Genomic DNA, 71791 nt, shown 5'->3' on the forward strand with positions numbered 1-71791 from the left:
CCATTTCCATAATGATGCTAAAGAAATCTTAGATAAATGCCTTGTCCCTCAAGAAGCTGCATTCATTCATTTCTAAGCTAGCTAAAACTGGTCTCAAAGAACAAGGCTGAACTTTAACAAGGAGGGATAATTCATAGGGAAATTAAACAGTATTCTATAAACATAGTTTCTCCAGAAACTACATATAGTTAACATAGCAAAGAATCAGGATGTCAAGAATAGATGACCCCAGGGAAGGCAATATGATGCTGTTCTGATGTGTTTACCATTTGCAAGTACTATTCAGGCTTATTAAAAATATTGTTACCTTTATTGGCTGGGGAGAAAATCTTATTCCTACTCTGCTCATTTTCAAGCCCAGTGTCAGTGAATCACTCTTCTTTGGTTAATCGATCTTATGCAAGCACTAGTCTTTTAAATGGTTGTAGTATGGTCCGTTGCTGTGAAAAAGTGCAGCTATTTGTCATCTCCCAGGACAGGAGAATAAGTCTCCATGCATTTGAGTGTTTTTTCTGACAGTTTGTCAGTTGATGTAGATGTCCAAAAGGGCTTTTAGTGAAGTGTAGTATTTTCTAAGAAGGAGAAAAATGTTCTTAGATGCTGAAGATAGGGTTAAGTAAAAAGGACACAGGAGTTCTACTGTTTTTGATAGTAACAAAAGAYTGTAGCAACTGTGTTTAGCAATGGTTTGATCATTGATTTTAACAAAGTTGCTAATGAGCTAACGCTCTTGTTTCATAAATAGCCCAGTTTGGGTTTTAATTTTAGGTTCGAGTGGGTTTTCATTTTCTCCGATCTAGTCCTCCCAAACCTCCTATCTGCTTCTGCATTATTTTTTCTTAATGTGCCCTCAAACAATTAGATATGAYAAGGAAAAATGAAAACCAAGTAGAAATCAAAGCAAGAATTGCAAATAAATGAGTTAAAGCACCAAGATGCAAAAAAGGGCAGCAAACCATCTTCATACATCAACCTGTATGGGTAGTTCTAGCTGAATAAATAACGAAAAACATATTAATGAACTTAACTAACAGTAGCAGAATCTTGTCCTCATTTTGGTAAATGTGTAAGGATCTTTTGGTTAATATGTAAATGTCCTTTACTAACACAGTTCCACCAAGTTCCTTCTATTGACCTTCTTGTTTGGATTTCAACTATTCCCTTACATTCCATTCTCTTTCACTAGTATTGAAGGCTCAGGTTCATATTTGTGTTTCTGAGCTGACCATCCTTCATCTCAAACCTTCACTACGATTTTCCATTTAAACATTTTTTAATAAATAATTAAGGACCAGCTTCTTACCACTGAGGAATGGGCTCTCACCTGTGCTTTCAGATACGATGAGAGGACRGATACTTTTGACATAGTACACAGGCATCTAGATGCTGCCATGTATACCTGTGATCTGACTAATGCACAGAATATCTGCAATCCTCGAAGTCCTGTCAGCTCTTGGAAAGTAACATGTCCTGGGTGTGTGAGTGGCTAGTATATGCAGGGAAATAGCAGGACAGTCCAGCCAAAACGGCTCAAGAATTGAGTGTGTAGCTGGCAGCTATCAAATATATTCATGTAATGAACTCCTTCCCTTCCATCCAATGATATCAGTATGGGCATATAAATTAATATGTTACAGTTTTGAGTATAGGCCCCTCAGTGTCCACTCAGAACATCTTTGTCTCATGGTAAGTTGGTTGGGACACATAGAGAACAATACATTTTTATTCCCAGTGCAGGCTAGGCACAAATGTTTCAGTATGCTCTAAGTTGAGTGACACAGAGGGTTTCCAACTGGAGATAAAGACTGCAGTTATCTGTAATGTGAAGTGTCTTGCTTGGAACTGACAGGTCGAGCCACGGCATTATCTGGTTTCCAAGGCAGTGGAGGAGGTGCAGAAAATCATCCAGCAACTGACCACAGAAATCAGCTGTAAGGCCATACGATTCCAGGCTATCTCCAACTCTGGCATTCATAATGAGAATATTAAGGTATGAACRAGAGCTTTAGTACACTCAGCTTGCAGGCAAAAGTGTTTTTTCATTATGTAATTGTCTGTAATGAACAGGAACATCTATCATCCAAGGCACCACAGATAATAAATTGATACTTTAACGTGGAAGGTCTAGTAGGTGGCTGGGTCATATGGGCTTACCCAGAGACATCTTACATCTCGAGGAGCATCAGAGAGGGCTAGGTAAATCAGGCAGAACAAATCTAGCACAGATTTAAAAGATCTTTTTCATCTGAAGTTGTTTACATACTCTAGCWATTTCAATCCTTTACTGAAATACAGCCAGTTAGGGAGCAAAACACAGCGAACATGCAAAAGCATAGGGCAATTTCTGCAACTATCTAGGACTGAAAGGGGAGCATTCTGTGTATATCAACCTACTGGAAGGATGTTAAGAATATGATCATTCAATCTGTAATGTGGCCATTGCTTTGAGGCCAAATACATTCAGATTTACATATTTTCTGGAGTACCATGAATGCCATGGCATGAGCCTTGCCAGTAGGACTGACCACAGTGACGTAGGATCATCCGCATCCTGATCCACGCACAGTCGTTAGTACCATGGCCTGTATCTACTGCTCAAACTGGATTGATCCTGCTTGGCTTAGGAGGGTTAACAAGACTAGGGTCGATGCAACATTGCTGTCCTGGAAAAAAAAATAAATAGAACAAAAACAAGGCAATCTATTCTGAGTAGTAATTTGGCATTACTGTATCTTGATCTGAGCAACCTCTGCTTAAATACGGATAATGAATCTGCCACTTTTCAAGAAAATACATTTTGGGGATCTCTTTTAACTAATGCTATAATCTAATAATAATAATAATAATAAACCTAATGCTATAAATCTGTGACGGACACAATAGAAGGGCTTTGTCTTTTGGCACACTGAAGGTACAGAAGGCTAGCAAAGGATAGGTTAATAAGAAAAGGTTTTGGCTTGGCCTACTCTGCTTCCAAAAACCAGAATCTTTAAGATTGTCATTGAAGTGACTCAAGCTAGAGGAGAACTGTGTTAAGGGAAAGCCGGTATATCGACTATTCTGTGTTTAATTTTGCAACATCTTTTTCCTGGCAAATTTACAGTGCTTTCAGCTTTTGGTTAAGAGGATTTTATTTAACATGTTTGGGGGGGGGAGGGTCTAGATTTGTTCTGAAGCTGCAAACCTCCTTTTAAATATACAGGGCTGGATGGTGAATTAGAAGAAAATTCTTTAAACATTCAATGTTTTTCTGCAACTCTGGGACAAAAAGTCAAAATCTTTAGTAAACATATTTACAACTTTTAAGTGTTTAATACTTCAAAAGTATTTATTATGCATTAATTTATTCAAACACCTCTGCTCTTAGTGTGAAACTCATCCAACTTCTTTCTATATAGATCTGGGTTTTTTTTTGTTTGTTTGTTTGTTTGTTTGTTTGATGGAAAACTATTCCAGCTTTGATAAGAAATCATTTAATCCAAGTGTTATAAGGGATCCTGACAAAGACAAATGGTGTGCACTCCTGTTCAAGAACTAGAGAAGTCTTATTTCTGTCCTTTATGCCTAGCACTGCTGTGTAGTTCCTGAGAGCTACAAAAAAAATGTGACCTCTGTAGTATAGTCTCAAAGAAAGTAACCTTGCACTTGTGCTGTCTCTATAATACCCTCAGAAATATCAGTATTTGCATGTTTTCTTACAGTGGTTCTATAACTAGCTTCTGTCCTTATGGTACAATGAGGAGAAATTAAATGAGACCAGTACTGTTTTTAATTTATAAATGCTGACAGATTAAACTAGTCCAGCCCCCCAGCACTAACCAAAACCATTGCCCATACCTTGTGGGTATTTGATTGCACACATAGGAGATCTCTCATGGTTTTCACTGAACAGGGAATGGAAAGATGCCAAAATCTGAGATGGCTTTAAAAAACCTGAAATGGCTTAAAAGAACMCAGGCCAAGTGGCATCACCCTGGAAGCTGTGCTTCAACCAGCTGCAGACAGACTACCACCCTTTTTGCAGCAGTGGTGCATGCAGGGCTGAGGCAGAGGCTGTAAAGGCTTCAATAAGGCATAATGAGCAGGTCAACCATCCACAGTATTTGCTAGCACAGCTCTGCAAAGCGTTTAAACTGTAATCTTTGCAGGTGGGATTTTCCTTTTACCAACAGGCTCAATGGAAATCTGCAACTTTACTTTGTGAATGAATCACCCGGCATATGCTTTCTCTCTGTTCTGTGTATCTCTTTTTTTGCCTTTTGCTTCTCTCAGGATCAGMCAGCTTTACTGGCCAAGTGGTCAGCTATGCTTCGGGGGAAGCGCCCGTTCCACCCATCCATTCAGGTACAAATCCTTCGTGCCACCTGGTTCATGCTGGTCAGTGTGCCTGCTCCTTCCTCATCCACCGTCTTCTCCAGACAACTTCACCCACTCAACCAAGCCTCCTATAACCATTCATCCTCTTAGCAAGATACTTCCTTATTTGCTCAGAGCATACATACTTTGTTTCTAACCTAATGCTTCCACCTTTCTGGGATAGCCTGGACAAGCTCACAAGAACCAGACTGCATTCAATTTGCCCAACTTACTGTAGGCAGATTTTTAATGCAACAGAATTGGCCATAGGCTGCATATCCCAGAATTTGAGGCTCTTTTTGTTACCACTAGCTTTGTTCAATAGCCTGTGACTTGCTGGGTCTTGTGGTCTACATATGGTGCATAACACTGTTCTGTGACAGAGCACAAGTGTGGGATGAGCATTTCTTTAGATCAGGAGAGCACCTGCTCCATGGCAGACCAGCTTTACAGCTCCATCACCAAACTTGTGATTTCTGGTGTTTCCTGGTAAGCACCAGRTGGAAAAGCCTTGTGATCCTGATAAAAACTGAGCTTTGTTTTAAAAAATAACATGGGAGGTTTTGGAGGTTTTTCTATCTGTTATGGCAATGGAGAAAAGTTTTTTGTTTATATTTTGAAGTGATCTGAATGAATATCATTGGCTAAATGGAAATCAGGATGTAAATACCAAAGCGCCACCAAATTTTTCTAATTATTTTTAAATCTCCTGGTTTTTTTGAACTACTCATTGCCCTGGGATCAGCTTTCTCTGGGACTGTTCAGAGCTTACAGGAAAGCTCTACTGTTGTCTTAAATCTAGGTTTTACTGTAGATGTGATCATACAACACTGAGAAGGCTTACCCAAAAGTCAAGAGGATAAAAAGTGTGTTCTGGTGTAGGACAWTTTTAAAGTGTGAAATTTGCAGGGTGTTGAAATAGCTTGCAAGAGAATTTTTCACCAAGGAGGCAGGCTTTTCAGTATTTGAAGGTGCTCATATAGCAGCTGCAGATCTTGCTTTTAAAATCTGTTGAGCAACCATTACATACCATTTTTCTACAACAACTAGTTGTTGTTCACTACCTCTTGATAGGGATGTGATTTGGCCTTTGCTTGCATGTGGCTGTATTTGGTACWAACACAGCCTCTCAAAGCAATGTTTCAGCCTGGTCAAGTAGGATTTATGCTTATCTGTGTAGCGTCCAAATTCATGTTATGCCCTAGGGTCTTTGTCCTTGGGCATTCAGCTGAGCTGGCATTTCTTAATTTGTGGAGCACCCAGGCTTCTAGTGCCCATCTGGTTTTGAATGGGACAGCTTGTGTAAGTGAATATAAGTCAAAAATAAGTCAAATAAGTCAAAGTCTTGGTATAGAAAAGAACTGACCTTTTCTCTGTGCCATAAAGGTCTGTTAGTGCCCTCAGGGCCCTGAAACCTCTATAGTAATGTTCTAAAAGATCAGAGTTACCAGGAAGGCTACAAGAATGTATTAGATTATTACCAGAGAATGACAAGAGTTTTTAATTTACCATGAGGTAACTACCTTACAGCAACAGCTGTCACTTCACATCCTGTTTATGTAGCAGTTTCACCTTMTTAATGCTAATGTAAGTTAGGCTTGTTGGGAAGTGAAATTGAAAAGCTTCTGAATCAACTTAGTAAAAGTCTGAATGAGTTTAAGCACCCTGTCTGAGCACCTGGAGCCAAGATCGCTGAATACTTCTAATACATTCAGAGATGTCTAGTGATGTTCTAAACCCATACGAGGCTTCAAGATATGTGTGTGTCACCTGTTTTTATTGGAGGCTGGTTATTCTCAAAATGAGGCAAATATTAACTTGCAGGCAAGCCTACTTGTAGTTTTGTTATCCGTAGGTTACTGTTTCCATCTTTATAGTGTTTGTGGCTTTCACTCAACAGAAGAAACAGTTTCATACAGTACAGCTGCCCAAGACCTGGCCTATATCTGACTGTGCTACTGCCTGCCTATGTAGGCTTGGGAATATCACTTACCTCATGTCTCTGTCTCTTAAGGGAGGACAATATTTCCAGTGATGCAGAGTGAAATACTTATTTTATTAATGGGCCAAAGTCTTACTTTACAAATGTCTTTAAGGAACTTTGAGGGAGAACAGAAATATGCACCTTTTTCTAGAGTTGTTACTACTAATAAACCCAAGGCTTATTTCTAGTAACAATTCTGAGGTAATAACTGGTAATAACAATAATTTTGTCTCCCATTGCTGGATCTTGAAACACGTACTCAGATGAAATTCTGCTTCTTGGAATCTGCTAGTTATTACATATCATGTAGTTGCACACTAGAAATAACAAGGAAAGAGAGGAAACCATGGCAGCTGTGGTGGTAAATCAGCTAAATCTGCACTTGCCTCATATGCACCATAGCTGTAACATCACACTCCTTCTAGGACGATTTTTTCTTATTCTGTGTACTTCCAAAGTAACCTTCAGACAGGCATGGAATAGGTCCTGCCTGCCTCAATTGTTCCTACGATATCTCGGATTTCCCCCTCTCTCCAAAGCCCTCCACAGTTAACCTGTTGCTTCTTTAGCCCTCCCCTCCTTGCTTTGGGCTCACRGATCTGTGCTTGCCTCCTCTCTAAATCTCTCTGAACTCTCCTAGGTCTTAGGACCCAGCCAATTTCTCATCACAGTCCCTCTGCGTGGCCTGACTGGGTACAGGGAATGCCAGGTACGGCACTGGCGTTATTACACYGTGCATGGAGCCAAACTCCTCTCCTCCGTGCGGGACCCTGAGGAATTGCACCAATGGCTAGAGGTGGAGCAGTTCTCAAAAAGCCTTCCACAGTGGCATGAGACGGATGTGAACATCGAAGGTGATCTGGTTCCAGCCAAAGTCCTTATCATCTTCCGGGAGCTGGTGGAGAAGTCGATTATCTCCTGTAACTTGTCCAGTGAGTTTAGTGGGGATAGTTATAAGGGGAACTCTGTCTTGTGCAACTGATAGAGCAGAAACCACCACACACACAAATAGCAGCCACAACATGTCTAAAATTGATAGAAAGATAGTATAAGAAATTTTGACACATGGAAGAAGGTACATAAGTGGCAAGGAAGAGTGAAAAGTGCTTGGAGATATAGGGCAGATGAGGGAAGTCTGTGCTGTCCATAGYTTTCCAGCATAGGGTGTTAGGAAATAGGTAAAAAGTCTTCTATTTCAAGYAAAGGCTGTCAGACATGCACTGTTTTCCCCTCACTGCCCAGGTTGCTATAGTATTGTTCAGCAAATATCATGGAAGTTTACTTTCAATAGTGGTGCTGATCTGTCTGCAAGAAATTCCAATGTGTCCATTTATTTCCTGCAGCTATTTATACTGGAAGTGCTGATCATAGACACAATGCAATTAGTGGTTCATGTAGCATTGCTTCATAGCTGTGACATCTGCAGAAAGATACTGCCTGAACAGCGAACCTCGTTTTCAGTTCTTAGCATACGAGAGGCATGTTACAGAGTTCAACTAATAAGGTTTGGTCCATGGTAGATAACCTATGCCCATCTTTTCACATTAACATACTATGGTATGGTCAAGTCCATATTGTAGTGTTTCTTCTGATGGGATGTTTCCAGGATGACTTTACCCATCAGCAGCATGATATGAGCCTTCCTACATTCCAGAGAAATAGGAGCAATTTCTCTTTTTCTGATCACACCTTGAATTTGAGTCACAGGAGGAAAGATGTGTTAGAGTCAAGCTCAGCTAGATCATTCCATTCTTCTAAGAAATATTCATTATTACAGGAGAGGAAAGTATGATGTGAATGACATTTCACCACTGAGACTCACAGAAAAGATCAGATGGAATGGGCTTGCATCTGAAGCTTTACTTATGGGGAAGTCATTATGCTGAAGTGAAAACCTGCCATTTTATCTCACAGCAGTTAATCAAGCTGTTGAGGTGGAACAGGCACTTCCAGGGGACCCAGGAAGTGATGTCTGGGCTGATGGTTCTGAGGCTTCTTCCGTAAGGCCAGCTGGGAAGGGATAGACTTAGAGAAGACAAACTGAGATGAAGTCAGGAGGAGTAATTAATGTTTTATTTGTTTTTTGTTTTTTTTTTTTTTTTTGAAGAGTGAACTTCCTTTATCCAACATCACATCTGCGGCTACATAAAGTTTTTCCTGATTTCACTCTTTCTCTGACTTCTTCTTGGAGTACCAGCAAAGCCAGAATTTTTGCAGTGCCTCACTTTACCTTTGGTAGAAAAATCGTGATGCTTTGGGAAATGCTGTAAATGTATTTTCATTCTGCCACAGTGCTGGCTCTACTGGTTTTTAGTTTTCAGGATCCCTACTGAAGATTATAAGGTTCTTGTAGGGATGGACTCCACTGTTCCCAAGGTAATTCACTCTAGTACCCACATAAAGTCATATTTTCTGGAGGAGATGCTAAATCTGCCATTGGGAGTAAGCAGACATTTACTTCAGTGAAGGGAGAAGAGTTGGTCGTCCTAAATGTTTGTCACTGTCCCTTGAAGCCTGTTGTGTGGACTCCTTGTGGAATTTCTCCTCAGSCTATGTCAATGAAAATGACATAGGTTAACACACCTACTATTTAAACTGTTCCTGCTAATCTGCTCCATCTTTTATTTCTGTGGGTTAGAGCATGAGCACACAAGTAGCTCAGATGGCAGAGATGAAGGGACAGTAATCCTGCCAGAGTGACAGGGAAAGCTAGAGAAAAACTTCTTCCATTAACACAACATGGCCAACAGGAAACACCTAGTCAAATCCATTAGATACAGCTTTCATTCCTTTCTGCTGTCCTCCTCAAACCATGTTGTTCCTGGTGCTGAGCCATTCTTCTTTCACTGAGAAAATCTCTCTTCTCCAAGTCACCATGGAACTAAATCTTTTTTTTTTGACACCAAGCAGTCCCAGTCAGTTAATCCATTTTGCATGATTGTTCTGCAAACAAAGAATGTCAGACAGGTGTGGCTATAAATTCTGGCACTGACTTCTGTGCAAGTGCATCTCCAGAAACAAACCTATACACACCCCACAAAACATCTTGAATGACCAGTGAGGTTAAGTCATTTGGTCTGATCACAGATTTTCTTTAGGAATAAGGGATCTTTAGATATGAAGTGAACCCACCTCTAATCATAGGTGATCTCCTTTAGAGCTTTCTGTACTGAACTGTTAGAAATATGTTTGTTGCAGCAGTTGTCTAYCTGCCTTTTTAAGAGGCTGGTCCTGTGAGTTACAAGGACCCACAAAGGAAAACGAAAAACTTGATGACTGAAGTTAAAATTAAGAACTTAGTTGTTGTTCATCTTTCTGTTCTCATTCCTTGGGGTAGATTGACATGATAAGTTTTATTCCTTTCTGCTCATGAGAGTGCTAAGACAGATTGATGGAACTGCAAGGTCCTCTTGGTAAATGGGGACTAGACAGCCCCTTGCTTGGCTTGTGGAAAAAGACCTCTCCCCCTTTATTWTCTTCTGTTGTCATTCCTTCACAGATAAAGTAACAGTGCTGGAGAGCTTCAGCTCAATGGTCCAGGTAGCTGTGGAGACATCAGAATCCCAGGTCAAGGTAGAGCTGGTCCCTGCTGTGGAGATTCCAACTTGCTGGCCCAAGAATGCCCAGTGGCCTCGTTGCCTTAAGCGTTGGCCTTCCCAGGAGAAAGTACAGTGCATCAAGGTAAACAGTGTAAACTGTTTACTTGTTAACTACTGTCTCTGTGCAGGAACTTACCTTGCAGGTGTCTGACTGTGGTTCCCAGAGGAAGGACTACGGGGTAATGGCAAGCAGTCACCAGCAGACCAGTAGAACCAGATTGCCTTTCCAGTATTTTCAATGATAAGTTGTATAATAACTTACATATAGTGCAAGTAATACCTCAGAAATGTCAGGGCAGGGACAGTGGCACATCAGTTAAGAAAATGTAAGAATTGCAGCCAAAGTGAGCTGAAAAGCTTTTTGTGCTACCCACAAGCTTCCAATCTTCTTTGATTCAGAGATTCTGAATCAACCCAACATCAGGCATTTGTTCCCAGACTGTTCTTTTTTCTTTTTAAAAAAAACCACTGCTCCTTCCTGCCCCAGAACATGTCTGAACATGCTCTTCTAGAGAAGAAATATTTCAAAGTATTGAGATGCATTTCATTGGGCTTTTCTTTTCCCTAATGGTGGTGAATTCTGTGGAAGAAACACTGAATTAACTGTCTATTGCATGAGTCTTTTCCACACAATGTAGCTCAGTGCTGACCTGAATCATTCTTGCTGTTCTGGTTTGCCTCACATAGATGTTCTGCAAATGGGCCGCTCAATATCTTGCAGTTTCTCCTCCAACCTAATCTCTAGAAACCTTCTGGCTGGATTCTGGCACTCCAGCTTAGCCCCATTTGCCATGTTCCCAGCAGGTCCATTTCTGCCTTCCAGTCCCGCTATCCTTTTATGCCTGACCTGCTGCTCCATGGCAAAGTGCCCGCAGAGTTGTGCCTCTGCTTTAGTAGCACTGCTTTTGCTGCACCTAGTGGCTCTAGGGCTGAATCTTCTGGGATGTCAGAACATGAGGAAACAAGATAAATTGAATGTTCATTTAATTAGGAATTAGGATGGGAATACAGCTCTAATTTGCTGCCTCAGCTAAAGCTGCTTAGAATACAGTGCTCTACTTTGAAAGATATCACACAGCCCCTTTGTAACATTCCTTTGCATTTGTCAGAGAAGTTTGCCTCTCATCCAGTGTCACGCCTCTCCTTTTGTCCATAGTCACTTGGTTTTGACCTTTTGGCTCGCTCCAATTACCACTGGCAACTGTGTTTCTTCCGTGCTGAGCATATACTCATGGAAGGTCTCGATGAAGATGGTGGTTGTCGCATGAAGTGCTTCCGGGTCATGAGGCAGATGAAGGAGGATGTCTGGTGTGCTGGAAATAAGCCTGTCATCACAGCCTATCACCTTCAGGTGGGTATCACCACAATATTGGGAGAGAAAGACTGAGAATCTGTTGCAGGGACTTGCATGCAGCAATGTCAAAATATCACGGCATAAAACACTGCAGCCTACACTGCAGCCTCTCCTATGTAACTTCTAAGGTAACCGCTAAAACTACAGTACCACTTCATTGCTTTACAGAGGTAAGAAGTTTAGTAAAGGTATATTCCTTACTTCAACAAGAAACTAAAACCTGTAGGAACATTACGGTGGCAGTGATGTAAGCGATGTCAGAATTGAGGCTCCTACTCCGAATCAGCTTCACATAGGCATTGCAATACCATCTTTAACTGTATGATTCCATTCTACTTCTAAACTCTCCCAGCCATACACAAYCATCAATAGATGGATCTTTCTGCGGGAAACTTGTGTATTTGTCTTTTTGGGTATGCATCAAGCAAAATTCTCTTAGGTGAACATGGTTTCATAAGTGAGCTGCAAACTGACATTTCAGGTGTTGTTTTACCTGAGGTGAGAAGCAGAGGAGGTGGTTATGGGATAGTAGCATCCTTCTCACATATACTTCAGGGTTCAAGATGGCTTCACTTTACAAACAACATTTGTGATGAACAGATAGAAGGTTGTGCTATGGCTATGTCCCCACATATTACAACTACAAAAAYTGATGGACCAAAACCAGCACTATTTATCTGTCAATAAATCTAACCTGTTTTCTGGGCCTTCAGCCTCCTGGAGCTATCAGGGAGAGGCTCCTCTTCCCCTTCATTCAAACCTCGAGCCACCGGGCTTTTCCAGTACTGATCTTTTGATGTCTAAAACCAGATGCAGTACCAAGAAGCTACTTAAAGCTTGAGACCATCAAATACTATTGTAGTCATGGGACCAATCTAAGTCAAGGTAGAGTCAAAAAAGAAAAAAGAAAGAGTAGGCTAGGCTGATTATAGGTTAATAGAATGCTAAGCTTTTCAATGCCTATGAAAACAAGCTGATGAAAAACTATCATAGGTAGGAGTAAGTGGTAAACCTTCTAAACCACTAGTAAGGATCTCCTTATCTGGCTCAAGCAGAAGAGATGCAGAGAACCTGTTGCATGCACTGCTTATCAAGCCCTTCAACAAAAAGCTCTTCARTTCATCCTGCAACTAGACTTCAGGCTTATAAGGCAAGAGACAACTGATTGGCCAGATGGAAGGAATGCTTCAACATCACTTATGAAAAGAAAGTATGAGAAGATACAGTCGGTGGGTAAATCAGCAACTGAGAAAGGGCTGAGTGTTAGTTTTCCTCACATTATTAAATTTTCCCTGTCCAAAGTATACAACAATGATGATGAAAGAAGACTTCACCTGAAGAAGACCTTCTATGACAGAAGAAAAGCCTTCCCCTCGTGGCTGGAAAGCCTCAGAGGACAGAGTAAGCACACTCAGTGTGCTTGCCTCCATAGGAATGAAGTTCATGATAAGGAACTCCAAAAGACCTAGATGCATTTTGAAAACCAGCTCAATGTCTCTTATATACTATGGCAGTTAAGTAAATGCTGGGGATAGATCATCTGTCCGCGATCTGACTAAAAAGCATTATTTTCTTCACCTTCAAAACGTTCATTGTAACTGTCAGCCATGCAGCTTGCTGAGATAGTTTTAGTGCTGAGAAGAGGTAACTGGTTTCAAAACTCCAAGGAGTGGCTCTCACTGAATTCTAGCCTGAATTCCTCATTGTGTCTTGTGCTACATGGCAACATTAAAAAAGTCTTTGTCATTATTACAGCTGCAAACAAAAACTAGAACAAAAGCTTGTTCACATTTGAAGAGCTGTCTGAGAAAAAAATTCCTCAGCACCACAAGTTTTGCAAGGCCAGCTGGAGGAAAAAACAGGCAATCCAGAAGTCTGTGCGTTATTTTGATGAAATTCTAGTTCTAGAAAAAGCAGAGGGGTTAAAGACTTTTTAGTTTGGTCACTTCTCACAAAATCTGTCAGTCTCTTTGGGATACTGATTTTCCAAAATAAAATTGGGATTGAGAGGAAGCCAAGTATCTTAATGGAATTCTTCCACCCAAAATGAGTTCATTTATCCTTTTAAAACTGATTTTCAGATTGACCAACACAGTCAGTGTGGCAGTTTTGGTACAATATGTTAAGTACTTCCAGGAGATTCTTCTCAGTCATAGGAATGTTTGTAGAAATGTAACAYGGGCAGTGTAAGAATAATACTATAAGAGCAATGATCATATACATTTCATTATTATAATTATGGATTGTCTCAAGTATAAAATTCTGTGAAATAAACTTGGGGAGGAAGAGAATATAGCATATTCTGTAAGTATAAAAACACAGACTACGTTTGAGCAGAAAACATGCCTGTTTATACTGCAGAAGTTGCTTGGGATCCCAGTCTGCTTGGGACAGTTCTGCGCCCATCTTCAGCRTAAGTACCTCTGAAGCTAACAAATAATTATGTTAGTCTGATTATTCTTCTTTCCCTCCTTGCACATATTGGCTTTTACCTGTATAATAAGCCATTTTCTGTAGCCTAAAATACCTGGCAGTTGTASAGAGGCCCCTGCTGGAGACTGGTGAACAGGCTAAGATTAGCTTAGCAAGACCAGTATCCTTTGGCTTAATGGAGATAAGGTCCTCTGGGGAGTGAAAGCAGAAAWGTCACAGAGTTTCCCTGCTTGATCSCTGGAGGAGACTTTCTCTCTGCRTTAGCAAGGTTGCAATACAAAAGTAGTGAGGGGACAGCCATGGGAGGATGGGAGGCTTTGCCTTAGGCTGCTATTTGTGATCCTTCTGCCTCAGAAATGTTAGTTAACGCAGGAAGCTTGCACTGTGAATCTCTGATTTCCGAGGCTGTCAGCCATCTACCAGCACCAGAACTGCCTTAGTAAGCTGTGTGAGCCCTCGACTGAACCTCTAACACCTCTTCTCTCCCATCTGCTTCTTACAGACAGTGCTATTCTGGACGTGCGAAAAATACCCACACACCAAGGATTGGCGCTGCTTTCACGAAGCCTTTCTGAGACTGGTACGGAAGCTGCACAAGTGTGTAAGCCAGCACTTCCTCAAGCATTACTTTGTCAAGAACACCAACCTGCTCAAATACACCAACACCAGTGACCTGGACCTGCTGGCCAGCAAGCTGGCAGTCTTCTTAGAGAACCCCATGCTCTGCCTAGACTAAGGCAGAGAAAGTCTCTTCACTGCAACCTTGCACCTATCCCCCATCTCCTCTCCCAACCTGTGGTTGTTCTTCCAGTAGACATTGCAGCTGACTTTGTAAGATGTTTGGCACATGCAGTGTGAAAGAAGAGTCAAGCTGGCAGCAGTGAGTGGTGAAAACTGATGGGAGAAATTGCTTGATGCCCAGACGATCCAAWTCACTTTCAACAGTGACAGTCTGCCTGGAAGCTACAGCCAGTGCAAACTAACACTCTGCATCAGTGAGACAACTGACATTCTCTATCACTAGTCCTGTGGCTCCTAAGCAGAAAGATAGTGTAAAGGCATCTCCCTCCCTCTGCTGCCTACCTGTTGTGTAACCTAGCACGTATATTGTTGCCACKTCCTCCTCTCTCACAAGGACAGTGAGTTTAATTCCCTGTCTGCCTCATTAGGCCAGCTGTGCAGATGGGCAGAGGAAYGTTTCTGAGGTGCACTGAAGCTGGAAGGCTCTTTCGGAGATAATCCGTTATTCTTCCATCTACAACTGAATGGGATCCAGCCCCAGTGCGAAATAGCCATGCTACAAAGTGYTGAATATCTCAAAGGGAAGAAGGAGCGGTGTTTTTCTTTTCTTTTTTTTATTTTGTCTCCTTCTTACTTTTCTGTCCTTCGCATCCCCCCCCCCCAGTTTCTTCAAAGCTTTTTTTTCTTCATGTTTGCCTTTGCCATTTCTTTTGGTGCCATACAACCAGGGGCTTTGCCAAGGCAGATTTCACTTGCATCTCTGGCTCTGTCCAGCAGGCTGGAGAAAAGCAGGTCTTTCCCATGTATTTTTGTGTGGTGTGTGGAAGGGGGGAATATTTTGCAAAAGCTCTTAGTGTCAACCCCCCCCATCCCTCTGCAGTGCTTTGTATATTATGTTTAAGAAGAAAACAAGTTTTAGTGTTTGAAAAGAACAGRCTTCTAGAAAGGGTACAAAGACTGTTATTCTTAATGTTATTAAATCAGTGAAATGAAATCAAAGAGAGTTTTTTTTTTCTTGCATCCATCTGGGAAAGTAATACCCATTGCTAGAGAAAATGGCAGACATAGGATTTGTAGCCAGTACTCCAGGGAGCTGCTGCAGTTGATGACCTGCAAGATGACCATCTGTGGCAGAGCATCTCCCTCTTGTGTCAAACTGTGGTCTAACCACATGTCTTTAACACAGTGTTCACTCTCTGGCTTAGTTCTGTAAGCAGGAGCAGCACTTGTGGGAGTTACCCCGTCTCATACTCCAGTCCACTGTGACAGGTGTTGTGTTGTTTCTCAGAGTCCAGACTCCGAATCTTTGGGGCCTGGYCAGTGCTTTTGAAGATTGTCTGTGTCATTGGTCCATTCCCCTTGCATTTGGGAGCCTTATTGTTTGGTCCCACRGTCACAGCAGGTTACAAGTCAGAGTGAAGGATTCAGGAAAGGGTGTAGAAAATCCACCCCACCTCTAAGAACACCTTCCGGAAGGCCTGGGGGTATGATTCCAAACTCTCTCTGAGACAGATGTTGTTTTTTTTTTTAAAAAAAAAAAAAAAAAAAAAGATATTCCAGCCTAGTACAAGCTAATCACACTGATCTGTTCTCCCTTTTCCACAGCTCACAGTGCTAGATGGCAATTTAGGACAGGCAGGGCAGAGCCCAGGGTTCTACTAAGAGCTCTGGGGTCTGCAGGGTCTGTGCTGGGTCTTGCTTTCCATTGCTCTGATTAGTTGTAGTATTCATTAGCCTGATGCAGGAGAATCTGGCTGAACTGCCTCTGACAAGCTCTTACCAGACTACTGTGGTTGAGCTACTGCATCTTTTCTACAATAAGGCTCCAGAGTCTATGAGACAAGTCCAAACAGATTAAGGATGCAGAGAGTGTCTTAAAAGCTGGGAATTGTATCCTCACCTATCTTCAAGATGACTGAGAAGAAAAACAGAGGAGGCACAAAAGTCCATACCCCAAATGCAGTTTGCACCTTGGTACAACATGCGGGTTTGAGGATCTCATGTGGTATTCCCATTCCTGCCCACCCTTACTCTCCAAAAAGCAGTTGACTTTATATATCTAAGATGAGCCTCTTGCTTCTCACAATTCATAGGAAAAGAGGATGTCATGTACTATAGTGATCACATCACTGTAGCAGGAGAGCCTGTACCAGYGCAAATTTGGGAGGACAGGAGGCTAGTGCGGAAGGTTGGTGGCAACTCCATGTAAAACAAGGTGGGCACATAAGTGGGAAGACAATAACAAATCCCTGTACAGAGTGGCCATGTCTGTGCAATTGCAGTGCAGTTTTCACGCAAGAGCTGGAACAGCTCATCTGCAGGGAGTTGGAACTGSATCTCTCCAAACTGAGACCTCTCTYACCTTGGACAATGAACTGGAAGACAGGAAAAGCAGACTGGTATAGGGCATAGCTTCCAAAGTTGGATGAGGGTAAAARCAGTTTGAAAGGATAGTGAAAAATGTTCAGGACCTTTTATCCCAAGTTTGATATTTTAAAGTTTTGCTGCCTGATCCATTCAGGATTTAGTTGTGGCTTTTGACAAGTTTACCTCCCTCCRTACCTAGAGGCAGAAGTGTTTCAGCTGTGGTATCTCAGCTTGAATGCAGCTAGGTATCAGAGTCCTCAGGTGGGAGGTGGGAGGTTCTGCTCTTTTCTAGGGTGGTRTCTCAAGTGGCTGGGAAGAATCAGTAGTGCCAGTGAGTGAGCCTGTAATGATGGGCACTTGCTTTGAGTAAGGTTAGTTGATTTGTTCTTTCTTTCCTTATTAACACATAGGGGAGTGCATCAACTAACATGCTGCTCCAGCATATGTATATACATATGCTATATGTTATATGTTGTATGTTATATACATTGCTACTGAACACAGAGGTACAGACCTATCCCTGGCTTTTTCTCCAGACACAGACAGCTCATTAGTAAGGGTGAGAGAAAAGGCTTTGAATGAAGACCTAATTTATTTGTTGAGCTGTTTGAATAAAATAAATCTGAAAACTTGGTGGGGAGTATACTATGCACTATCCTATATAATCTAGTGCGTGTCAGGCTGGGTGTGTTGTCCTTTTTTTTTTTGGGGGGGGGGGAAGAATTGTGCAGGAGGTCTCTCAAAAATGATTTTGCCTCCCAAATGTACCTGTYGCTTTTCTTTGCATGATGATCTTTCTCCAAATAGGATTTTTACTGTTATACATCCAGCCTGATTACAAAAGCATACCCTTACCCCAAGATTTTCCTCCAAAAAGGATGTAATATTGTGTTTTGGCCACAGAATAAGCTCTACCTTTCAGATTTTTAGTTTTTCTTTTAAAAAGTGAATGTCTTGACAAATATAACCTTTCCTAAAGTATATTAAAYTTAATCAAAAGATATATATTTATTCAGAGTATACGGAAGGAATGTGATTGTTTTTTTCTCTTTTCTTTAAATTGCTTTTATGACCATTTGCTAAGTCTCTTGAAGGCATGATCAAAGAAAGAAGGGGACTTCTTGACTTTCATTGTTTCTTTATATTTGGCTGTGACTTGTGGCTTACCTCTCAAATCTTATCTTGCTTCCTTTCCTAAATTGAATTATTGTCACACTTTCACAACAAGAAGGAGCAAACAATGGCCAAAAGGGAGCTGTCTTGGGTATAGCTGAGACACAGCACTCAAGAGCAATAGCTATTTTCATAGTATTCATATATGCAAAAGAGGAAGCAATTAAAATGCATCTCTGACTATAGATGGGGTGCAGTGAGTTTTTGCAGAAATCCTCTGTTCAGCCAATGTGAAACAGCAGCAATGAGAGAATTTGGCAGGCTCCAGACTAAGCTCCTGGCCCTTGCTGCCCTTGTACAGGATGAGGACTCTGGGGCTGAGTGCACACTGAGGGTGTTTTTCAAGTTGCCCTCAGAGTGTTGTTAGCTGCTGGCTGGTCAATACAGGTGTCTGTGTGTGATTCTCACAGTCCTACAGTGTACCAGAGCCTTAACTGGAACTCGATGTGTTTTCTGGATTGCTMGTGGTGGTTGCTATGGGCTTCCTTGCAGTTATGGGGCACTCTCAGTGCCCTCACCACAAACACTGTTACTCCATGTATTAGAAACTTAAGTCTGAACTTTGTTACTCTGTTAGGATGCAAAACCTTACAAAACTCGTGATGTTCTAGTATTTCTACACTTTGTGTTTAAGTCACTAGAGGGCAATCTCTCTCCATGTGTGTGTGTGTGTGTGTGCCTGTCTGTCTGTCTGTCTGTCTGTCTGTCTCTCTCAGGCACAGGTGCACAGATCCAGTACCTTACCTGCTCTTGAAATCAGTGTCTTGTTCATTTTCACTGAACTGAATGAGGGACAAATGAACGCGATTAATTTAATGGTAAATTCTATTGCCAAAAAGGAGAGAAGGCAAGATACCAAYGGAGAGTTTTCTAATAAATAGCAGGACTCAGGTAGAAAGTCTTTAAATTCTGGGAACCACTCCAAGAGCCAGCTGATGGATTTATTGGTTGCTACAGCAGAAGATGGGCTGGAAGTAATTACGAACAGCCTTGTTTTGGAGAGAGCACAGGCAAGCCAAGAGCTGATGAGGTTTGGGGAAGGAGGGAACATTCAGGAATAGCCTCTGCCTTGCCCTTTTAGAGTATGTTGTATCTTTTTCTCTGTGGTGTTCTGGGGCTGCATGTCTGCTGAGAAGGCAAAGTGGCCATGACCTCCACACATGCAGCTCTGTCTACCTCTTGCCCCGCTCCTACCTGCTGAGTGAGACTTTTTCTTAACAAGGTTTCTTCCACTTCTGTAGGAATGGTCAGTTCTCACTGCATGTTTCCTCTCCTTTAGGCAAGTCCATTGTAGACTTGAAGATTTCATCTCTCTCTCTCCCTCATGCTCCAACTCTAGTAAGGTTTGGAGCCTAGTAATAAAGTTCAAGTACCTGTTAGACTACATTCCCAGTAGGAGCAATCTTGCCCCTCTGGGCAAACTGGGATGCAGACAGGGTTAGACAGATATGGTAACAGGCTAATTCTGCCCCAGACCAGATCCTTTTCTCCTCTTCCCTTGCTAGCATCACTATTTTTAAGGAAAACCACTTTTTTTAAGGACTCTCATCTGACACCCTTACAATGCCACATGAGACTGTGACACAACACTACCTAATGCTCACAATATGGTGAGAGATCCCGCTTTTCCTGTAGGCTAACCTTTGCTATGTGGGGCGGAGTTGCACACGCATCACAACAGGACCATGTGTGGTGCCCTTGGTCTCTTTGGGGTCTCACTTCTCTGGTTTGAGGAAGATATATAGTCTCAAAGAAAATTATACAGCTCCAGGTAGCAAATACATTTTAGGCTGTTCTGACCCAAGCTCTTGCTTCACAAATAAATTTAAAAAAAGCTCTTGTGATAGAAATATTTGTCAGTTCTGCTCCAGGCAGCATCTTTGGTCAGAATGAAAGGATAAAGTTTACTCAGGAGGACATCTGACCTGGCTTGCAAAGTATCTCCTGGATAGGTGATGAGGAATGCATAGATCCTAACAGAGACCAGGGCTGTTGAGAGAATGAAAATTGCATTCTCCATAGAAAATATTCTCTAATTTACCCATAACAACCTCACAAATAGAAATTACAAGGAAATACATCAAGGAAAGAATTAATCAGATTGAAAGGCTTTGTAGTAATTAGAATAAAGAATGGCATCTTCTCAGGCTCCCCTGGGTGGTGGTAATTACCAGCTGCACAACTGTGATTTGAGCAAYGTAAAGTCTTCTGAATTAAAAAGCTAAATATCTTTTTGTTTCCTTTCTTAGAAAAGCCATTTTTGGAATCAAGCAGCTGCTGATTCCTTGGAGAAACTTGCCTCAAGTTTGCATACCTCAGAGAAGTTTGCATCAAGCCCCCTTCAGCCTGGCAGAGCACTGCTTTATATGCAGGGTGATTTAGAACCTGATCCATGCATCTAGCCTATCATATTTTTTTGCTGTTGCCTTGGAGGAAATGGAAAATATTTACTGGGTAACAAATGGTACCCAACAGCCAAACCTCTTCTACTGCAACTGCAGGCAGCCTTAGAGCCATCTGCTGCTGCTGTTGCATCTCAGCAACAAAAGGCAGGTCATGTTCCCATCCAGTGCTGATCTTGTCATTGACACTAATGGGCCTGGCTGAGTTGCACAATTACATATACTGTAATTGAAGAGGGCTAGATCGCACTTCCCAGGGAAGGAATTTTATTAATTCAATTAGTGTTGAAGAGGCTTTATGAAAGTCCAGTTCCAAGCTAGTGATGAACTGAAAAATAAACACAGCACAGGGAAAATAAAAAATCYCTAACAAGAACTTCTAAAAAAATTAACATCAATCTGTGAATTCCTGTGGTCTCCATTTGAGAAGGTAAGAACATAGGACTGGGAGGGATCTCATCAGTCATCAAGTCCTGTCCCTGCCCTTGCTGGTCTTTTCCCCAAGTGAATCAAGAGTAAAGGCATTATGGATCCTTTTCCCCTGGGTCCTCTGGTACAGAGTCTGGTATGGACTCATGTTGCTGTTCTCCCTGTATGAGGTTTGCTGTCTGTACAATCATCACAATGGTAATCATAAGCTCCCTTGGCTTTAGTTGAGCATGATCAGATATGGCAAAAGGTCTCTTTCTGTGTTAAAATCTCTGTTTCATCCCTGCTCTGCACCTTTCCCAGTTGTAATTCATCTGAGCATGAATAACCAGGATTGTATGTAGTGACCCAGATGAGATCTTATCAGTATCTCCTGTAATGGCATTTCATGTACGTAGTATTAATCCGTGCAGCATATCCCCTGTGCTAAAGAGCAAAGAACACCAAAAGTTCAAGTTCCATTAAAAAAAGTAACTGCAGCTTCAAAGGTGGACCAACTATAGTCAATGATTTCCTTTAGCAAATGAGGTTAGGTTGATTGAAAAGCTTTCTGTGTTCCAGTTATCTCTGAAGTGAACCATATTCCCACAGATGTGAGCCAACAGATTCATTACCTCCTTAAGATCTGAGCTCAAGACAGAATCAGTGATTTATTTGTGTTCCTTTTCRCATTCCTCAGTTAATAGCCATTTCTGAACTACATTTCTCTGTTAGTTCTACCCTTCAAGTCGATGGTGGACACCATCCCTCCTTATAACACAAATTTGGCTTTTTAGAACTAAGCTGAAGAGTTTGGCTGTTTTCTAGCTGTGTCATTAAAATACCACAGACTAGAGAGGCAGCAGATCAGTGACCAGAGCTAATAGTAGCAAAAAGGATTAAATGAACGATGGGTCTTGAGCRTAATTTATGAATGCCATTAGCTGCTGAGAGGGAATTACATTATGGCTACAATTCTGAGGGGGGAGGGTTGTTCTTRTCTAGGCAGGAAGAAAAAAAAATAAAAGTGTCGTATTGCATTTGGATTAACAAACAATGGTATTGATTTGTCCTGAGATACATCTTGGGCTATTACKTTTAGATTAGATCTAATAACAGCTGAACGAAGACAAACTGCATTTCCTGTATTTTGTGTTCAGATCCCTCCTGACCAGCAAGCATTGTGTTCTCTATCAAAGCTCTTGCAGAAGGGTGGGGGTTTTCTTCTTGCAAGTCCAGTGGGCTCTAAGAGACATGCTATTAGGTTATGCAAGGGTTTCCTTGCAACCTATGTACCATGTTCTGGGGATGGCACTGAGCAAACAATTCCTTTATTTGAAATATCTGCTCTGTGTTTCATTTTATAATCAACACAGTGTCTCATTAAACTGCTTAGCTTGGCAGCTGGGACCATTTGTTATAGTGTGATGTGGAGGATCATAATCAGATTAAACCCCAGGATCATGTTGTGGAGAGAGAGATTAGATTGGAGAATAAAGTGAAAGTTTAATTTTATATGACAGTGTAAAGTTCCCACTGCTGGAGTGGGGAAGGAGGTGGAAGATAATTGTGGAGGATCAAACTATGGAGTATATGCTTTGTTGGCTGCTTTCTCWGTTTTTGGCATGATTTTAGCACCCACTTTAGCATACATGGTATTTTCTGCGACCACCAGCTCCTCACAGGGTTGGCACACTCTACTTTTCTTCTCAGATGACTACCTGAATTCAGGATGTGAAGGGAAGGAAAAACAAAGGGAGTGTAACTGATGGTAGAAGCCAAAACTCTGTGCCCCCTGACGTGGAATACTTCAGAAGAGAGATGCCCTTGGCAGTAGGTACTTAATTCTCATTGTCTCTGCACTGGAGGTCCAGATCCTGGGGCTGAGCTGCTATCCATTATCTCCTTTCCAGTCCTGTATATTTAGAACTTAGAATCCTATGAGTCCTCCAGCAGTTTGGAGACAGGAGGCACCCTCAAAGAGTCAGCAGGATCACTGCAGCATGAACATAACAGRAAGGAGATCGTCTGTGAGATCTTTTGAGCAGAGTCTTCCTCTTTTGGCTAATATTAAAAGTAGCAATAAGAGAAATGTTGGCAGGTTGGGAAAAGCCAAATGTAGATGAATTCCTGTTATCTCTACAGCAGAGAGAAAATGCGATTATGGGTCAGAGAAGCCTCAGCCTCTGACTGGGCCCATTTAACATGCAGTTATCATGGAGAAATGCAGTTAAGTTACTGCCAATGTCAGAACAGAACTGAGATCTCTGCAGGCCTCTCCATGGACATTGCACTGGGCAGCAGATATCCCAAATCCCACAGAAAAGGATTTTTTTCCTGTCTTTTACCCTTAGGCAGTGGAGAGTTAAAGCCAATTAGAGGGAAAAATCTGTATGGAGAAGTGCTTCAGATCATGGGAGCTCCAGGTTTGGAGGAGGTGTGCACGTGTACACGCACACACACACACACATGTCCTCTCATCATCACTGGAAATCTATAAAGATACTCCCATTCAATAATGGTGGCTAGACTGAATCTTATCCCACATAAAGTAAACAAAACAATCTCTACAAAAAGTAGAAATTAAAATTCATGTATAAATATTTTAAAACTGTACCTAACACAACTGTAAGCTCTATGCCGACACTCCCTCTGTTACTGATCCTGGAGATGCACTTAGTGAATAATATTCATTAGCTTGATCTTTTGCTCAGATTGTACCTTGTTCTCCACTGTCTGCTCTTCATTCCCTGGAGATGAAGTATTTTAGGGCAGGAGCCTGGCACAGAGAAACCCTGTTTTTCATTGTGCTTCCTGAAGCTTAACACAATACAGTCCCGTAGAAAAGCCTCAGAGGAATGAAGGAAATCTTGACCTAAGCAATTTGAAAGCAGACAGAGACCTTCTGGCCACCCATGATTACTCACTGAGTGATGAGGAGGTAYCAGGGGTGAAAAGACTCTGCATGAGCTCTCCAGCCACAAGGATCACTAACAACTTCCCCTGTTTTGTGATGGTGAAGCACCACCGTGAAGGAGATGGCATGGGCAGATGCTCAGTTTGTGGCTTAGGGGAATRCACATCCTGTATTAAAAAAGAAGAGGTAGAATAGCTGTCTTCCCCTCCTGGYGCCTGGCAGAAACTAAGTAAGGGCATTCACGTAGTCTGAAAGCATCATCTTAGCTGGTACTGTACTGGGGTGAAAGCAGCTGCACTCCCTCCAGAGTTTGTGCCTCCATGGCACCATCACTCCTGCAAAGACCCTTGCCAGCAAATGAGATAGCTCTCACCTCAAGTCTTGCTGGAAGTTTTAATGCGTGGTGATGATCGTGTGCAATATACATGTGATGTACATTTTATGATGCATGTACCAATGCAGACAGACTTAGGCTGTATTTTCCCCCTTTGTTCTCCTTGTGTACATAAGCAATAGGCATTAAGGGCAGACTCCAAGCTCTTCACCAGTGCACCGGGTGGGAACCCACGCCCTGTGACCCTGTAAGTGTGGTGCAAAGCACAGGGCTGAGAGGAGGAGACTGACCTAATCAAATGTTTGCCTCYCGTTGCCCTGGTTACTTTCTCAGATAACACAGACAGCTCGCAGGCACTGTATATTCTTGTATTAAAGGTTCTTAAAAGCAGCARTCCTGCTAAAGCCCCCAACATAGAGAGGCGCTGGTCTTTATTAAGCCTCTTGGAGCTGCTACAATAAAATAACTTTTTTTAAAAAAAAATGGCTTCAATGAGGTTTCAACACCTGCAAAAACCTATTTAGAAGCTTTCTGGCAAATGCCAATATGTCAGGTGTAAAGGGAAGGCCTGGAGAAGGGAGAATAAACCTGGGATCCTTCACAGAGGATGTAGAGTGGAGATGGCAGTGTTCAGACCACACTCCACTGGTTTTGGCAGTGGAGGGCTCCAGGAGGGCCTCTGCTCTGGAGAAATGTTGCCGTAAAAGGGCTAAGAGAAATCCTAAGAAACTGGGGGTTTCTAGGGGCAGGAAACATCCTTTCCTAAAGCGTAACAGAGACTGAAGAGACTCACTGGTACCACAGAGATGGAGAAATAGCACAGGAATCCCTTTGTCTCTTCTAGTAAATTTTTTCTGGGAAAGGGGACCACTCATCTATGGACCAGTGGTAGATTGCACAGAGCATCAGAAGATGGCCTGTAAGGGAAAAATACATAGAGCTTTTTTAAAAAACACTTGGCATCTTCAATATCAACAGAGTCCAGACAAAAGACTGAAGCATATGGCTCTAAGGCATAAAGGAATGTGACAGCTGGTAGCATCAGCTCAATCCTAATGAAAAGATAAGAGTCTGAGGCACACTAGTTCAACACCAGATTTGATAAAGCCAGGTTGATGATACACTCTTGATTTGGGGCAGACCTATGAAGAACATACAGCAAATGCTCCTTTACTTGTATAACCAGCTGTGTGGACAAAAGGGTATCGAGTGACTTGTCCAAAGTGACCTGGCAGAGGGTGGGAGTGCCAGTCTTGGGCCAGCTCTCCTAGCCCTCTGAACTACTGGCCTCTCTGACTCCTTAGTGTGCACTGAGCCAAGAATGCAGGAAACCTGTCACTGCTGTTGGAGCAACTCTGTGTTGCTCCAGTGTTGCTAGTATTTAATGTTCTTAAGGGGGTTCTTCTCTATTGTYATTTTATCTGAATTCTTCTTGGTGTATACAGAGCAAAGATAGAATACACAAAATAGTCTGACACTTAAGACCTTGCGGAAATTTAATGTAGGATTGCGATAGATGTGTTGTTTGTAAAGCAGGGATAGATTTTAATAAAACATGCTATTCTGGTGGTGGACAAAGGACAACCCGCAATACTATGCTACTACAAGCTAAGTAGCCTAGTTCTTCCTTGCACAATTGGCTCACAAGTTTTTCTTTAATTCCGAGGCCCTAAGCAGAAGTTTGGGTGTAGGATGCTGGCTGAAGGACTGAGTTAGCACCATGGGCTTGAGTTTGKCAGGAGAGATTCAAGTTAAAGAGCAGCAAAGAATGTCAGACTGCGAGGTTGTTCCAAGCAAGGCAGAGACCTTCATGGCAATTGCCAGAGGCACAGTCACTGACCTTTAGAGGTTTAGTGAAAGAGCTATTAGTAAATCAGCTGATACAGCTGAGGGGAAAACCAAAAACTTTGAGATGGGTTTGTATACACTTCTGCATACCTTTTTTTTTTTTTTTGACAGTTCTCTGTCCTGCCTCTGTGAACTACTAAAGGATGTTACTCCTCCAAACTTTGTCCAGCTGTCTAGACCTTGAATTTTCAACATTATCTCTTGGCCTCCCATTTCTTGTCCTACCAGGCTTGCACTGTGAAAAAAGATGATTTTTCTTTCCCTAGAGACGTGGCAGCCTACCTCCCAAGCATCTCTTGTCAAATTGCAGTGCCCTGTCTGCTCAACACAGCATTTCTTGTGCCTTTGATATGAATAGCTTTCATTAGTTTCTGGCTGTAAATACAAGACTATCATGAAGGGAGTGCTATATATACACCGCTGCCCCAGCYTCTGTTTAAAAGGTTACCTTGTAAAAGGGCAAGAGTGACTGGATGGATGGTGTTTCTCGGACTGACCAGAAATAGCAGTATTTGCAATAATTCTATTTCTCTAAATTGGGGAGGATGCTTTATAAACATCTGAACTGCTGTTAAGTACCTGATCAGAAACACAGTGACAATATCTGAGCAAAAGTTATTGCATTCACTTGTTGCAGGGAGGCACTATTAGTTTGTCCCTCTTTTTGTATCAGATGCAGAACGCATGAACGAGATTCCTGCTGACAGCTTGCCCTGATCCATATACACACAACTATCAGGAGCCTAATGCCACATTTGGGGGGTAGTTTCCTCATTGCACCTGCCTCTCCAGGTAGAGGGATTTCTCTCCTGTGAGGGGCAAGGCAATGCTTGTACCAGCATTGCTCCAGTCTTGCTGCAGCTGAAGCTCTGCACTACAGTTTTGGTGGGGTGATAGCGGGTGTGCAGTTCCCACAGGTCTGCCTGTGACACTCGAGGAAGAGCCCTTTCTCCCTGTGGATGGTGGGCACACAGAGGTGCTCTCTCCTCCTCCTTTTCTTGCAGGATCTGCCTCTGCTGCAAACTGCTTCTTTYCAGGCAAGCACCTGGCCCACGGCTCCGCTGCCTGTCACTGCAGAAGGAGAGATGCCTGTGCACCTGGGAGGTTGTCTGGGTTCTGCCCTGTTCCCACCTCTCTCCTGGGGGACCTGCAGCCCTGGAGTACTTCTCAAGGGGGGGGGGGGAATGAGTCAGAAAGAACTCAAATGCATGGTTTCTGCAGCCCTCTGCTTCTCYACTCTCTGACTTTACAGTGCCTTGTGCAGACCTGGCACCTGGGACTGTGGGTAAACAGAGCAGGGCTTTGCAATCCCTCTCATAAGAGGCTGGGCAAGGAAACAGGTGGCCAGAAGCAAGCTGGTGTGTATGAGCTGAGGAGGCAGCAGGTAGGTCATCCCTGATGCTGCAGGCTCATCCCTTCCAGCTTGCATGTGAGCACATGTGTCCTCCAGTGGAATCCACCTCCCCCTGCCACACACACACACACTTCTTCTCCATGGAGAAGTGTAAGCCCTGGAGAGAAGGGGTTGATGGTGTTCCAAGTTACTTGGGGTTTCATTCTCCCCTGTCCCCAGTGTGTTTCTGGAAGGTGTAGGGAGGAAGGTAGCAGCATCCTGCTCCATTTACACACTCACTCACTATCTTCCTCTCTCCCTCTCTCGTTCTCCTCTCCTTTGCCATGAGCAGTCCCTGCTTCCCTTGCCCTGTACCCATGGTCCTTGAATTTGCATCAACTCTTCCTTGACCAAAAAGAGTGCCTTGTTGCTGGAGAAAGGCTTGGAATAGAGGGAAAGCAGGGTAAGGAGAGGAGGTTTCTGGCATTGAAAGTCTTCAGGGTAGTATCCTTTGAAAGTGCAAGTGGTTGTAGTTAATGAAAGATTGCCTGGAAGATAAGAGAGGTGGTAATGATGCACCATGGAGCCTTGAGGAAGGCTGCTGGCTGCAGACACATTGCAGAGGATCTTGCAGCAGGGATGCCTGTTAGGATGCTGTAAGAGAGGGAGAGGAATGTCCTCTTTCCCTCATCCTCTTTTGAGGGGGCCTTCCACCTTAGGGGCTAGGACAATAGAAGGTGGTGGGAAAGCAGCAGGGAGAAGAGGAAAAGTGAGTGAATTTAGCTTTGAATTTGAAGTGGGATGGTACGGATGGGTCCAGCCAACCTCAGTCCCAGGCCACAGCCCTCCCTTCCTCCGGCAGCCTATATGGCCTTTGCTCTGGGAACAGGCAGCACAGGAAGCTCAGTGGCCATGATTTCACCCAGGTGGACAGTGAGTGCCACGGGGTTTGTAGAAGTGGCCACWTGGGTGCACTGGAGCTCCGTGCTGCCACTGCTGGCAACCCACAGCTCTCCCATCCTCAGCARYCTCCTCCCTCTGCCAAGCCCATGCTTGCCGGCAGCATCCGGGAAAGGGCTGGTTAAGATCGTTTGTGAAGGGGCTGTGTTATAATTCCGGGCAAATTGGTTTGTTGGCTCCTATCCCACACCACAGCCTGCCTCTACAGCCAGCTTCAGGCATGGAGCAAGGCCGTAATGGTTGCTGAGAGCAGCTTGAAAATAGCTGGTCCTGAGGTCCTGCTAACCCTGCTTTGGACAGTGAGCTCCTGGAGTTAGGGCAATCCAGCACCTGAGACATCCACGCCACCATGGTAGGATAACTGCTCCAGGATAAACCTCGCCTGCCAGGGCAGAAGTTACAGGTGCAGAGCTGAGCAGGTTGGCACCTCTGGCCTGGATTTGCRTTCATAGCCAGGTAATGCAAAGGGCACTGTTTCAGCCTTCGGCAGCTGTGCAGAACACTGCCTGAAAAGCTTCTCATGCATTTTTTTGTTTTGTCCAAAGTTTCATTTTTTTTCCCCACCTGCTCTGATCCAAGTCTAAATTTTCCTCTGTGATAGCACCGCCTTCTCAGGCAAACAGGCTCCTCGTGTAACGAGCCCTCCTGTAGCCCCATACCCTCTCCAGCTTTGTGCCAGCTTTGGCTGAGAACACCATGTACCTGCTTGTGGTGAGCGCCAGGGCCTTCACTGTGTTGTTATATTCCTCAGGCCAGCACCARGAATCATCTTTTTTTTTTTCTTCTTTTAAATRAGTTGTGTTAGATTTATTGGGAGAGTCAGTGGAAACTTTCCATTCCAGATGACTCAGGTTACACTGGAAACTGAAATACTTCTCAGCAGTCTGTGTAACGCATCTCTCTCCTGTTCCTTCTCTCCACAGGGGCTTTCAAACTAGCAGATGGGTATAGAGAGGCACCTTTTGTTTCCTTTTGATCCCGCCCATGGTGCCTGCTCCAGGTTTCTGAAAAGCATGGCCTCACTGGCACAGGGGAAGGCTCTGATTTGCCCTTAGCAGGCACCAGGGCCAGATGCAGCCAGGTACTTTGACTTTGTTGGAGTCCTAATGCTGGACTCTTTGCTGACAGATGAAGCTTACTAGCACTTCGATGTCTGAGCACATATCATTAACATCAGTGTTGTATGCTGGCAGCATTGTATTTGAACCACAGGGTCCAAACCTGTCCTTTCAAACTTTTTAACATTCGAACATTAGCTGCATCAAAATTAAAGGTTGAACAGGGATGGGTGCTGYGTTGGTATGTCAGCAGCCCCGCTCATCCCTCCTATGTGCCAGCAGCCAGCTCTGCTGGGTGACTGAGGCCACCAGCCAGGGCAGTTGTTGGTGGTGATCCAGCGTGGTCTTGTCATCCCCAGCAGGGTTAGAACCATTTGCAGCGACAGCAGCTGAGCAAGATGCAGAGAGCCTGCAGGATTTGGCCTTGCACTGATGTGACAAAATGACTCACATTGCCCTGGTTTTCCTAAGAATAACAGGGCTTCSTTAGGCCAGAGCACTGGTGAGTCATTCTGGCCTGAGATGACGTGTGTGAAGTGCAAGGGGTCATCTTGAATTGATGCCCGTGGGAGTGCTACCTGACTTGAACCCATCCTCATGGCTGTGGCTGGGGTAGGACCCAGGAGCAAGGCTTGGCACTGAGCTGCAGAAATAACTGTGTGGAATCGATGTGCCGCCTGCTGCAGAACTGCTGGAGACTTGGTTCTGCAAGAGGTGTTAAACTAATCCCTCCTGTTCTGCAGGAAGATAGAGACAGCAAGTCATGCTTTTTTTCTTCCCTCCTCTTGCCAGCTTTAGCACCATGCACATCATTTGCTGTGTTCCTCTCTCTGCACAAAGACCTCCTCCTGCTTCCCCCTGCAGTTTTGTTTGTGTTACCTATAGGGAAACTTTTAAATCCAGGTAATTCCCATCTGCTCTCTTATATTAATTTCATATTAAATATTACCAGTATATTCTCAAAACTCTTAACAGATGAGAGACCGCGTTCTTCATATTAAATATAATTGAAACCTGAAGATTCCTCCCCGGTAGCACTGATCAGTACTGACAAACATTCACAATAATTTAGCCAGTAAAGCTTCAGATCCTGGAGCCATGTGATTATGAAAAACGCCACATACATATTCATTTAAAAACAATTAAGTATATTCCCAGCCCCAAAGTGATGGGGTTGAGAAAGCATAAGAAATGAGCCTACGAGCTTCACTTTCCCCAAATTAAGTGGCTAAATACCCTACAGAGTCCTTTAAAAAAAWTTTAAGTCATCTTCATGATACTTTGCTGCCTCACTTGTGATTTTTTTGAAAACTTAAGAGCTGGCAGTAAAAATGAAGCTGTTAATCCACCCATCAAGTGGTTCTGAACACACAGCCTGTGGCAATATAGCTGACCTGGCTGGTGGTGCCAGGATGGCTGTGTACATAGCAAGGGAAGTCTTCTGTATTTTAACTAATATGGGGATTTTAAGCAGAAAATAAAACAAGTGAGTCTGTTAATTAGGAACAGAAAGCTTCAATCCCTGCAGCTCTGGTACACATCATACTTTACTCCAACCCTTGGCTTTCTCTCCAGTCTTATTATTTCATTTTTCTTGTGCATCTTTTATTTGATTATGAGTTCTCCACAGCAGCACAGTCAGCTATAATCCAAGTTCTCTGTCTTCAGGTCCCTAAAAGTGTTGCTCAGTGATGCCCATGGTAAATTACAGGAGCTTTCACCACTATACAATGTTATGCTATGGACTTTTGATCTCAGGGTACCATTTAATAACAAATGATCACCTGGCCCTGGTGTTAGCAGCCAGACAATTCTTTGAAGTATTGATCTCCAAAATTTTCCTGTACACAGTGCTATATCAGTATTTTTTTCTGCCTGAGCAGCCTTAAAGTCAAAACATCTAACCTTAAAGCAGTTTTATAATTTATGGCTCCATGTGGAAGTAAAGAAACATACCAAAATTTGGAAGGGCAACCATTTCTATGTTGTTTTTGGCCCAGTTTTGGAAGCAGGAAGTGCCTGAGGTATCATCAGGAAGTCACTTTCCACAAATCCAGCCCAATTTTGGCATATTCAGGAGGCTTGGAAACTGCAGACTGCTTTTGGGAGTTTAGTCATGTGCATGTAGGAGGATGGGAAGAAATCTGGTTCCAAGGTATTTGAGGATTTCCTCATTGCATATTGCTTACAAATGACCCAAGCTTTATAACATAAATGTAGCACTTATCTGTGTAATAAATATGTCTGTCTATCAGACTGCTAAGTCTCCAGCTGTCTGCATAAGACCAACACAATCTACTGCTACATGTGTATCTCTGAAGGGCAATGCAAGGCTGTGGCTCTTCTCCCATATCTCAGTGCCAGGTATTACTGGTTGGCCTTCTCTGTTGCTCAGAAAGATTTTTTTTTTCTTCTTATATTAAGAGGACTCAGCAGGGGATTTGATAGGGTGGCTAGTACAGCTGCTTTCAAAGAGAGATTGTCCCTTTGCTTGAGGGCATAGACTCTTTCTCTGGTGTGTATCAATGGCAACTTTGGATCTTCTACTAGGAGACTTGTGCTGGCCATAAGATGATAAGAAAAGCATTTTGTGTACTGAGGCAATGTATCATAAGCAGCTTCATAATCACTGAGCACTGTGAAAGAGGACTTGAGGACCTGGCTGGTCCTGTTGGTTCTCTGTCCCTAACAAATACTGCAAAGATGGGCCCAGATCAAACTAGGGAAAGYAGTCGTCCCCCACTCTCTGCTCTGACTTTCCCAACAGGGTGCACCTTGACTACTTTCTTCCAGTTGCAAAGCCCAGAATAACAGATTTTGACATTTAATACTGCATGAGTGACTGGGGTGTCATGAAGATACCCCACTCCTGCAGCCATCAGAGAGATGGTTTTCCAGCAGAAGTCCATTACACTTAATAGCAGTCGCCTGTAAAGCTCTCTGTTCCACTTACAGCCTGAAAATATCTCTCCTCCTTAATAATTCAACACCTCTAAATGTGTACAGTAAAAATTTTGCTCCTTTCCRCAGGGACTTTGCCTCCAAGGCAGCCAGTAGAGATTTCTCAGACTGGTAACGCTGCCCCTTCYCTGCAGGGATATGAGCGTGGCCTTGTGGCTACACTGGTGAGAGCAGGAGAGCAGGCCTCTGGGCTTGCTAACCCTTTCCATCTCCTTGCCATGGTGTGGGACTCAGAGTACATCAGCAGRGCAGTGGGCTTGTAGGGCTTCCTGTAGCTGATGGTGTCAAGCTGATTTAATGTCCATGATTCCCGCTCTCCCATAACTGCGCCCAGCTGGGCCAGCATGCAGAGCTAAAGAGGCTCTTGTTCCCAGCAAAGGGTATAGTCTTCCCAGGTATATAAAGCCCTCATTAAGGGAGGGCTGCTTATCGGCTAACCTGTAACAGAGATTGCAACATGCCTTTGGTTGTATCTCTGCCCTGCACCTACTTCCCAGCCTTACAAAGCAGGTGGAGCCAGAGGGTTTAGCTGCAAGGAGCATGCCTGTGCGCATGCAAGCATGCTCTTTCCCGGAGGCTGGCCAAAGGCTGTATTACTTACATACCTCCTACATTAGGCTCTTGGCCTGAAATGCAGTCATCTGAGGAAATTTAATTAGATAGCAAGAAACAAGCGGGGGCACAGGGAGTTACAGAGTTGTAAAGGCAGAGAAARGCAGTTATATGTTAGTCTTCCCCACTCAGCAGAGAAGATGCCTTCTGTCGCTGCTTTCTCTACATCTAAGCACTGGCAGCTTTAGGGATACTACTCTTGATCTTTATCTTTGTCATCATTCATTTCTTTTTTTTAATTTATTTATTTCTCTTAAATTAATCTGAGCACACATGAGGAAAGTCCAGAAGTAAGCTGAAAATCCAAGCTGCCCAAAAGCTAATGTCTCCAGCACAAGCGGGAGAACAGGACAGGGCAATGCAGACCTGCTCCTTGCCACCAGCTGCGATCTGCAAGAGGCAAGCTGGGTGCTGCCGCAAAGCACTCTCTGTGGCTTCACTGCCTTTATGAAACTGCCATGAAAATCAGGAGTCGCAGGGGAGGGAAAGAGACACCCTAAATTAGCATTCCAGCTGAAGGAAAGGCCAAGCTTTGTTAGTGCCCCTGCCCAAGGAGCAGGCTCGCCTGCCCCTGAGGAGAGCTGCTATCCACTAACCCCTGGGGGCAGATGGGGCATGTTAAATATGGGTTGGAAACTGCCGGCTCTGAATACATTTGCACAGAGTGGCACAGGGACGATCGTTCAGCTCGGGCTCTTTTCCCACAATTGTACTAGAGGCTGCGGAGGGGCTGGCTCCACTGCAGGGAGGAGCTGGCTGCTCCCAGGCAAGCTGGCCTTAAATAGAGTGGCTCAAGTGTGTGCAAAGGGCAAGGGACACGTGGAAAGCTGCACCAGGACATGGTGCTCTGCACRTATGGGGTACTGCAGTGCCAGGGTCTCTTCTGGTCCGCTTTGGATTAGTTCAGGCTGCAGGCTGCAGGGATGATGGTCTGCCAGGTTTCTGCAGGAAGCACCTGTAAAAAGGGGCTGTGCTGCAGTGCTGGGCTCTCACTTTTGCCTGCAAGCAGCAGTAATGTCTCTCTGATGGGATGACTGTTATTTCTGTCATCTCTGATGGGATGACTCTCACTGAGCTCAGTATAATAGTGGGGTAGGTGCTAGGCTGAGTGTCTTCCAGAAAGGGATGTAAATGTTGACATCTTCCAGGACCCCCTTAGTTGTCAGCTGGTACAGCTGCCTCATTTTTATCTCATTTTGAGGACTACACCTGCCTCTACGCCTCTCCTCTCCTTTCCTCCTCCTGCTCTTCTTTTCTCCCCACCCTTGCGTGGCACCCTTTCGTCCATGCATGTACCAGTGCCATCTGGCATTGTTAGTGCCCCACAGTGGCTGAATGACATGGGTCATTCAGGAGATAAGAGCCAGCCTTCTCCATCCTACTTTCCATCAACATCTCCAGAAACTTTCTGTGCCTCATGGGGAAGTCTTCTTCATCCCTGCAGCACCTGCTCCCTCCTCCTTCTCCGGTAAATGTCTTATTGGTCTGTCTTCCCTCCTCCCTCAGATTTCTTGTCTGRTCTCTGTACAGCCTCTTATCTTGATTTGGCCCATCTTAGTCCTGGTCTTCTGGTCTCCCCTCCTTTCCCTTCCCCATACTCYCCAAAATGCCCACAGCTTGCACAGGTTCTTTGTCCCTCCATGCCTTCACTGCAGTATGCTCCCTCCTCATCCCCTTGTCCCATCACGCCTGCAAGTGAGGCAGGGAAGCATCCCACAGACAGGCTAGCAATTTAACTTGCACGGGGTGAGACGGCCAACATTGCAATGAGTAGAACAACGTTTTAACAAAGGCTCTACTGAGATACCTGCAAGCTAGGTCTTACAGTCCAAGCTGGGAAGAAAYATTACTATCCCTGTTCTAAATAGTTTTAATTGCTCACCCCAAATTTTTCTGCATTAGGAATGTTTTTGCTGGTTGCCTGCTTGTTTCAACCCTCTGCATCCCTCCCCTCAGAAGGGGTGGATGAGGCAGCTTGGCTTGGAGCCTGCCATTGGACCCCCCTTCCCTGTTGGCAGCTCCAGCACAACCAGAGCCAGGAGGCCAAAGGAGGGATGAAAGAATTTCAGTGCAGCTGGCAGCAAGCTATAGTTACGTCATGTGACTCCTTTCCCAAAGGAAAAGGAGGGGTGGGCTTTCTGCTGAGCCCTGGCCCATTAGCGCCCCCATTGAACTCCATTAGCTGTGGAAAAATGGCAGTGGGGACAGCCTTTCATGAGTGACCATGAGAAGTGGCCTTTCTCATCGCAGTACGTTAATGAGAAGAGCTGCTGCAGCGCTCCAGCTCTGCGGCTTGTGGGTCCGCGTGTACCTGGCGTTATCTTAATGAGCATGCTTATCGCAGGATCTTTTCCTTGAGAGCAGCACATGAACAGCAGGAAGGCAGACTGTCCCAAAGGCCTTCTCCAATAGCCCTTTCACTCCTCTTTACTTTCCCCTCCTCCTCCCAGTTCCTCCATCTCAGCTCGCTGGCTCTACCTCAGCCGRCTTGGCTCCAGCCGATTTACGTGCACACAGCCTAGATGAGCATGTCTATCTTGTTATCTTGTTTACTGCATTAAAAAAGAGCAAATGGAGCGGGATGTACAAACACAGAGATGCAGGCAAACACTGGAAARCAATCACGGGGAAGGCAAACGAGCAGAGAAATACAGATGCACATAGGCATGGATGTAGGCACTATGCAAAATAAGCAGCCGCAAGAGCCAGACAGGCATTGGTGCTAAAGGTGACTTGCATATGAGCAGGCACATGCAAGCAGGCGCATGGGCAGAGGACACCTGCAAATGCCTGCAGAGTGAGAGACACACAAACATAGGCAGACAAAAACACAGGTAAAGTGGCATAATGATAAGAAGAGTTGCAGAAGTATATGGTGAGGGAGACCRGCCACAAGCATACAAGAGTGCTTTGTGGCCTCTATTCCCAAAGGAAGGGACAAGTGGCTAGACAAGTCTGTCCTTCCCCCCTCCTGCTTGGCCAAATGTGGATTCCAGACAGCAGTTGCTTTCAGCACTGAGACCCACCCAGAGCCGTCACACTCATTTATAGACAGTTTCCTGCCCTTGGCTGCCCTACAAAATCTTGCAGCAAAACCTATGATTGAAAGAAGTTTTTGAATGCTGACCTGCACAAGCCCAAAACCAACAGCCCAGAAATGCAGGGTCATTAATGTCTCCTTGTATAATGAAGAGAGAAAGTAAACCACTTTCTCAGTCAGGAAACTTAAGGCTGCCTCCTGGCTGGAGCAGTTGCTTGGAGGCTGAACTCCAGGCTCTTGTTACAGACTTGACTAGCCTAATCCTTTTCCTCTTGGCTCCTTGCTCTCTCCAGACCATCCCCCCTTTCTTCCCCAAGAGTAAGAATGATAAYGTTCCACTTGTTGTGGAGAACATTTATGAAGCCTCCYTGTAAGAGATAAACAGRTTTGGCACAGTGCGGCTCCAGGTCRAATGAGAGCAGCATAGGGGCACCCTGCATAGAGCTCATCTCGGCACATGGCCTCTTCTTTTCCTGGCCATGTGAACGAGCAGCCAAATCAGTGTCCCTTGCTCTGACCCACAAAGGTCTGCTAGTGGTCGCTTCCTGGAGACATTGACTTTAGTCTTTGGAGCAGTGGAAGGTTTTTGGCACAGGAGCAAAATCAGTGAATGGAAACATCCTCCCTGCAAGCTACAGTGACATCCTGCTATTGTTGGCACCCCTTGGCAGGTTTGTTCAGCTGCTTTGTACCAATTGACATCTCCGGGCTTTCATCAGTGGGTCTGTATCGTCATAAGGCACATGGGCTTCCTGACATAATGCCCAAGGAAAGCCCTCTTCTCTTGTTTACGGTCAGGATGTGAAAGTAAAGGAAGTTGAAATGCTACTCAGGAATCCACTCCGGGCTTTAATCACTACTGTCAGTGCTAGAAGACTTTGGAAATGTTGAAAAATAATCACCATCACTGTGTAATAGGATGCAGATGTTCAGGTTGTAATCGATCCAGATATTATTACCTCTTGGCTACTGAAAGACAATCCCTGATCAAAACTGTGGAGCAGAAAAAATTGCTCCCATAAGCCTCCAAGAAATTGGGATTAGCTTTGTGTGTGATGATTAGATGTGCAGTGGCTCAGACCAGAACTTTGGTTGAGAGCTACTGAAAGCGCAGGAAACCCATGATGACTGCTTCTTGCTGTAGTATCACACAGCTCAGGTATGCTGCCTGGCAGAGGAGGCACCACAGCATGGGGAAGACTGCACTGAATCACTGCCTGCTGCTTAGGTTCACAACTAATCTCACCTGTAAACATGAACCTAGGCTATTTCAGATTATAAAGTCATGGGGGTTTGAAGCCCACAATCCAAAGCTGTCTGTGGCCCTTAAAAAATAACATTGTATTAAATTATGGGAGAGTCAGTTCCAGGTCAGGCTATTATTCTCAACTAAATCTGCAAGAGCATCTAACTGTTCCTGTAGCATTTTGCTTCTTTCCCTACTCCTCCCTAAGATTTCTTTGATATGGAGCAGTAAAGTACTGAAAAGGAAAGTATGCACTGTTCTGTTTTACAAAGGCAAGGGAAAAATGTTGTTGCCTGGGTATCCATCTCAGTATAACAACTCTATGTGGGAATATTGGGGAATCTCCTCACATGTTGCTGACCTACCACTGGGATATCTCTGTAGATTGAGCTCTGGCAGCAAAGAAAACCTGTGGAGGTGCCATTCCCACAGTGTCAGCTCCTTTCTGTGGTGCACAGCTCACCTCCAGGCACAGCACACCCCACCCCAGGTTCAGCAGGGCTGCAACTCTCATGGAAGGGCCTCTGACAAGATAAGAAAATTAAAATAATATTTTAAGCTGTATTGTAGTTCACATGAACACACATGTACCTATATGTACACACACACCCTCATCTCCCATTGGAGGTGAGTGAATGGATTAAGTCTCTTCCTTTCTGTGTGTACTGGCTCTTCTCACCCCTTGTTTTCTTTCCTAAGCTGGAGTGAGTTCTCTGGAAGTCACTAGGGCAGCTTTGGAAAGAGCAGAGGAAACTGCCTTCTTTGAGAGACAGTCCTGCCAGGCCCCTGGGACATGAGGAGGTGAAGCTACACGGTCCTCCTTTGGCTGTAGTAATGCCTCGTTCCACAGCTGCAGGAGAGCTCAGGCAGAAGGAAGGGGTGCAGATGGAGCTTGCTTGGCTGGTCAAGAAAGCTGGTCCTGCCACCTGCCCTGGCCTTATTCTCTTCTAGCTTAACTCAGGTGCTCTTCCTACCCTTATTACCTCTGATGGTGCCTCTACTGGTGAGCACCATAGGGGACCATAAAGCCATGTTACCTGTGGGGACAGAGTAGTGMTGGAGACAACCTCACAAGCCCTCTTACGAAGAAGAGATGGAGGCAATCTGAACTCACTTGTGCATCTTCCTGAGCATCTCTGAAGATCCCAGTAATGACTGATATGCCAGCCAAAAATACCAGCTAAGCTGCACAGACATTTTCCCATCTGTATGCTGATCATCAATGCAGACAGCTCTTGCAAATCCAATAACAGCAAAGTTGGATTTGAATTAACACAGAGAGAAGACTTTACAAATTTCCAAGAGGATAATAAACAGCAAAGCTGCTAAGGAGTGGAGCTTTTTTTAACTAGAAGGCTTTTCCTTTCTGCAGATTCTTTCCCACACAAAATAAAAGATAATATAAAGCAAAGTGACCTGAAACTTGAAGATTCATTGACTGACATAATGATGAAAGTGCAGCTGGGGGCTGCACCACAGCAGAGAGGAAAAAAGCAAAATCAATTCTTTTCTTTGTAGCAAGTACATATCTGTAAGACAAAGAACAGCCTGAGCCTCATGTTTTCCTTTTTTATACATCCGTCACTTTCTGCCTGCTGAAAGCCTGAGTAAGTAACTATTTGGGAAGCATACAGGAGAAGGAGCATGTAATCTCACCAGAGCAAGGAACAGAGACGCTTGCTTTTTTCAGATCTTCTGAAAACTTCCTGTGTGAGCTGGGTAAATCACATTACTTTGATGTACCTGCTTAGGTACAGATAAGAGTAGTAACTTGGTTGGAGTCAGTGAGGCACATATACCTGCTGTCAAAAGCCAGCAGCATCTGGAAAGCATTAACACATTGCAAATGGAATATTTTAAATCAATGTTTAGTGCTTTCTGTAACATCTGATCCCTGTGCCATATTTTATTAAGAAACTGTTCTTTGTTTCAGAATCTGGCAGCAAGAGAAACAGATTTTTTTTAAGTTTGTGCTGCTGGAAACTGCAAAGACACAAAACSTCTGCTAAAAACAAGAGCCCCTGTGGAGCATGCACACTGGGGAGAGGGCACAGAGGAAACTGTAGAAAGGGTAGGTCATCTGTGGGAGTTCAGATGGCGCGTAGCTGAGGAAAAAAAGTGGGACGAGCAGGCAAATGAACCAAGTAACACCTCCAGATATGGTCTGCTCCGGATTTGTTATCATCTGTGGGTGCTGGAACAGGGCAACACGGTGCCAGCCCACGTGCCCAGGGCCCTCAGCTTGCCGGAGAGAGCTGCCTTCATTTTACTGACAAATAGGCTCAGGGTGCTTGCAAATGCAACGGTGGAGAAGCAGAAGCTCCTTCCCCGGMGCCTATGCTTTTAGCTTCTGGCACGGCTGGATCACCAGCTGCCGTATCATCCGCAGAATGACCCAAGGGTAATTTGCCCAGCMGAGCTCTGGCTCAGCTCTCAAACTAGACCTGCCGCACTGGGTGTACAGGAGACCCTGCAGGTGCCCCTTGCTGAAAGGATCATTGTTATTCCACGGAAATGACCTTTGGATTCCAAATGCCTTTATTTAAAATGAAACAAAAACAACTCTAACCACGCTCTGAGCAAAAACAAATTAGTTGTTATTGCTGCACAACTCTACGTACGCTGCAGTAATCTTCCGTGCTTCTCTTTCTGACAGGTCAGTCAATAAATGGTTCTGTGTTAACTCATCGCCACTGAGGCTCCCACGCGGGTGAAAATGGTAAGAAAAACAGTGTGTCTCCACCCTCTGCTTGTATTTATTTTTTCCTCAAAAAAAGATCTTCAAATGATCCTAAGAGAAGGGAAATAGTTGTGTTGGTTTCAAACTGTTGAACAGGAAGCAAAAAACAACGTATGTTTGAAATAAATTGTTTTATATTTTATAAAAAGCTGCTGGTGTCTCACTCGGGCTTTTTTTTTTTTTTCTTCTCCTTTTCTTCCCATCAGTTTCTGATTTTTCTCAAGGATCGCTCTTTGCTGTCACACTACAAGTTCTCAAGAACTCAGCTTCATCTGCATTTTGTCAAGAGGGGCACAGATGAACTGTAAAAACAAATTTAGAAATCACTTGGTCTGGCTGCATTTCTTACTCGCTTTCTTTTTAAAGCCTCTAACTCTTTGCTCAGACCTTTGTGTACCATGAGAACAAAGTGGGAAGAGTGTCCCACAGCTGAGTTTCATAGTGGTGAAAAACGTGTGTGCTCTTCTTCTTTCTCTCCTTCCCTTCTGTTAAAGAGCTTGAGAGAACCACTGGTCTCGTTAAAAGTTTGCAGCACTTAGTAAGTAGTTTTTGAGCCTTTCAGAGTTAAATGCAGAGACTTTGTTTCCAGACGAACTTGAAATTTTTATCAGAGGCTGGATAGCCACAGTACAGAAGTGGGTACTGTAATTTGAGCTGTGCTTGGGAATAGCATGTTTCTATAGCATCGTGCATTCATGAAAATCCTAAAAGTCATCAGAAGGACACGTCGCCAGCAGCAGAGACGCAGACAGCTGCTGGGTGCAACCAGCAGAGCGGTAACAGCCCAGAGCACTGCACTTCACTTGAGCACGATGATGTGTGAGTGGCTGTTTCGGGAAGCACGAGCAGGTTACTCAGCGTGGCAGATAGCTGGAGGAGAGGGCTAACGTGGTGAGGATGCTCGGGCTGTGCAGCCACGACAGCTGGTAGGAAGCTGTACTGGGCGACTCRCCCCAGCGCAGCCGCTGGCTTGCTGCCGCTTGCGACACTGCTGGGTCCGAGGCTTCCCGTAAAGGCGCTGGGATTGCGCTGGCGGCAAACCACCGAGCGTAAACAAGCATTTGGGGCTCCGACTGCAGGGCAGCGATGTGCCAGGCTGCGGGGGCTGCCCCAAGCCTGCCCCGCAGCCCGGGCTGCCTGACCCAAGATAGCACTCAGCAGCCTGTTGCTCCAAGGAAGTGCTACCAGACCTGCGCAGGCAACTCCTTCACGCCTAGATAAGGGCAAAAGTAAGTCAGTTAATGACCAACTGAAAAAGCGAGAGTGGAGCCAAAACAAGACGTGTCCCTGGTGTATATCAGCAACGCTCAGGCGCTGTGCCTGCGGTGCTGGGCCTGTCACTAAAGGCAAGGCTGCGGCACAACCCTCCACTCTCGGACATCCCAAGAGACACCAGCCAAGTCACTGGAGGGGAGAKGGAGGTCCTCCCTCCTGCCTGGACACCAGTGAGGCTGGAAAACATGAGCAATATGGCTCTGCATAGCTCTTGCTGCAACGCTGACCTCCAGAGGCTCCCACGCTGCTGAAATGTGGCTGCATTGCTTAACTCTCTAGCAGCCGCGGAGCATGTGCTAGTAGTGGCACCAAGCTCCCTGCACTTTCCTTGCAGAGTCACGGGGCTTGCTCACCTCGAATCAAGGTGCAATGGCTGGAGTAGAGAAATCCAGCTCCACACAAGATCTGCTCAGTGACAGAAGGGCCCAGATCAGCACCAGGCCACCACTGGCCTCCTCTCCAGGGAGGTTGTGGCTGTGCCAGTAGCTCCACAGCACTGGCTGCACCCACTGCAGTGGATCAGGTGCACAGCCAAAGCCCCTGACGGACCTTTCCTGCACACCGCTAATGAGCTGCAAGATGAAAGCAGCTGCTGGAGTTGCTGTGTCCCTCACTCAGCCTCTTCTAATAACTCCAAATCCCTCCTCTGCATATCTGCTGGCCTAACCCGATGATCTCTGTGCTTAGGTGCAGTGCTTTATGGAGCTGTACGGAGAAGATGGAGTGTTTATGTGCCAGTCCCTTCACGAGACTGTCTAATGCCGCGTTGTTAACAGCCGGGTCCTCAGAAGAATGAGACTTCCCATCCCCTGCAGACACCCTGCCTCCTCCACCTCACCGCAGCGGTGCGCAGGCTGAGTGTAGCCCCAAAAAGAAGTGGGCTCCTTTCCCACCAACAGCCTCTTCTCCAGCCCAGCTCCCGTGGGACCATGGTCTTCCTGACCAACCCCAGTCCACTTCTGCTTCGCCGTCATGGCCTCACGGCTTCACATTGCATCTCAGCTGAAAATCCCCAGGCCTCTGCTCTCCTTTCCCCCTTCCTCTGGGATTTTCCTTGTGCAGCCACCCTCGTGGGGCTCTCCCTTCAACCTGCCAAGGGCTGGCCTTGGCGTAAAAGCCCCCAGAGCCATGCGGCCCTGCAGGCGGGGTGAAAAGGTGCCTTGCCCCCTTCAGAGGCTCGCTCCCGGCACCTCTACGGTGCGATCCACGCTGCGGGGCCGTCGAGGCCCCAGCAGTGCCTGCCGCGCAGCGATGAGAGGCGCCTTGTGCGGCGGCGGCGGCAGGCGCAACACAATAGCGGCACTGTGCCGGAGAAAGCGGCTCTGTCCAGCAGCCACCTGGCTCTGAGTCCGGAGAGCAAAGGGGCAGGATGGTGGTGGTGGGAAGGGAAGGGAAGGGAAAGGTGCCCCTCCATTCTGCCGCACGCTGTTTTTTTCAACAGGAAGAGGATGGAGAGAATGGGGAGTGCTGTCATGCTGTCCCCACTGGTACACAGACGTGGCTGGGCAGGCCCGGTGGTCCTCTGGGGACACCGGAAGGACAGCACGGTTTGGACCTTTGCTTTGCTACAGACTCCCAGCAGTAACCTCAGGCAGCTCAGTTAGGACACGTTGGTGCTTCATAGTCCCTGCGAGGCGCCCAGATTGCCTGTGCTGGCTGAAGGGAAAAGTTATATAGCTGCATCAGTGCAGCAGTATGCCCAAGGCATCGAGCCCTGCCAAGAGCCGGGGCGCCGAGCCAGCATGGCACACAGGGCTGCAAGATGTGGCCTTCGCCAGGTCCCCATATCGCCACTGCTTGGCTGGCGTAAAAGGTCACTTTCTCAGCCCTTTTCTCATCCATTAGCACTTCACAAAGCAATGAGTTACTGCAGTTGGCTGGTTTGCTCCGTGGCCTGGCAGGGATGGGAAGCAGGAGTGATGTGGGGGCTTGTCTGCATGGAGGCACTCTGTGTGGTTATTGCATTGCCTCACCTAGGAGAAGCGAAGGCAGCTCTTTCAGGGCTGCCTGCCATCATTAAGTGGGAGAAATCACAGTCTGCTTCCTTCTGAGCTGCCCTTGAAGCGCAGGTTATGCAGAGGCAGAGATATCCTTTAAAAGGGACCGTCCCATCAAAGCTATAAACCCCCTTTGAAGCCTGACTCAGAAAATATTCATAGGTATTTTTCTCCCTTTAATGTTCTCTCCATAAAAAAAAATTATGGAGTTTGTTGCTTCACAGCTCAATTAGTTATGCCCAGGGCTGTAATCGGGTCCTGGAGTTTTAAACTCATGAAGGTAGGTGTCTCATTTTGTTATTCTGGGGCCCACCATAAGTATTGGGTTTTGCTACTGAAGCAATGGGTTTTCTAGTGCACAGGAGATGATATTCTGCTTTGTTATTGTAGGGTTGCCTGAGATTCTCCAGACAGCTGACCTGTACATGCAAGTTCATTATTGCAGAGTTGCTCTAGAGCATCAGTTTCTACCAGCTTGTTTGTTTATTGCCGGGATGATGATGGTCTGATGACGGCTGAGTTACTGCTACTGATCTCCCACATCTTCCTCTTCCTTTCCCACTTTCTGAAAGGCATCAAAAGCAGCTTTGAGAAGAAGAAAGAAACACCAAGGGTTTTGCAAGCCCAAGGCAAGGAAGGAAGGAAGGACCTGTTTGGGTTGCTCTGCATGCCCTGACTCCCTCCAAGCTCATGTGTGAGCACACATGTGCCACAGGCACCATTCCAAAAAATGCCTTCTCTGCATTGACTTGATACACATTCTTTCCACTCCTTTCCTGTGAGAGCTAGCAGAAAAGATTGGGTGTTGATGCCCAGTATGCTCTCCGGATGCTGGAGTGGCCACCCCACGCAGCAGCAGCCATGCAGGGATCTCTCCTGTTCGTGGCGTGAGCCCACTCCCTCTGGGAGAGCATGGTTCACACTCAGACAGCTCACCCTGCTCCCCCTCACACTGCCTGCTGCCTGATTCTTGCTTTTTCCTAGCCAAACAGGTCAAAATCTCATTGGTTTCCCTGCAGTGCAGTTAGGAAGGGACTGAGCAACCACTGGATTCTCATGGGTTTGCAATGGCACTACATCTGTAATTACCAAACACTTCTGAGCAACCACTGGATTCTCATGGGTTTGCAATGGCACTACATCTGTAATTACCAAACACAAAAAAAAAAAAAAAAAAAAAAGTAGCTCCAGCAAGTCAAAAGCTCACAAACAATGGACTGGTTTCCCAGAGGCTGGAAACCCAAAGGAGGTGGCGTGCTAAGGCAATAAAGCACACGAGGAGCAATGAGGGCTAGAGGAAGCTGYGCTCTGGCTGTTGCACCGTGGGACTGTGCAATACAATAGCCAGAAGGCGCACAGAGGCCTCTCCACTCTTTCTCAGGACCTAGGTAAATAATCCCTTTCCACAGGAGGTTTTATGGGTTCCCATAAAATTGAATAGTGAGAGCAGTTCCCAGGCTTATGGATAATAATCATTGTTTCCCAGGCCACGTAATTATTATTTTGACTGCTAGGAACCTGGGAGAGAGAGCGCAGACACAATATTTTCCCCATCAGCTCATGGAGAGCAATTTAACTCCGCTTAAAACGAGCCAGCTGTGAACCAGTAAGTACATCCCAACCCCAGTGACAGGACCACAGCCGGTATTGTGGTTTGGTGCAGCCTCCTTGCATTGCCCCCAGTGCTAGTGCGGACCAGGGGTGAAGAACACATGAGAGCCACCACATTTCTTGAATGTGGTTGGTCACCGGGTCTTGGATGCCACAAAAATGTATTGGAAATTGCTGGGGGCAGAGGAAGAACAAGCTTAGTCTCTATCAGGCCTTGTATAGGGGAAGCACTACTATTTCAGTAAAAGGACCAGGAAAAAGCACAGTTTAGGTTTTTCAGCAGCCAAAGTACAAGTATTTTGCCTGGATCAAGCAGGAAAAAGAGCTTATTGGCATTCATTTGCAGACCAAGCTAGCAGGACAGGAATGCAGCTCTCGCTTTTTGGGGACAGAAAGGCAGCTAAAGGGAGTGGGCAGCTCAGGGGCTTTCAGAGTGAACAGAGAGAGGAGGAAAGGTCTCTGAGCAGCTCTGATGGGCAGATGTTGCAGAGAACCAGTTAGAACGTGCTTTTCAGTTACAAGGAAATTAATTTGCATGGCTGGAGAAAAAACGATGCTGCAGGCAAAATCTTGCCCTTACAGGTCAGAGCTTTTCTCCTAGCAAGAGGCAGGATCTGAGGTGGTACCAGCCTCAGACATAACCTACAAGGAGACAGGATAGCTCAAGCCTGTACAGTTACACTGTATGGCCACACACATGCCAGTGAGCCTCTGCAAAGAAAGAGGACATATGTGCTTCTGCACACATGTGCAAGACTGCCACAGGTGAGCCCTGACCTGGGGAACAGCAGGGCTGCAGCTGGCAGAGCAGCCGGCTCTGCAGGACATTTGCCAAGGTGCCTTTCTAGGTCTCCAGCTTGCACACCTCCTGGCTAGTGTGTTAGGCTCCAGCTCCACGTGGAGGGGGGAGGGGTCTCCTYGTTTACACACTCACCCAGCAGTTGCTGGGGGGCATCAAGAGACATGATCAGATTCAGTGAGTAAGTGGCCAGCTTGACACCCTCAGACATCAAAGTGTGATTCTTCAAACAAATGCAGGAGGAGCAGCTTCTTTGCAGGTCTCCTACCCAGTGGCATTTCAGACTCAGACTAAGTCTGAGTTGTCCCATTTACCCCTAGTGCTTCAAAGAGCTGCGACACCTGACAGCTGTGATCCCAGCTGAAGTCCCCATGACTTATGTTTAGTAGCAAATGCTGTGGCTTGGAAAACATCAGGGATCTTGTGTAGGCACCAACACTTGCATTGCATCAGGTTGCTGTATTTGAGGTGATGCTGGAGTCTCCTGGCCTCACATCAGCGGTGCAGCCCCCTTGTTCAGATTTGTCCATGTTTCATGGGAGAGATGGTTTGGGAGAACAACAGCCTGGAGGGACAGAGTCACTCATGTGGATTCTTCCATTTCCTCTCTCCCGTGCTCCTTTCTGAACATGTTGATATTCGCCTGCGCAACCAGAGCCTCCTACCTGTATCTGCTTTCGCACCCCCTTGCCAAAAGTGCTTTACCTCATGAATATTGTGCAAYCGCTTTTAAGCGCCAGCACTGATTTTGTCTGCTCAGATTACAGGAGTATTGCAAGAGTCGTTTTCAATAAAGGAACAGCATTTAAAGGGACATGGGCACAGCCCCAGAGGGTCTGGTCATAGAGGCATAGTTGCAAAATCTACTGGTTAAATGCAAAGACAGGTATGTGTTAAGCTTATATAGGAAACCACATTCCTAAGAAGCTAAAGCAAGGTCAGGAAAGGTTACTTTTAGTAGGTTTGAGGTGCAGGAAACTGAGGTAGAATGGAAGCAATGGCTTGTCTGAGATTTTGCTCAAAGCTGCTTTTTGCAGCACAGTATAAACACACTCCCCCTTGCATTAGAACTGATGGGCTTTTGGCTGAAGCCCATTTTCAAGGTAGTTTCTGATGACTTTTGCTTTCAGAGTCACTCTACCGGAGCAAAGAAATGTTGTTTTTTGTGCTTCCAGGTCTGAGTTAATGCTTCTCTGGCTTAAAACCTTTTCTTGCAGGGAAGCACAGGACTATTCTAAGGCTCTAGGAAAGGGAGGGGTTGCAATTCCCTCAGCCTTAGCAAGGCCTTTGACCTGCRCCCATTGCCAGAGTGGTAACTTCCAATGAAATGCCAAAGAATAAATGCTTTTTTCCTGGATCCAGTTCTAGAGCAGATCCATCATCATAGGTCCAGTAGGTGAGGTTCTGGCTCAAAGAAGAGTCTTCTCCAAAAAGACTCAGAGACTCTTTTCTGGCACCATGTCCCCTGCAAACTTTTCTCTGCAGACCATGACACTGTCATGGAAATGGGCAGCTAAAGCTGCTGCTTGGTCTATTGGCATAAARCTCCTGCCAAAAAATGGTCAGGGTGGATCTGTTGCTAGGGGCCCCTGCATTTAGGGAAGACAGGTGCCAACGGCTTTCAGCTTCTACCAGTGAAAGACAGACAGTTTTGAGGTGGTGACACAAGAGAGGGCACTTTCTATCTAGTTTCCAATGTCCTTTGAGCAATAGCCTTGTCAGCCCTTCACAAAGAAGCCTGGCCTCTCTGAGCAGCCAGAAGTGGTGTGGGATCCTGGCTGCTCCCAGCAACACAGACGACAATAACATTCCTGTTCCTTCAATTGCTGTAATATTTGAGCCATTGTATCTGTTGACAATACACTCTGGGGAGAGCTGAGGCGCTTCCAAAAATCTCTCCTCAGAGCTAGCCTGCAAGTGATATAATTCTTTGTCTGTTGCCCATGCAAGGCACCAGCATAAATGTCAGCTCAGTTCCTTGAGGACAGCAGCGGTGGGATGCTGGAGAGAAAGCAAGGCCAGAGAGATGAAAGACAGGACAGGGAATGAGTGGAAGGATGGAGAAAAAAGACCCAGGCCTTTATGTTTTATTCTCTCTGATAGCACTCCCCTCCTKCAGTATTTATTTTGCCAGAACCTGTTTGTATTTCATTTCTGTTCCGTTTCTCTCGTTGGGCTTAATAGACAGAATGCAATAGATGCAAAGGAAAATGAAGTGAGAACAGAAATGCTCCTAGGTCACCCCTTTTTTTTTTCTTCCCACTGCTTGCCAAGCACAATCCATTTTGGTGTCTGTTAATGGTGCTCTGTGCTGTAATACCGCATGCGCCAGCCCTCCAGGGCATGAGCTGAAACAGAGACTCCTGAGAGCCYCACTGAAATAACCAGTGAAAAAGTTCGTGTAACCACCCTGAGGCTTTCCCCATGAGCCCAAAGCTGTGTGGTGCCATGACTGTGAGACCTGTACATCAGGATGCTTGTGAGGGTTGCAGATGGCCTAGGAATGYGCCACGTCCAGCATTTGAGTGAGCAGCCAGCTACATCTCTGAGTGCSTGAGAAATGACATGGCAGAGATGAGGAGGCTGTTGATGAGCCCCTAAGGGTTTATGCACTGGCCTGTCATTGCTCATCAAAAAGATATGTTTTTTTTCCCTCTGCCTGTCCACAGTTTTCTCACTGCTTAACTGCTTGCTCTTTGGACTGTCCCAAGTAGCATAATCTAAGGTAGAGCCCCAGACAATGTCACATTCAGATGCCTGATTTATTACACTTAGTTTTAAAGAGCGTACATCTGAACTCTTTTTAACAAAGTGACCTTTTACCTGTGGTCTGCAGACCCCCAGTACTCCTTGGGCTACTTCTGAGAGGTCTATGATAGGCGAATAAGGAGAGAAAGCCTTTTGCTGACAAGCTAAATTCACTATATGAGGTCGACATTGTCACTGGAAGAAAATCTTGTAAAGATCTGTGATCRGAAAGGTTGGATCCACTGGTATATGAAGCTGGAGACACTTACGGGAGATATGGCTATGCTGGCTGTGGTGTATCTTATTGTTCCAAAAGAAGTTTTGCCTGCTTTTAAGAAGCATTGAAGGTCCTGGTTCCTTGCACAGTCATTCCTAACGCATTGGCAATGGAGTAAATGGAGGATGTTTTCCTTCCCTGAATATTTATTTCTTTTTCAAATAAACCATGGGTCACTCTGTTTTTTATGGAAGAAACACAAACCATTAGGGATCTTGGAAAGCTTTTAATAGCTGCATTTGGTCCCCAGGTACTATGAGGACTGATGAGATCATTGGACGCAGAATAGAAAAGGACCTAGGGATCAACTAACCCCTCCCCCTCTTCCATCCTAGCCCATGCCTGATAGATATTTCTTTAACATGTCTTTGACAGCCTTCCAATCYGCCACCCTGCTCAGAAAGTCTATTCTAGTGGTTCACTAACCTTATTGTTTACAGATGGTTCATAATATTGACCAGGATCTCAGTGTATTTTAGGCACATCAGTTTCTGACTCTTCTCCAGTGGGAAAAGAAAACAGGCTATTCCCTTTACTTCTGTAGTGACCTTTCACATGTTTGAAGGTTATTACTGTGGCTCCTTTCAGTCTCCTGTAGATTGGACAAAAACAAAAGTAATGTTTTCTAGGGCTTCCCATTGTAGTCAGAGGGCTGTGATGGGAAAGCAGCTGGGCAAATTTTTTGTGCAATTCTTCATTGTCCTTGATGGTGATAATACAAATAAGGAGGATAAAACTAAGACAGGCTGAGTGCACCTACATTCTGTGCTCCCAGAGCTCAGCTGAGAGTAATTCACGTGCAATAGCACCAAGATGTCTTTTTGCAAACTTTGTCCAAAGGCCTGAAGCTATCACTCTGCAAAATTCCGCCTGTCCTCATGAGTCATAGGATTAAGGAACTTCTGGATTTGGACTTTATTTCCTGGTTTGCATCCTCTACTGATATGAACTGTCAGAGCTGTTTTACTTTGTATCTTACCTCTTGCACCACTGAGTTTCCAGGAAGGTTTGGGCTGAGACTCAAACACCTTCTCTGTGTGGGCATGTTCAGACAAATGTTTTCGCAAGCAGGCCTTTGCTTCATGGACAATTTCCATTTGAACGGTTTGCCTCCAGACCCATCTGTTTTTGTGGCCTCACACATACAGCTCGTGTCTTGTTTTTGCCTCCTACTCCTCGGCCTGACAAAGCTCCATCCCTGTTGCAAATACCACAGTCCCAAAGCATCATGTTAATAGTGCTCCCTAAAAGTTACACGAAGTTCCTCTTCATCCRCAAACTACATCCACTCAAACATTTAACTATGTTCTGAGTCAGTGCCATTCTTGAATCCAATGAAATGTTGATAGTTGGTCCACGGTTTCTGCAAGGCTGTGATATGGTAAACCTAGGCTGATCCCTTCTATATACATGAGGCCAAACTTTGTTTATGGTGTGACATTGTTCCATATCTAATCTATTGCACTGATGCACTTTCTATCTGTAGTGTTATTGTCTAACCCTCCCACACTTAAAGGCTAGTGTCATTGCATTAATATGGCAGAGTCTATTGAATGATGAGACAAAATCATGTTTGCAGATGAGATTTCAACAGCACTGCTAAGGCTGAAGCCTGGGGCATGTTTAAGGTGTTTGGCTGATTAAGAATGGATAGCTTCATGTTGGCATGTTGATAGAACTTTAAACTATAGCTCTGTCTTCCAAAGATTTTCTTAACTGCAGTGTAGCATCACAGCTTCCTTTCTGCAGCCACATGTTTCCACTCAATACAGACATGCCTAATGTGGCAAGAGCACAGCTGGTCCTGGCCTTGTGCTTCTCCTACACCCTGGCCTGTGACCTATATTATAGACATGTGGAGGGTGGTCCCACAGCCCCTCACCTGCTCCATGACTCCAGGTGCCAGGGAAAGTTCATTAGGCTGTTAAACTGGCTTGTTTTTTGGACATGCAGAAAAGGCAGTGAGGTTCCTGACCACCAATATATGGTATTAATAGCCTACCATGCTCTTTATGTGCTCAGAGGAAAAACGTATGTTTGTGACCTTGCAGGCCCCAAGCTCTTGAGAGTACGTGAGTGCTCAACTAGAGCAGCTATATACTTCAAGTCAAGCTGGATTTCATGACGGTAGTTAAATGCCCCATCTCACCAGCAAATTTAGTTGGTCACTGACATAGATGGGGCCACAGTGTGTCCTCAGCAACTAGCACAGAGGTGCCTCTGGCTCCATCAGAATGACAGTTCAGTCTCTCTGAACTCAGAGTTCAATGTTTCTGCCTACATCCACAGAACAGCTTTTGTTAGCATTGGCCTTGGAGTTGTGGCTGATCTCAGGGGTCCCCTCTCGGGTTGCATGGAAAAGAAACATGCTTGAATTCATAAATGATCATATATTACTTTTGTTGAGGTGACAGCTGGGAGTTCTTGCCCTGAGACCAGTTTTACAGTGGAGGTCTGTGCAAAAAGACATGCTCTGTGCAAACTCCTACACCAATCTATTTTCTAACTGAGGCATCTAAATGGAGTCACTTCTCTACTGCAGAAGTGCAGTTGTAGATATGAACTCTCCTGAAGCACACAGACCAACCATTGTCTGTTCTTTTGGGTCCCCATTTCCAAATTATGATAATGAAGTCTTTGGCAAAATTTGTTCTGAATTCACAGTCTAAAAGGGCAGAAACTTTTCATGGATWTAACCTATTCCAGAAAAGCCAGAAAAGCTCTTCAGTCATGACCTACCCTTTTACATGCTGCTGTTGTTGAGAAGGTTTCTTCTTTCACTGAAAGCCTGTTCTGATACTTGCTTAGTTGCTCTGAAAAGTGTGAAAATTTCATATTATGTGGTTGCCAGAAACTGTGACAGGCTTACCTACCTGGGAAATTTTCCTGGTATAACTTATTTGATTCTGTGAATTATAACAGCATAGCTAAAAAGTATGACCATATATTATGTCCGTGGTTCCCTAGCTAACAACACTGAGCAAATAGCATGTTTTGGGCAATACCCTGCTTTGATGTTTCTGGACTGCATAGACACTGGCTTCTTGAGACTGTAATCAATTCTAGAAGTTGCATAAGGGTTATGAATTGCTTCCAAGCCACCAGTTGGGGACCACTGTTGTTTGTATGGGTTTAGTAATAACTAAATTGACACAAGAACTAAGAGGCATGGAACTGTTGGAGAGAGTCCAACATAGGGCTTAGGGCTATACAGCTGATCAGAGGACTGGAGCATCTGCCCTGTGAGGAAAGGCTGTGAGAACTGGGCCTGTTTAGCCTGGAGAAGAGAAGAACTGAGAAGGGATCTTATCAATGTCTACAAATACTTTAAGGGAGAGTGTCAAGGTGTTGGGGCCAGACTCTTTTCAGTGGTGCCAAGTAATAGGACAAGAGGCAATGGACACAAACTGAAACACAGGAAGTTCTGCCCGAATATAAGAAAGAATYTCTTTCCTGCGGGAGTGACAGAGCACTGGAACAGGCTGCCCAGAGARGTTGCGGAGTCTCCTTCTCTGGAGAGATTCAAAAGCCTCCTGGATGTTCCTGTGCAACGTTCTCTGTGTGACCCTACCTGACCAGGGGCACTGGACTGGATCACCTCCAGTGGTCCCCTCCAAACTCAACCACTCTGTGATTCTGCGAAATTATATAATTACTTCTGATGACATTCACCTCAGAGACTTTAGTATTAGGCCTTCTCTACATCTAGTATCGGTTCAGACTGTGAAGAAGTGTGATCTTTTCCTTACTGAGCTGTGTCAGCAAGTCCCTGTTGTATGCTGCTTGGAGGAGTCCAAATAAACTATGCTGGTAGTTAGTGAAAGGCCAAGAGTGTTTTGCTGTACGGTATAGCAGAAAGCTATATTGATAAAGAGTTCTTAATAGAGACCTTACAGGAGAGACATAGTGACCAGCAAAAAGTATTTGCAGCTAGCAGTCTGCATTCATCCCTCTCCAAGACACCTGCAAAAAGAAAAGATTAGAAGGGTTTTGCTGTATGAATGGCAGCAGACAACAGAGTCAGGTCCAAAGCAGCTGAGCCCTGCAAAGTGCAAGCCAGGCTCAGATCCATGCAGGGAACTGCTTGATAGCAAAGTCTGAATTTAATAACCCTTCAAGTTCTACCTGGTCCTCRCTGTCTGTGAATGCTTCACCAATCAACAGGAGAAACAGGCTCCCAGCAAAGATAAGCACACCACCACTCTCCCATAGCATTAAGTCCCAGGGCAGTTGCTGGGGACTTTAATATCCAGATGTGGGCAAGATACAACTCTGCTAGAGTAGATATGCAAGCCATTTTTTGCTGCAAAAAACAAGTGATCTCCAGTCTTTTATGTTGCCAATGTGAGAGGGCTGAATAGGAAAGAGAAAAGGTGGGAGTCTGAGAGACCTGGGACAAAGAGCTTTGCTAYGCACAGCAGCACCCTTTGCTATGCTGCTGTTTGGCCAGGGTCCTGCTGTCCAGGAAGTCACACAACAACAACTTGCTCTCATTAATGCTAGCTTGGGTTCCCCCTGCCACTCTCCCGCTGCTTTTAATCAGGTAAGCTCCCAGCCAAGGCCTGCAAGGGAAAATCTTACCCCTTAAGTTGAGTGTCAGCTGATCCAAACTAAACCATAGAGCTCCTGGGATGGAGAGGCATGAAGAAAAAGGGCAGAAATTGGAACAACTCATGAAAATTAAAGAAGGATAAATGCCAAAGCATTAAAAGTGCGAGAACCAAGAGCCAGCAGGGGACACAGAGCAGAGCCCCCCCCCATTAGCACTCACCTCTCCCTGCAAGCAACCAAAGCACTGGTAGATGTGACAGGACACAGGGAAAGAATAGCCCCCACAATCACTGTGGTCCCTTCTCTTCATCTTCCTCCTGTGGCTGTGGGTGGTCAGCCTGACCAGAGAAGGCTGATGAGGGCTTCTGACACAGTGGGGCCTCAGATAGGGAGACAATGAATACAAAGATGAAGAGAAAAGCACCTAGACTTTGGAGGAGCTGGGAGATGGGCCAGTGTATGCCAGGTGTATGTGTCCCAGAGTCTCTCTCACTGTAGAAGGGACTAGTGTCTAGGGCCCCCAAGAACCATGCTGGGAATGTGCCTGTGCCTCTCCTGCTCATAGTGCTATAGGGTGCGAGGTTGGTACAGGGAGTAAGCAATCCCGTTGGGGTGCCTCAACATCTTCTGAGCATAAAGGGTGACGCCATTTAATGCCAGAGAGGCACTTGCGGCTGGGAAAATGGAGCAAATGGAGTCCAACTAGTTGTAGTCTGGGAAGTCTCCAGTTTCTTGTGCACACATGCCTTCTCACTTGCACCGCATCTTGCCTCCTCAGTGATACCCATTTCTTAAATGATATCATGTCAACTTAGCCACATATGGAACAAAAATTTCTCTGATGTCTTCAACAGCCTCTGGAGTGCTCACGCAGTCATGCACATTTCCTGCATGCACGCTACCAAGAACACCTGTAAATGAGACATTACAATATATTTGTGCACATACACACCCAGTTGTTTCTACCACAAATACAGTTCAAACACAAATCTGAACCTCTGTGCTAGCAAGCTACTTAGCAACCTGAACTTTTAACATGAACTAGATTGACTCTTCTAGCAAGCAGCAATTGCAATAAAAAAGTAGATTAGCTTCCCTTCTGGCTTCCCATTCAGGCAATACTAGAGCCAGGGAGTCACATTAGGTCAGGAGACATAGAAGGCTGAACTAGCTGCAGCTGTCTCAAACAGCTCTGGAAGGATCTTTGTCTTTGTTCTGCTTTGATAATGCTTTAATAGGCAATAGTAACTAGTTTATGGCAGCATGCACAGTCTCTGGGAAATCCACTGACAGAACAGACCCTTTGCTTTGTCCAAGGCATGGGCACCTCATGCAGAACAGGGAYTTCATGTTTGCATTTAGAAGATTACTAATTCACATAGGATGTTCATGAATATTCAGCTAGTGGCTAGGGTTGGGGAGAACAATCCCTAAAACAAAGGGGCAAATTCTTTTACTCTTCGCTTGGGGAAAAGCAATTCTCCACCTCCAGGCTACAAGTAGCTTGTGGTTCCTGTCTGTCACAGGAGGATCAAGAAATGACCTGTGTTTTTGTGAGTCTGAGCATGCATCACTTGTAAAGAATGGATGTAGTCAGGGAGGTCTTGTAGGTGTTGTTGCTGTATGCCAGTGGCAAAAAGTTGGGGATGGTTGCTAAGTGAGTTTATTAGCRGCAGGTGGAGAAGGCAGCTAAGTAAATTCATTAGTGCTATCTGCTGAGTGTGTAAGGCATCAGCTTGCGGATGTGTGTGCTGGAAAGGAGCAGTTGTGCCTCCATGCTAGTACACATTTGCTTTCTGTTGTGAGGGTGTCTGTATGCTCCTTTCCCCCCTTCTCTGTTTTACCCTTGTGTCTCTCACTTTCTCCTTCTAATCAATACCAGTCTCATCTTTTCCATCCAGCCCCCATACTGCAACCCTCCCTCCTCTCACCTCTGTCTTTCCCCTCCATCATCACTCCTCATTTTTGTTTGCCCAGCAGAGAGGCTGCCCAGCTGCTGACCCATCCTGGGAGAAGGAACATAGATAAAGGAGAGATATTGCCTTGCAAGCCTAGAGTTCACGGGCAGGAAGACCTGGTACAGCACAGCAGCATGCCCATTTTTGCCCAGGGCACTGATGGAGAGTGCTTTCAGGTAGTTATGGGTGTGCTAGCACAGCAAAGGTGGGTGGGAGGCAGCAAGGGATGGAGGGCAAAGCAGCTGGAAATAGCTGCTGCCCTTTTGTCTTTTCACCTCCTCCCTCTCCAGTTTATCTGGTTCCCTGGAGAATTTAAGCCCCCTCCCCCAAAGGGCTGTTGTGTTTCAAGCCACAAAGTACCTTATAGCTGAGTGTTAGACCTCACTTTGTTCAGTCATCTAGCCTGCCCTTTAAAAATCTTGAAGGGCTTAATAAGCAATAAAAAACTTTGTTCCAGCAACAGACTTAGAAGACTGATTATCCCTATTTTACAAGTGGGGAAACAATGTAAAATCATTTCAAATCTCTGTGCCAGAGCTGAGTGAAGAATAAAGCCCAAGATTTCTCACAGGTTACCCTGAGGTTAAGCTGTGTCTTTGTGTCTTCCCTCTCTCCCTGCTCAGCTGGTTATTTGCCCAAAAGAGGGAGAATAAGGACATTAACATCTGCCATTTGAAGGAGCAGAGAATAGATAAAGCAGAGGGGAATGGAAGCGAGTCCAGCAGAAATTTGCCAAAACTCCTATTTCTGCAGCAAGAGTTGTTACCTCTCACTGTACTACTTCTCAGGCAACACAGGTTAAGGCACCTTAGGAGTTTCACACGTATCTCCTTATTACCTTGTTACTCTACAGTGTGTTGCAAAAGAGACAAGAAGGTATGGCTGGAGAGGACATAACGCCCTACAAGCTGCAGTTAAAAATCTGCAGCTTCCAAAGCAGTTCTGCCAACAGAGAATTTTGCAAATAGTGAAGGTGCCTCAGACTGAGTTCAGCAAACAGGAGGCCCTGTGCCTCCTCTTCCTAACCTCACGTTAGATCGCTTCTCAGTGTCTGCCTTTCCCTCTCCTCCAGGCAAGGTTATGAGACAGGCCCTGGCAGTGCTGGGGCAGAACTAGCAGCAAATTCTTCCTGAATGCTGGGCCTTTTTCTAATTAACTGGATGTGTCTGACTGGGGTCAGGAATCAGAGGTAAGCCCTGGCACTGGGAGCAGGTCTCCTGCCAGCCTTGCAGTGCAGAGGGGGAGGCAGATGAATCCAGAGACGTGATTTTCACACCACCGGAACAAGCTTTGGAGGAGGATGGGGTGGGGTAGGGGGGGAGCAATGTCAGGAGGCCATAAGTGCCTGGGGGCATGGCATGCTGCCAGGTAAGCCCTGTTCCCTGAGCCTTAGAGGCTCTGGGTACATGCCTACACAGCCCTTCACGTGCTGGGTTGCTCTGGCCAGGTGCATAGCTGCAGGTATCACCATGCTGACAGCRGCTCTGCTTCCCTCACCAGCTCAGCCAGAGGTGTAAGGGCACACAGCTCCTTCAAGTGTTACCAGCAGGACCTGTTTTGCTTGGGGACCTGGGGTGGCTTTGCTGGGCTGGTACAAAACACAACTGTGCCAGTTTAAGTGCTTGTGACACACAAGGTAGGTTTGTACCACCAGCCCTTTCCTTAGGTACACAGCAGCCTGAGGGCCCCATCAGCTCCTCCTCTCCCGTCTATGGTCTATGCATGTACAGTCCCTCTAGGCTGCAGGAGGGAACTATAAGGCTGTTAACCCCTTCCTCCCCTTTCTGAAAAGGAAATGCACAGATGCATCCACACTGGGCAGACCTCCAGTGTGGCTGAGACCCAAACTGTTGACTTGACAGAAGTGGCCTCCTTTATGCATCATGTGGCACTTGGGCTATTTCAGTCTTCTTTCTAGAAGCTAAGTTTCAGAGATCAAGCTGACACCTGTGAGATTTGGCTCTCTTACTGTCCCTTTCCTAAATATGCAGCTAACACAGTCTCGCAGATTCTCAATAGCTGAGACAGGGATACGTAAGCTACAAAGTATTGGGTTTGTCTTTTTTTTTATTATTATTAATAAAACATAAAAGGCATATTCTTCAATATTCTCCAGGGCTGCTGTACTGGCAACCTCAGTAGCACTTGCAACAGGATAGCTGGTGGACGGCATGTTTTTTTGGATCAGTTTCAGCTTGCTTTCCTCATGGCTCTGCTATGGCTTCTCTGGTTACCACACGTAAATGTTTTGAAACCCAAATGAGTAACAAATACCATGCCTTCTACTGCTCGTCTTTATGGGAGACTGAGAAGGAGCTGCACCCATCAAGGGCMCTCATTGCAAAGCTCCTTCACCTCTGCCATTGCATAGGAGTCATGCAAGTCTCAGTTATAAGACTTGCAACTCAATCCATGGTACAACTTTCATGGTAAATCAATCCAAGTGGCCCAGGTCTCCATTTCCCCTGCATTATTAATGTTTTGTTCAGGAATGAATGTGGGTTGGCTTCTGCTGAAAGTCATTGGGCCCATGCACTCATTTCAGAGGTAAGCTTGTCCAAAGTTTGGAGATGGCTGAAGGCTGGAATGGAGTCTTATATGTAAGTAAAAACTCTGTGAAGTTATGACCCAGGGACAAATATCCTCACAGACTGGTAGGATCCATGTTTCAGTCTTGTTTCTATTCCTTCACCAGGGAAATTGTTCACTTAGGGCCCAGAGGAATTTTTTGTTGGGGTGGGAATTTAGACCAAGGCACATTATCTCAGACTAAAGACTCAGACTCAGAAAGGGGAGACATTTTGACAGAAAGCAGTATGTTAGATGTTTTGGAAAGCATGACTTTTGAAGAAGATTTGGTAGAATCAGGCTTGTTTTACTCTGGACAGAACAATGACAGAGACCAGAAAACCTACAATTTCATAAAAGTTGTGATAATTGTTCTCCATGTCTACAGAGGCAAGGCACATATACTGCCCTGATTTACAGTAAGGAAGATATATGGTAGGTATTAGTGAAATATTTTTCACTTTTCAAGAATTGCTAGTCCTACTGTAAGTTAAGTATCTACAGCTTACACAACTATATTATCATAGAACAGTTCTTTAAAATCTCCACAATTCTGGCAGGGTGGTGTAGGTATACTTGATCCTCTCTCAGGGTAATGGATCAGATCAGCATGATCTAAGTGGTGGAGCAGTTAGGTATAAAGGTTTTTGTGGTATGCATCATCTATATAGTCAGCATATACCTTATTCACCTGTGTGGGGCTGGGTGATTAGAGCCAGGATTCTCACCACTGTATCAYTGTGGAAGAAGGCATGAAGTCAGGCACCCTTTTATACAAGTGTGTGAGTAGCTGGGAGCTACTGTTTTCCATCTAGGATCTAGCTGGACATTCCTAGGCTCTGTGGTGAATCCTCACCAACTAGCAACTTTAGATTTAAGTATGGAGAAAAGTGGGGAGATTCTTGTGCTATGAAGCCCATAGATTGATCTTGCTGGGTCAGCTCTAAACCCTACCCTTTGGCTCAGCATTTATTCTAACTTTTCTTCTCTCTTTCAGATTTAGGGCAGAAATCTAGTCTCACAAACTGGTGTAAAACTCTACATCTCAGCTGCAGAGCACTAAACACAGAATTAGATGTAGTACTTGAGTTACCTTTTATGTTATGCTACAATCTTCCTTCAAGGCATTCACTTTTATAGCGGCACTGACTCAGTTTATACTTATTAACTTGGGTAGATTGACAGCAAGGTGCTTGGCTGTCCTGCCCCAGCCACATCAAACAAAAAGAATCCTGCATGAAAGAGAAACGAGTGCTACTTGCCAGTGGGAGCCATAGCTATAAGCTGCATCCAACTGCACAATTATTTTCTGCCTCAGCCCTCTCTGAGCATTACATGTGCAGAGGGTCTAGTGTCTATGAGGGACCTTTTGTAATCTGCTGCACTGTTCCAGAGCACAGGAAACAAGGTTCCACACAACAGGATAATGGTAATTAAAGAAGTTAACAGTGTAAGGTTGCACACTAGCTATGCCCAGGTCCCACTTCAGTCCTGAAGATGTTCAAGTCAGAAAGCTGCCATTTTTCTGCTGTACTCCAGCTTGCTTTATCTGCTTCATAACATCATGCTTTGAGTCCCCATTGCTGATTATACACTATCTTGCTCTGCTGTGGGTTTTTTTTCCCCCAACCTTAGAAGTTGATTTCAGGGTTGCTAGATGGTCATAGATCATGAAGGCATCTGTGCTCTGTTTTAAGGGACTCTGGAAAACCTTAACATGTTCCTGGTATATTGCTATTTGTGTTGGCAACACAGACAAATAATATTTCCAAAACATAAATGCAGAGCAGATTCCCTCTTTGGAAGAGCAGAGAAAAAACTTTCCTTCCTCCTTTACCCCCAAAATACCATTTTTTTCTACTTCTCAAAGGGAGGCGTGCCTTTTTTTTTTTTTTTCTTTTTTTTTTTTTTTTTTAAATCACTCTGCCTATACTCATTCATGGGAGAGGCACAAAGCTGACATGACAGTCTCTTTCCAGGGGTAGAAACTCTCCCAAGAGCCTCAGCCTATTCAGGAAATACAACACCTCAGAAGTAGTGCACACCTACCTAACTCAAGCTTAAACCATTTATTGAAAGATCATGTAATACAGTTTGTTCCAAACACTTAGAACATCAAATAACTCGCTTATTTATAGTACACACATTTAAAACAATGAACCTCCCTTCTGAATTGGATYGGCCGATATAGATTTAAGAGGCTTCTTCCTATTAATCAACCTCTCAATCTGTTGTTTAAGCAATCAGTGCTTGACAGGAATGGGTCTTGTGACTTCCAGTAGGACTAGTTGATGAGGTTTTCAGAACCTCCTATTTCCTCCTCTGTGGTTCTCTGGAAGAAGATGGTACCAATCTAATTTGGCAATGTCAGCTTCTTGCTTAACACACTCAGTTTGCACCAGGAGAACTATGAGGCAGCTGTTTTTTGAGTTTGCAAATATAACTGGGACATATTGCCCAAAAAATGAAGGAAGAAGAAAAGAATATTTCTTCAAGTTGTGAAGCGAGATTAAAAATAAAACTGTAAAACTTTGAGAGACACAGAGGTGCCATTTCTGCAACAGGTTCAACCTATAAAGGTCAGCACTACAGCATCAACTACTTGCAACAAGTACCCTCCGCGCCCAATACAGACCCACAAGTCAGTAAACTGAAATAACTTGTTTTAACCAATGCCCTGGGCACTAAGTCAAGCCCAAGATGTCATGTATTTCTCTTAGCTCCAAGGTGGTGACTTTGGCCAAGGCTAGCTCTCCCTTGCCAAGGTGAACTCCCCCTAACCTGCCACGAGAGCTAGGCTAGCAGAGGCCCTGCAACAGCTCCAGGTCAGGTGCAGCACCTGATCCCCTCAGGCCCAGTAGCAGTAGAGCTGAATTTGTGGCATGCAGAGCCCAAACGAGGGCCATCATGGCTTATCAGCTTAGGCTGAGCTGAACCCACAAGGGGAACAAGTCTATGTCCCACTCCACAGTCCGACTGGGAGGAATGATTAATATGATTTTTCCATTATCCACTTATTCCAGATCCCTTTTATTTCAGCTAGAAAACCATTTCTTCTTCAGTCTTTCCTGTCTTCATTGCCTGTGACTCCCTCAGGGCAAGGAAATAGCTTCCTTTATGTGTTTTACAATACCTAGAGAATGATTTGTGTTTTTTTATGGGAGGTCCATGCCTTTGCCTGGAGAAGCATGAAAAGAGGATTGAGTGGGTGTGACATGCTTTAGCTCTTTGGAACATACCTTGAGGAGGCAGTCTGGTGAGTTTGGCAATGCCCTTGGAGAGTTTTGTGTGCATGCTGCAAAGGTAATATGCTGAAAAGAATGAAGAGGAGGCTAGTGTTGTTTGTTATTCCTGTCTTCCTACTCATCAGGGCATAAATAACACAGAAGAAGCTCTCACTGTTTATGTAGGAACTGAAAGCAAGGCAAAGCCTTCTCATCTGTTCATGAGGATAGATTGAAGACTTAGTTTCAGGCTGTTTCTTCACTAGCAATCTGCACTTTCTTTTTCTTCCTTTTTTTTCCCCCCTCCTTTTTTATTTTACTTCAGTGAGGTCTTACTCTTAAAATTTCCAGGCGTAGCTATTCCACAAGAGCTATGCTAGCAAACCTTCCTTGTGGAAATACTGCTTTTACTGTCACTGAAGAATTCTGGTGGTTTAGATACTTTTGATGAATGAAATAATGTTTACATATTGGCAAAAGACTTCCATGCTGATTCATCAGCATCTGCTCTAAAGTTGTTGCCATTATAGAAATTTCAAATTCTCTGCCAAAAAAGAGGAGGAGGTGGGAAAAGACGTTCCCTAACAATATTGCTATGCTGGCACAAAAAGTCTTTTCTAGACCTGCCTGACAGTGAATTTTCCTAGGTATTTACTAAACTCATATTGAGGTTGTTCCCATTAAACATTCTCAATCTGACTAGAGATCAGTCTTGGAACAAACTAGGACATCAAGCCTCCCTCCTGAATACTGATGTTCAGAACAAGATCTGAACTCTGACACTGAGCCTGCCCTCTCTCAAACTGAAATAAAATCCTCAGGCTCTTCAGATCTGGGAAAATTCAGCTCTGGAAATGCTAGGCCTCAGTCCTTTCTGCTTTTATCTGCAACAGAGGAATCTGTTGGATTTGAGCATTAGATCAGAACATCTTGAGGTTTAAGGGTGGATCTCAATTATACAGCTCAGGTCTTTCTCTAACCATAATGGGCTTCTGCATTGTTTCTTGAGGACATGCCCATGCAGACAATAGCTATGTGCTGGCAAGCCAAGGCCTAAATGTATCTAAACACTATATAATCTTAAAGAACCACACTGGGGGATAGGGAGCCGGGCTGCTGGCGAGGCATGTACTTGGCAGACACCTGTGTACTGCACAGAGCAATGTCATTCAAGGAACAAAGCACTTTCTCCTGGGACATGCTATACCTCAATGCTATACTGTTCCCCGATCTATGGTCTCCACTGTAATTGCTTCTTGGAATGCTAGATGTTAACTCTATGGCCTCAGGGAACACTGTTTTTTCAGCCCTCAGTGAGAAAGAACAAAGACGGTGGCAGAACAGCATGCGCCCGTTCAGCCAGACCCACCCAGCAGAGCAGTAGACAGATCATTTTTTCTCAGGGAAAAATCCAAAACTTTTATGTCAGCAGAATTACCATACCTTCAAGCACTCCTAACCCAGTAGTGCTGTCCTGCTGCAAGTATGTGTTTCATGAATGTAAAGTTTCAGCAGCCTGTCCCAAAAGACATTAAAAAGAACAATTAGTATCCTGGTGAACACTTGATATTCACCTCAATAGAGGTTGGGCTTTCTGGTTAGCCTGGAACTGGAATCCCAGGAAGAGTGCGCATAGATCCTAGCTCTGCCATGAATTTTCCAACAAGCTCAGGCAAGATAAGTTTTATGCAATTCACTGCTCCTATCTTAGACTTGTCAAAAAGTTTAGGTCTTTGAACCAGGCCAAAATTAGTGGAGAATCATGGAGACTTCTAGAGTGATTCACTTCACTTTAGGTCCGATAGCTGGTATCAGTAGAATGAATTGCTCGTTGGAAAGGCCTGTTGCTTTCTGCTAAGGGTAGAAATATGCAAATCCCACCTTTGCTTCTCTTTGTGTTGCTTTTTCTCCTTTCTGTACAATGTAGATAATGGCATGATGAGACCCTCAGAGTGGGGTTATACTTGGAAATGTAGTTTGGCAGTAGGGTAAAACCACAAGTGGCTAATACAATACATCAAATTGGTTATGAATGCATCAACATCTCCTGTAATGGATATACTGTGCATTGACAACCCTTGTTGTTACTCATGGCAAATGTATAGAAGATTCCCCTCACCAGATACTACCTTGGGCAGTCAGAAGAGCCAATGCATTATAAATCCATGTGATCTTCCCCATCAGTAACGTGTTCCTGTGTGCACAGCCTGTGCTGCTCTTGGGTTCTAGCTTGTACTTCAGACTTTTGCTAATTTGATTAAACCCAGCACCACTTTTTTCTAATCCAGGTGTATCCTCTGAGAGAATGCCTATCACATTCTCCAGCCAATGTGTAACTCTTTTATCTGGGGCAGCCAGAAATGCTGTCCAAGTGTCTGACTGCTGCATGATAGTTCATCTGGTATGCTGGGGTGGAGAAGGGTGGCTCTCATTCAGGAAGAAAGGACCTGTGGCCTCTTCTCCTCAGCCACACTGAAGGGCTGCCTAGTGCCTTGCTGACACRGATGAGTGCCTGGAGCCCAAAAGATCTGGACAGATAACCTGCAGCAGCCTTTTGGCCATCTCAGAGCGTGGTTGTAAAGCCCCTTGGCCTGCAGAGCCCAGATATAGAAGACACAAAGGAAGAAAAAGAGCAGCAGTCCCCCCCGCCCCGCTTAGCTTGATGGTGCTGGCTGCCTCTGCCTTTCAGCAAGGACTTTGTGATTTGCACACCTAGACCAGACAATGCTGGTCCCTACCTAGTTTGATTTGAAGCCACCACTGCTCTGCTGGTCTGGTCTGCAGTCAGACTGTGGCTACGCTCAGGATTTGATCATGAAGTGGTGCTAGGATGACAGTGTCCAGACATACTCCTGTGGTTATGTTGCATGTCCACGCCATTCAAGCCCTTTCTTTGTAATACATACTGAAGCTGGTTACAGCACAGGAGCCTTTACACTGAGTAGGCAGCAATACAAACAACATTTGCAAGGTCTTCATTCTAATCTTCCCAGGACTAACAAACTTCTTTCAAAGTGAAGATGAAGCTGATACATCTTGCCTTTCTTGTTGCAGTAAGCAACCATCTCCTGCTTATCTGAGAAAAGGTGCAAACCAAAATACCCAAGTATTTGTGTGAATTTCTCTCCTGGAAAAATCTCTGGGCTAGCATTTGTTCCTGTGGACATTATACACCCCAAGTAATGGGACATTACAGAGGCAGTGAAGGAGAGGARATGAGGGCTGATTTTTTTGTAACAATGCACAGAATGGGTTTCTAACTATTTGCTTTTAAAGAGCTGCTATAYTCCTGCCACTTTACAGGGGTGCCATTCTCTATGTAATAAGGCAAGTGTGCTCTTTAGGTTTTCTTGTTTGGTTTCTGAACAGACATACAAATATTTTAAAATGACATTTTTGTAAAAGCCAGCAGCCATGTCAACTATTGCTGTYATTTGAACTCTCTCTTTCTCATCAATTTTCTTCTTGTAATGAATTTCCTTGCCTTTTCTGTGGGGTAATATTACAGAGTGTTGATAAACAGCTTTTCTGTTCTCCCCTAGAACAAGTGAAGTGATCAGAGCAAACAGGTATGTTTCAAAATCTTTGAAAAGAAAGATCAAACAGAAATTGTTGCTAAATCAAAACTGTGTTACAGATGAGGGGGACTCAWAAACAAAAAGCTATAGCTGGTCAGCATGTTAATTGTTCATATCTATCTATTTCAATTGCTCTGGCCAGTAACCACTATGAGAATACAACATATCTTTGGGCTATAGTTCATGTGCATAAGATAATTTTGCTGCTGAATATGCATTTCTTACTAACAATAACTGCTCATCTCAAGGCTATAATGATACCAATGTACTTATGACACGAACTGCAACCCACTGCTCTGGCAGTTCCCTTGTTTTATTTGCCTGCCACAAGGGCTGGAATGAATTGTATTTGTTGATGAAGCTCATTTTTGCTGGCCTTCCATTTCAGGCAGCAAAGGATTTTATGAAACTATCTTGTCTTTTCAAACCCTTTTTTATTTGTCATTTTTTCCCAGTAAGTTACACTGTCCTGAAATAGCCTCACATAAACATCAATCGTGTATGTGCTTCACGTTTCCCAGGATATAAATCTTGTTATGCAAGCATAGTTAAGAGAACTACTGTGAGACAGCAACTTCCAGCCATCAGGTGGTCTGACTGAGGCTGCTGTAGCTGAAATCCTTGCTGTTTCCTAGACTTGGTGTGTACCTCAGCCAAGSAGACAAGCAATTTCCCTACATGTAAACTGCAGGAGTCAGCAGTACTTCTGAGCTCCAAGGATTAACAGCATGCTCAGACTGCGTCCCAAATAAAGACTGGAGTGAGATTGGGGTGTTTCTAGCTCTTTCTCCTGCTCCATCACTTCTGCAGGACCCTATGGGCATCTTAGTTGATGCCCTATCTCTATGCCTCAGGCTGGRGAGAGAGACAAAAGCACTCCTGTACCATTTCCAGGTGTGCAGGATGCTTTTACAAACAGCTGTGAAGTACTTGGACATTATAAGCTATGGGAGCTGCACAGGAACTATACTTGATTACTGGCAAATCTGGGGTCTTGTGGCTCCTGGGTTGCGGTCTGAATGGTGGCAATGCCAGTTCATGGTAATGCTACCTTGTGCTGGCACAGCTGTTTGTGTGGATCCGATCTGAGAGCAGATCCCTGAAAAAAATAACCTGATAAGAAAAAAAATGGGGATGCTTTCTGTCTGCTTGCTTGTTTCAAGTGGGATCAATTCTCCAATCTGTTTCACAGTGTTTATCCCACCACTTGGGCGAGCAYAGCTGCTGGGAGTAGTGGGGAATGCCAGGGGAGCAGAAGAAAGTGACAGAGCATGATGGCAATGTGACACCACTTTTGCCCTGATACTACTGCCAGATGTTTTGGGACATCCAGGCTCCTGAATCAGGAGATTACTCTCCCTCTTTCTGAGTGAGACATCCTTCTAATCCACCAGGGGATTATGTCTTTTTTAGTTTGGTTTCCTCCTTATCACTTGCTGCTTTTTAAACAATTAAATAGTGGAGCTACTGAAATGTCTGCTCCATAGCACTTGCCTTACCAGAATAATATGTCTTTGTAGCTTTTTCCAGAAATCTTCATGGGGACTGGATTAGCCCAAAAGAGAACTTGCACAGTGATTTACTCCATTTCACAGCCTAGTATTTTCAACCTTTTTTCTATAAGGTTCAGACCGTATAGAAAAATCGTTCTGTTTCAGAAGATAACTCAGTGCTATTCCGAACCAACAACTAGCTCATTCCCAAAGCTAAAGTGCTCCCACGCCAGTTCAGTAACTACTAACTGAAAATGCATTTGGTGGAAGATTTGGAGTAGAGTCTGGGCCTTCAGAACAGTGTCCCAATCCATAATCTATTACTGTGTGCAGCAATTGCCAAGAGAGCCCACACAGTGAGGTAGGATTGTACTATGCTCTCTGCTTCMTTGAGTAAAGTGCCTGATTTAATGAGAAGCAAGTCCCTGATTCAGCAAAGCGCTTAAGTGTTTTGATGAATCAGGGCCAGACTGAACATCTTGTGCAGAACTCAGTTGTCTAGCRAACAATATCAAATATTCTGTTGATGGATGCAGACTTAAATGAAAATTAAAGACATAGCTATTTAAGGCTGTAGGTGCTCAAGCTCATATTGTTGGAAGTTTTAATGTATTAAGGTAATCATTTCTATGGGAATAGAACTAGCCACCTCTAGAAAATCCATTCCATCCTTGTCATTCTGGGAAGAATATTCTCAGTCCTCTCCAAATGCCCTGCCGATTAGACCGCTTGTGTATCTTGCCCAGAAACTCAGAAAATTTGGGCTATTTCAGATCAACAAGTTCCAGCCATACACTGTCTTTTACTACCAGCAACACACAGCTTTAATACCTCGATTGGCTGTGTTTATAACAAAGTGTGAGGAAAAGAGGCATTGTCTCCTGTAGGCCAGATCAGGTATTATAGGGTATGGTCAATGCACTGAACTCCATTTGGGGACCACTGGACAAAACCCTAGATCATGCTGTCATCCTTACTTTGCACCCAGTCAACAAGCAAGGCATTGATCTCTGTACTGACCTTAGTCTCTAAACATATCTAAGGTGCAGCCTCAGACAGATTACAATCAGCAAGGATGTCTATGAGTCTGCTTTCCTTAACAGCTTAGACAATTCGGTTAAAAGTACTCTCAAATTCAGAGTACATTAATCTTGTAAAATGAAGCATTGAGATGGTATGGAAGTGCCAAAGCGAAGACTATTACAAATTGTCTGAACACTGAAACGTAGAACTACAGTTTCTGATGTAGTAACGAGTGAGCTGCCTTTCAATTAGTGTCATCTCCACCCTTTCCATCAGCAGAGAATTTGGCCCATGTTCTCTCTTTATGTGACTAATCATTCCTGCGGTTTCAGAGACTGCACTGGCTCTGTCATGTTCAGCCAAAGGTCCAGGATTGCACAGAACTTGAGATCATGCGCTGTATTTTGGTCAGATTTGACTTACAACTCATGTAAACTGGGAACACAAAGTACGGAGGTAGGTATTAAAGGGGAACGCCTTTCTGCCCTTGGAGGACAAAATGGACTGGGTAAAATTAATAAGGCAAGGAGCAGAACAATAAAGATAAACTTATGAATATGAAAGCTTGCTTCTTCTCTTTCATCAAGCAGCATTTCACCTGCATGGTGAATGAAGCAGTGTATTTCATCATAGTGCAGACAGACAAGTGGAAAGGGCAGAAGCTGGATTTGACACATCCTTACTTTGGGGTGTTTCTCTTTGAAAGAATCATATTTTTCAAATGTTATTTTTTTAAGAAAAGATTTTATCAATACTTAGTATATGCTTGGAAATGTATCTGTAGCATAGTAGAATGTCAAACACAGTTTACCTGTTTCTGTTAGAGGCAATATACACTTTATTCTCTCTCCCTGTTCAGCCTAGAGCAACAAATAGGAATTTTCATCTCCCTTTTACTTATCACTAATACACCCACTTGCCATCTCAGCTAGCTAAAAAACAAGTGGAAGTATGTATTTAAAAAAACTACATTCTTAACCAGGTTGTATATTCACTTAGATGCATTCACCTCATGACCATGGAATACACATAGGCCCAAAAGGGAAAAAAATACATTAAGGCATTAAGGCATTTTTGACTTAATCCTATGCTCTTATAAACATTCCCATAGGGCCAATAATTCTCAAAAAATTCAGAGAGAAGGAGTAAGCTACACAGTACTTGATTTATCTGTTTTGGAATGATGAAGTGCACCACGAAATCCTGGAGAGATATAAGCTATGGTTCCAGGGAGTCTAGGGATTTCAAAGCTGGTTTATCTTCTAGATAACTAACTGGCAAAGAAGAGGGAATTAAAAACAGTGTCTGCAACTAAAAATGGAATGATATATTATGGGCTTAAAAAAAAGTGTCACATAAATATCTGATACAGCTTTGTTTAGAGTAATATTTTAAACCTTTATTATTATGATTTGTGGATTTCTAAGTACATTTTTTTCTGAAGAAGTGCAAATCCTTGAATAGTGTATTTGAATTTGCTGTCAACGGCTTTGCTTTTCTCATCATCACAGGGTCCCCCTACAAGTAGTCTTCAGTCTTTAGGGATTTGTGAACCAGTTGTTGAAAACCATTAGTCTAGCAGTTTGAACAGGAACCAAGCTCTCCTCAGTTCCATCCTTTGATCTGTTTTGCAGCATGACTATATTAAACCTCTGATTCCTCTTCAGTAAAACAAGACAAAAAAAAAGTTTTGAAGTTCTTAGGCTGAGACCCTTTGAACTTAATATTGACCAGCTGAGCAATTGAAGTTCCCACCTAGATAAGCAGCAAGTGCCTAGGAATTTTGTATAAGCACAACACTGAGGCACTCAAAATGACTGGAATGCTTGATATTTTTGCTCTTCGCCTCTGCAACCCACAATGCCATGACTTTGAATGAAGGTTATACCATTTATGTGCAGTAAGGGTGAAGGACAGAGACTTAATTTTCAAAGAGTCATTAAGGATCCACTGTAATGTTTTTGCAACAGTATTTGAAGGATTTACTTGAAAGGCTTCAGAAAAATGCAAAATATTGTCAACAATGTAAAATGTTTGTATCTATGAGCCAGAGGGAGGAAAAAAGCACATGTAGAAACTTAGTCAAGCCTGACCAGCTGTAGTGGATCTTGATCTTTGCTCACCCCATAGTTAGATATTGCTTTCCCCAGTCATTTTAGTGATATCCCAGCTTTATCTCTTAAGGTGATCTCATTAAAGCCAGGAGACAAGCCAGCAGGGGGTGTGAGACCTGTAATTACAGCTGGAAGGTCGATAGAAATACAGTTACATACAATCACCTTGTGTTCCCTGTGTTCTCTGTTAAGTGAATTACCCTTCAAAAAGCATGAATCCCTTTTGATTGCCTCTTTAAACCTCATTTATATAGAGACCTCATGGTGGAACACATCTCACTTTATCTGCACAGCGGCTGCTTTTGTTGCCTGCTTTAGTGTGCTGTAGGTAACTTCATCCTCTAGAGAATCTAGAGATAAGGGAGAAATGGATGAGTAAAAATAGCTTATTTGCATCTAGCTGCATTCTCTAGTTTTATTGAGTAAGAAGGAGCTGCAGGACCTTGTTATCTCTGAAGTGAATGGCACTGTACTGTCCAGAGGCAAATTGCCCCAACATTCACAGATGTATTTGCCACTGAAGAAGAAGATTTTCAAGGTGAAGGCCAATGTGTGGCACTTGCTGCAATACAGGCAAAATGCTGGTGGACACAGAGGATCCCACAGGAAGCACTAGGTAGGAGATGGGATTCTTTCCTATTCCAGGTAGCATCCACTACTGGGATCTAACATCCTAGCTGTCCCAGCAAATGCAGACTTAGGCTGTGACAGTTGCAAAGGGGCAAAGAAGAGTTGCTTTCCTGTGTCTAGCTACTAGCTACATGCAGTTTGTTGGCAAGAGCAGGAATATCACAGAAGGGTCAAGGTTGGAAGCGACCTCTGGGGATCATCTAGCCCAACTCCCCTGCTCAAACAGGGTCACCTAGAACATGTTACACAGGATCCCGTCCAGAAGCCTTTTGAGTATCTCCAGAGAAGGAGATGCCACAACCTCTCTGGGCAACYTGTTCCAGTGCTCTGTCACTCTCACGGTAAAGTTTGTCCTCATGTTCAGATGGAACTTCCTGTGTTTCAGTTTGTGCCCGTTGCCTCTTGTCCTGTCACTGAGTACCGCTGAAGAGTCTGGCCCTATCCTCTTGACACCCTCCCTTAAGATATTTTTATACCTTGATAAGATCCCCTCTCAGTCTTCTCTGCTTGAGTGGAAGCTGTTGTATCCAGCAACAAGAGCAAAGGGCTTTCCGACCCTTGGACTCTTACCTAGAATCTGCTAAAGTTTTTCTGCATGCCTGCCTTCTTCTCTCCGTGACTCTGCTTTCCCATCCCTAAGATGGGCACAATAAAACTCCCTGCTGCAAAACACTCTCTGGGTCTCAAAGTAAAAAATGCTACAGAAGGATTATGTGATGTACATGCTATTAATAACAGCAGTAGGCATTCATATAAGGCCTGCACTATTTTCATAATGCCCATCTTCTCCACTCATTGCATCCAGTACTACCTACCCCTAGAATTTGAGCAGCCCACAACTGCACCACAAACAATGAAGGGTTAGAAGGACATTTTATATATATATATATATATGTATAAATACATATACGTGTGTGTATATATACATATAAAACACCAACTCTTCAAAAAAGATTCACAATTACTCCCAGCCTGAATTGAGCGGGACTCACAAGCCATAGAGCAAGAATTTTCAGGTATTGAAACCTGACTGGATTTAATCCACTGGCAAGAGTGAAGTTCCCTGCATGTTATCTCTACTTCTCTCAGTCATCCTGCCAACATATCAAAAAGAGTTTCTAATTGCTTGTAGATACTGAAATCAGAACTTTCCTGTTTTTTCTAAAGCTAATCTCTCTTACAATTGTTTTGGGAGGAGAATACAAGTACTTTACCCTCAATGTCTGATTTTAAACAATGATTTTTCCTTTGATCCTTATGGATTTGATCTTAATTTAAATCACTGCCAGTGAGAGAACTGGGATGAATTTTTCTCCTGAAAGAGATACTAGGTGTAAGTTTACAACATCATCATTGYACACTACAGTTTCATGTCATGAAGAAATAGCAACACATCAAGTATCCCAAAGCAAACAGATCAAATTTACAGTATTCCAACTCAGCTATACTGTTTAGGCCATAGCTGTTTCAATTCAAGTGGCAAAATGTCTTGGAAGTTTTTTGGAGGTTTTTTAGTGTCACATATAAGATGCTTCACAGCTACACTGAAAGAAACTGAAGTTTAATAAGGAGTGAAAATCAAATGAGTAGGTGATTTCAGTTCAGAAATTTCTAACCAGTTCCTAATACCTCCCTCAGCTGGCAAGATCTAGCCCTTTACGGGAAGTCTTAAAAGAAAGCCTGAAAGMTGAGTAATGAGAGCTAAATGAGAGCTCTGCCTTGGGGTCAAGATGGTGCAGCTTTGGAGGGAGACTGCTGTTCAGAYGCCATGTGTTTTCTAGGTAAACGGAAGGCTTTTGTCTGTAAGTCTGTCAAAACAGTGCCAGATCCAATAAAGACCATCAGCGGCATAAAACAGATCTCAGGCAGAAGGCTAGAAATGTGACTCCAAAACCCCCTTCTTCCTTGCCCTCTAAAAATGCATCTGAGCTCACCACAGGTTTTTACTTTAAAGTTGACTATATTCAGTCCCAGCAGTGCCTCAGCACCCTACAGGCCAAGCCATTCSTAAGCCCAGCTGGAATCCCAAAATGCAGTGTTCATTTGTCTGCATGGCATCAGCTGTGAGATCCACTCATG

At 44.5% G+C, this 71791-nt stretch overlaps 1 protein-coding gene and 1 long non-coding RNA gene across 3 annotated transcripts in view; both read left to right on the top strand.

Annotated features, from left to right (window-relative positions):
- The window catches only part of MAB21L3 (mab-21 like 3), a 16063-nt gene extending 1601 nt beyond the window's left edge, over positions 1-14462 (top strand). The window contains exons 2-7 of one of the 2 annotated variants that reach the window (XM_085317303.1): positions 1850-1990; positions 4273-4344; positions 6981-7272; positions 9840-10021; positions 11096-11290; positions 14229-14462. In XM_085317303.1, the coding sequence (XP_085173429.1) occupies positions 1850-1990; positions 4273-4344; positions 6981-7272; positions 9840-10021; positions 11096-11290; positions 14229-14462 (1116 nt within the window). The remainder of the gene's footprint in view (positions 1-1849; positions 1991-4272; positions 4345-6980; positions 7273-9839; positions 10022-11095; positions 11291-14228) is intronic. The other variant, XM_085317304.1, reaches the window with a different exon arrangement.
- Positions 14463-39411: 24949 nt separating this feature from the next.
- LOC146588819 (uncharacterized) lies at positions 39412-40192 on the top strand. The gene is made up of 2 exons (XR_014897348.1): positions 39412-39845; positions 40073-40192. It is a non-coding gene; the product is annotated as an uncharacterized LOC146588819 (long non-coding RNA).
- The last annotated feature ends 31599 nt before the right edge of the window (positions 40193-71791 follow it).

The sequence above is a fragment of the Rhea americana genome, unplaced genomic scaffold (assembly GCF_003343005.1).
Source record: "Rhea americana isolate MKP2758 unplaced genomic scaffold, rheAme1 scaffold_496, whole genome shotgun sequence".
Lineage (NCBI taxonomy): Eukaryota > Metazoa > Chordata > Aves > Rheiformes > Rheidae > Rhea > Rhea americana.